The sequence below is a fragment of the Lathyrus oleraceus genome, chromosome 6 (assembly GCF_024323335.1).
Source record: "Lathyrus oleraceus cultivar Zhongwan6 chromosome 6, CAAS_Psat_ZW6_1.0, whole genome shotgun sequence".
NCBI lineage: Eukaryota > Viridiplantae > Streptophyta > Magnoliopsida > Fabales > Fabaceae > Lathyrus > Lathyrus oleraceus.
Genome location: NC_066584.1, coordinates 501,074,953 through 501,147,041, shown reverse-complemented (window position 1 = coordinate 501,147,041; position 72,089 = coordinate 501,074,953). Strand labels below are relative to the sequence as shown.

Sequence of the window (72,089 nt, the reverse complement as noted above, 5' to 3'; positions counted from 1 at the left end):
ATTGATATTTAATGATGAAATAAATACTTGGTTAGTATTGGTTCCAACATATGCAAAGCTTGCTGGTAATCTAAAATTGATATTTAACAACGAAATAAAAATTTAATTAGTATTAGTTCTAACATTGGCAAACCGCCTTCGGGTGTGACCAGGAAGATGATACAATTCACATTTTATCTCTAATTTATCAGTCGTGTTCATTTCGGTTCTAATATGCGTGTTTTTTGGGCGACATTTCTTGTTCCTACGCATTCTTGAATTATGGAAATTTTGATCCCCTTCAGAAATAGGCCAATATTCCTCATATGGTAGTACTGGAAAGTTTTTTCTGTATACACCAAATAGGTGTACAACCTTGTAAACATTGGACAAATGAACATAAGCATTTTGGCGTACACTGAAACATGCAGTGATAACATGTGAACAATGAAAATGGAAAGCTTGAAATTTTGCACGGTCACACCAATCATTTAACAAGTCGTCCTTGTAACGTCCCATTGGCTTCCCTTCACTGTGGTCCATCTCCTCCTCCACATTAAAAGTATTACATTGGATTTCAAAACTTGTTACCTGATGTGTGTTAGATTTTACAGTTTCCTCTTTCATCGCCTTCATACATTTTTTTGTAAATATATGGTCAAATTCCAACACTGCACTACATTTTGCACCTTTCAGCAAATAGTGATCTTAAACTATAGTAGGTTGCATTTATCAATATTGTGATGGGAGGATTATGAGTGCCTTTAAAGACTGAGTTCATTGACTCGACGAGGTCCGTTGTCATGTGACCCTAACACCGACCCTCGTCAAATTCCATCGTCCATTTGTGTACTAGAATATTGTCCATCCACCTTAAAGCATCGATATTAGCTAATGCAATTTATTTTCAATAGTGGTCAAATGTTGGTCGGTTTAAAGCATCACATGTATGTTCTAAATAGTTAATGTATGTCTACAAAAATAATTCTACAATGTTAACAACTTTTATTGACAAAGATATAATGTTAACAAATAGATACTTACCCATGTTAACAACTTTTTTATATAGGTTTTTTTCTTTGTTCTCTCTCTTGAAGTTCTGAGTAATGTGTAGACATGCACAGCTGGTGGACTTTCTAACCATTAACTGGATTGTTGTACACTTTCAATTGACGCATGTTTGTCTGAAATCAAACATAGCCTAGATTCAGAAATAGCATTTCAAGTTTTGTAGAAATAACCTCCAACCATTAGCCGTCTCACTTTCAACTAGGGTAAAATTTATCGGGAAAATATTATTGTTACCATCTTATGCTACTGTCATAAGTATAGTCCCTGTATACTTACCATACAACCAAGTTCCATCAATTTGAAGTACTGGCTTGCAATATGCAAAGTCTCTGATGCATGGTTGAAATGCCCAAAATAGGCGGTGGAAGGTTTGTTTCCCATCAAAAACAGTATCGCCATCTGTATATGTGGGTAGTGTCTCCATTTCTACCATTGTACAAGGAATGTATTTCTTAAGTGCTAACAAGTAATGTGGAAGTTCATTGTATGAATTCTTTTGGTTACCGTAAACCTGTTCATTGGATTTATTACTTGCAGTCCATGTTTTTTGTATGACGGGATGAATTTTTATTCATAAACAATTTGAGTGATACAAATTCTCACCTTAGTTGAAGGATCCTTGCCTACAAGAGGCATTAAACATTAGCACATCAAGTGATAGTTAAGTTTCCGACGATTCTTCATAAGAATAGTTGTTTTACAACTATGTGGGGGGTTCATAATACTTATCTCTCATAGGTCACTTCTTTTTCTATAGGATACCAATAGATGAAACTTGCATAGTTTATTAGTACAACATAGTATATATCTCTTTTATAGGAAGTTTCTACCTTATAATCAACATAGTTTTATATGTAATATATCTTTATAGCAAAAATACATACAACTTTTGTTTTAAATTGTTTACCCATCACTAAGTCACTCTCCAACGGAAGATGGGGATTACTTCCCCATTCAAAGGATGGTTAGCCTGCATCTAAACACAAGTTTGTCATGTGGGAAGGTGGGAAGAACACATTCTCAACTAGAAAGTGTTGTTCATCTTCGTCAATTATTTCATATACATCTACTTTGACATAGGTGCCTTCTCCGAACAAAGAAGTAAAATAATGACTGGCTTATGCCTCATTTTCTTCACGGTCTTCTTCTTCAACATCTTCAATGGGAATTACATTTGGTGATTCTTCTTTTGACTCATCGAATATATGTGACATCTGATATTGTTGACACGATTCAAATCCTATATATAAATCAATGTAATTAAACCCATAAAATTCATGATTCACAAGCATCGTTTCAACATCTTTGTCATCTCGGACCTTTAATGGTACAAATTTTACAAGGTTATTTTCAAAATGCATTGTGTTTCAGTAAATAGTTTGTGAAACAATTCCAGATTGAAGCTTCATTTGTATCATATCTTTTAAGTGTTGGAAGTTGGACTTTCTATTAATCGTGAAATGAAAAAATTAGGTATTTTGGAAGCTCGTGCCCACATCATTAGATGTATTAAACTATCCTTTATGATGGACATTAACTACATATTATTGAGTGTGAGACATAATATATGAATGTGTTATTAAACAAGTGATTTTGAGTGATTATGGAGCAAGTGTTGTGGAACTAATACATGCAAATTTTATGGAAGTGTTTTGAGTTGGTGTAATAATTATGGAGCAATGGCTACTTAAAAAGGAATATATTTTTTGTCTTTTTTCTCACTATTTTGCATGTTGGTTCTTTGGTCAAATGGTCAAACAATACATAACATGGCCACCCAATACAAATGCAGGTGCCAAGCCTTGATACACGACCACCCAATGCAAATGTGGTCGGCAATCTTTGCATGCATAAGCCTTATAAAATCACGTAGAATACAAGAAAGAATTGTCCGATAAAGTGGTTGGTGTTAGTCAAAATAAAAGAGAATTGCCCATTTTTTTTCGGGTGTCAGTAGCTTTAAACACAACTGTTCAATGCATGATCGGTTCTGTTACAGCATTTATATGCAGAGAATATCATGTACAACATGCATGGAGTTTATATTTTCATTAAATATCATTCATATCTCATTCAAACAAATATATTTCTACTTCTCAACTCTCGTATAAATACCATCCTCTGCCTCTCCAAAATTACACACAAAGTTATTAGCATATACTACTCATATCAAATTACTAGCACATATTTGCAAAGTTTTTAAGAAAATGTCTCTGCTAACATATGGAGAAGAGCATCGAGGGACACCGGCAAACATTGCTTCGTATGTAAGTGTTGGCTACATTTTTTATAATTGTTTCTTCCTAAACTATTCTTATAAATGTTGACTACATTTAAACTATTTTCATCTTTAGGGTGAAAGTCCTTTTATAACACGTACACATGTTATTAGTTTTACGTGTAGATGGTTTAGTTACATGTAGGATTTAGTTACCTTATATAAATAATATCATATGGCGTTCATATAAAATTTATCCTCGCCTTATTAGAAAGATGGATACCAAAAAACACATATGTTTCATCTTCCAATCGGTGATTACGCAATCACATTGGAGGATATACACATGCTATTAGGTTTACATGTAGATGGTTTAGCAGTAGTTGGAAAAACAAATGTGGCATATGTTAGGTTTGATATGTAATGATTGGCTGCATTTTGGAAAAACAAGTATTATTGACAGATGTTGAACAAGATGTCCTGACATGTTGGTTCAACGTTTGAGTGTGACCTATTTTTAGTATCTTGTGACATTTGTTTTCTTTAATGATATATCTGAAGATTCTCTGAAGATTTAGTTCATGAATTATGTAGAGCATTTTCTAAAAAGCAAAAGACTAATTTGTCTTGTCTTATTTACGAAGTAACGGTGTCAAAATATTTTAGGAAACATCTGATTTGATGGAGATCAAATATGCAGAAGATTGTGCAGAGATCTTGGATCTACTGTAAATCAAACCCGAAGCCCATATCTTTTCACTACTATTTATAGATCATTTCTATACCTAAGAAGGTAACGAAGCAGTACATAATATTGTCTAAATTAGGGTTTCGTGTTTGTTTATTATGTGAGTCATTCGAGTATATCCTCGATACTCGAATTGGACCTAGTTTATTGAGTTGTAACTAACAATCCCTCATAAGCTTGTAAGAAAGAGTGGATTGTGTTTTTCTATTATAAGTTGTTGTATGGTTAAAGGGGAGTGAGAGTGGTCTCATATCTAGGAGAGTCTTAGATAGAAACATCCACGGATAGAGATTAGGTGAGAAGTCTGTAAAACCTGAGGTTGTTCAGGACTTCAAACTAATTATGTGATAGTGGATTTCCCTCCTGGCTTGGTAGCCCCCAGATGTAGGTGATGTTGCACTGAATTGGGTTAACAACTGATTGTGTCATTTCCTCTCATACTATTATTTAAATCCTAATATTGTTTATGGTGTGATAATGTGTTGACCCTAGTATTGTGACATCGTGTACGACATCCGAGATCTGCTTACCAGAATTTCAGCCTATACTCGTGCTCAAGCTCTATTGAGAGTAGAACTGACTGATAGAGATATGAAAGGCCAAAGTACTAAAATCACTTGGCTTAAAACCCATTTCAACTCTATGTAGTTAGACGAGAATCCCACTGACAAAGAAAAAATTGGAAAAACTAGAATTTATATTTTATTACTTTTCACTTGCTTTTTATTTCCATCTACTAATGGTAACACTTAGATATTCAGCTTTTACCATCATTAGAATACTTTGATAAAATAAGTAGATATAGTTGGGACGCTTCAACTTTGTTGTGGCTTTACAGGAGCTTGTGTAGATGCGCTAAAAAGGATGTGCATACATTTTTTGGGTGTAGAGTCTTACTACAAGCTTGGGGATGGTCTATAATGCTTAAACGGGCACCAATTAATCACAACTCATTCCATTTTACATATGCGACCAAGTAAGTTTAAAACAAATTAATTTTTTAAATATGTTTTTTCTAATTATTTCCTAATAACTATTTATTTTAGGTGGTCCGTGAAGGAGAAGGGCGATCCAAAACGCAGCGGAATTTTAAAAAATCTCCTTTAGTGATCCTTACAAATGGGCATGATCAGTGATAGAATCGTTACCTCTTGTGACGATTGAAACCTTTGATGCATATCTACGGAGCGATCACGAACGTTGAACGATGACAACGCCTCTACTCAGTCCACACGAACGGATTCCTTCAATCTCAGTGCTAGCTGCTACGAATGAAGGCTTTGAGTGAGTGAGTGAGAGAGAGAGAGAGAGAGAGAGAGAGAGAAAACGAAATTACAACTGCTCTAAATGCTTCTGCACAAGGGTTCTATTTATATAACCACTTATGTGGGCTACAAGTTAAAAATCCCACTTAAGTGTATGTGGCCCATATTTTATAATATGCCAAAATCACTTAAGTGTGTGGTACCTTACCATATTTCGTATTCTACTTAAGTACACCGTACCTTACGATGTTCTACAATTCACTTAAGTGCACCGTACCTTACGGTGTTCCTTAGTTACTCTATCTCTCATCAATCCGTCCTTTGTGTGTGACCCTGTAGGTTTTCGCGGCATTGGCAATTACATTAAATCACGCATTTAACATAATAAACAGTGAGCGGTATCTAGCAACACATCACTACTACCCAAGACACGAAAATGTCATGTGATCTGACAAATCCTTCTGTGATAATACTTATGTGTATAATTACCCTTTTGCCCTTATGTCTATATTGAACACAAGGCATAGATCGTGTCATCCTTGTCCAGTTCAATATTGGGCCCATAGATATTTATCCTGTTACGCAGGATGGGCAAATTCCATCTAGGTCACTCATGTCCCTTAGCATGCTTCGTGTAGTACCCATCAACTGTCTTTATGGTCATCCAGTTACGGACAACGTTTGATCAGCAACAAGGCACTCGACTCTACATCTAGGGTCCATAGTGGTTTCAAGTCGAAGGGTGGCATACACCATTATCACCATAAGAATAACTTATGACACTTTGCATAACATTCTATATAGTATTCTCATAGCGGGTCAATCCAGTATAAATATTACTCTTAATATTCATACCTATGTTTAAGACTTGATAACTCCGTATCCATGATCCATGAGATGTGATCATCAGTCTATATTCATAATAGTCTTAATGCTTTAATGTTTTCCCACTTCACAATAAAGCTCGACTACGGATACTTTAAGAATAGTGTCCTTATGTTTAATGTGATCTCATGATTAAGTCACACTTGATACATTAAACGGACTAGCTATTCTAGGGACTTTATTAAACAAACATAATAAAGAAAAAGCCTTTTATTATTAATAAATAATTCGATACAAGTACCAAAAGTATTGGCCTCTAGGGCTTACACCAACAGTCCGCATATGGGATGAATTATAAAAACACGCCTCATCATTGTGTTGATGGATATCGGTTGTTCTTCGATTATTTCGAGGTAGATGATGTATTATCTTCAAAACTAAACTACTAATATATAAAGTTTAACGCTAAATTTTTTTAATAATTATTTGAACTTATGTAATAGTTTATATGGAGGTCGTATCTTGGTCTTGAAGATGAGGATCCACAAGATAGTAACATGTGGAGTTCAACAACACTTATAATTGTTTTCACTATATTGGAAATGCATCATTCATATAGGGTTAAACTCCAATTTGGCATTCGATAAGACATTTCGGATCCACCTAGGGGCATGGACGAGTATCACACAAGTTCAACGTCAGACCAATGGAACTTTAGAAATTGAAAAACCATTATAGACAAGAGTGTCTTCAATGGAAAAATCACCACACTATTGTCTTACAAGGCTATATCATGCCCATAGAATATAAATTGAGCTATGAGTACTTGGCTTGGTATAGATCTGTGTTAAATGTGTATATATCATAGAATAGATCACTATTTGACCTTGTAACCGACCATCGTCTTCAAACTTCCAACAAACCAAACCATCCACAAGCACTTACATCCCAACACAATCACCTCTCATCACAAACACCCAATAACCTATCTTCAACATCCAACAACCTTTCAACCCAACACAACCATCTTACACCCCAAGCTAATACTAGCAACAACAAAACTCACCATTTAGCCCAACAACAAAAGCCACAATTTACCCCCAATAACAAACACCACACACCATCCACTATAACGCATACTCATTACAACCTACTCCCTAAGAATACAACAACTGTCGAACACTTCAACCACGAATCCTTTTTTCCATCACAACCATTCACCCCTGAATTCATCCTAAGACCAACAAAACTACACACTACTTCAAATAACCCCATTTCACCTCGGATACGAAGGGGATATAACCTCGGTTACACAAGCGAGGTAACAAATTGCGACATAAAAATATACCACTTTACCCCTCGGTTTTTGAATAATCGAGGGGAAAATTGACACTGGTCATGGGTTCGCTCCCCAGCAACTGCATTTTTTAGATTTTCAAAACTACTCTACTTTTTACCTCTGTTTTAAACAATAACCGAGGGATAAAGTTCTGTTTACAAAATTTTAATTTTAACCGGATTTTTTTTATCTACAAAGCATCAAATTTATTGACAAATTCTAAATCTTCCTCCTCATCATCATTAACAACAACAACAATAACAACCATAAAAACAAAATCAATAGAATCCTTAAACATTAAATCTCAATAACAAAAACAACAACAACGACAATAACAACAACAATAAAATTCATATAATCTTTAAACATTAAATCTAAACAACAACAACAAATAAACAAAATCAAATCGTTAAATATTAAATTTTAACAACAACAACAATAACAACAATATTAAATATTTTAATTGATACAACTACAATTAACATTAATAAGTTACTTTCATGATTTCCTAACTAACATTAAACATTTTTAACACGGAATTACTAGAGAAAATATTACATTAAGAAACCAATCTTAAAATATATTTCTTCTTTTGCTTTCAATTATCATTATTTTCAATATGTTAAGTTTAAATTTCAGCACTGTGCATCCAAGATAGATAGTTACGGCATTCACGTTTTGATTGACTAGTGAGAATTTCACACGGATCACTAATGTTTCATGTGGATTGATTAGTAGACAATGTCTTAATCATTATTACTTTATAAATTTACGGCAAAGACTCGTTACTTAGTTTTTTCATCAAACTGGTCATAAATAAAAAATAAAATATGTTATTTTATCCCTTTGTTTCCAGCAAAATCGAGGTAATAGGTCATAAAAAAATTTAAAGAAAATTAAAAGGTGACTAAATGTAGTTGTTGGGATTCGAATGTGTGTCCTCTAAATACTTTACCCCTCAGTTTTCAGCTCAACGGAGGTAATAGGTTATAAGAAAATATAAAAAGTAAAAGGTGTTAAAATGTAGTTGTTGGAATTTGAATGTGTTCCTCTAAATACTTTAACCCCTCGGTTTCCAACCCAGACGAGGTATAAAAAAAATTTAAATAATTAAAAGATTCTAAAATGTAGTGGTTAGGATTCGAAGGCGTGTCATCTAAATACTCTACCCCTCGGTTGTAAGCTCAACCAATGGAATATATGGTTTTTTTAAAATGTGATGCGTCTATGGTACACCTCGGTTTTTTGTTAGGTGAGATGAAGTTTTTGTTATCAAATGTATTATTTGTAGTAGTGACATTTTCTTCATCCAAAACTCAACTCAAACTACTACCTAATTAAACTGGAATTATGAAGGAACCGTGTTAGTTTATGGCAGTGCAACGATGGAGTTAACTAATGACATGGTCGCTGACTTCATGGATCATAGAAATGATGCAGGGACTTCTACTCAACCACCAAATAACGATGAGAATCAAATATAACTTAGAAGGACTACACGACAAAGAGTGACTCATGCATTTGGAATTGGATGTCACATGCCACGGCCGAGTCAAAATCAATGTTAGATATTTTTTGATATAATTTTATTATCATTAAATAAATAAATATTACTTTAGTCAATATTTTATTTAATATATTATTGTTTTATTTATTAATTAAGTATTGATTTAATTATTAAATTATAAAAAACCACTTGATTAATCAAAAAATTAAATATAAGTAACTAAAAAGAATTGGTAATAAATTTATTATAATTAAAAAAAATTCAATTATAACTAAAAAGTACGTTTCAAATGACCCTCAAATGCATTGGGCGACCCTCTAACATTTTAACTCACCCAATATTGCAACGGACGACACCTTTTATATTTTGAATACAATCTCCAAACTATTGGACGATTGTCTTGTACCAAAAAATAAATTGTTTGAAAATATAATAGTTTAGTATATAGTGTGAAAATGATGTATTTTGGTGTATAAGTTGGAAAAAAGTGGTAAATTGGTAAAAGATTCAAAGAGGCTAGAAAAAATATTTGGGAATTACTTTTTCCATCCTTAGGGGTACTTCCTCATCCCTGTGAAAAGTCACGATTGTCCCTAGCGTCCAGAGATGCATCTTCGAACACCTTTTTTTACACACTTCTCAGCGTAAATTGATGAGATACTCTTATTCTGTTAAATATTTAATATGGAGATGTATCTCTGTATGCATAAAAGTTTAATTCGGATATGCATCTCTGTAAAAACCCTTAATTTAAAACTTAATTAAAAATCAAGGAGTTGTCAGGATATGCATCTTCAGACACTTTTTTTTATGTACTCGCACTAGACCCTTCTCTCTTCCTCCTTCATTTTCTAAAAAGTCTCTCAAAAAAATACCATTTGAGCTCTTTCTCACTGATTCAAGTTTCTATCATTTGAGCTCTTTCTCATCCATTCAAGCTTATCTTTCTCATCTATTTGATTTGGTATGTTTTTCAAAATTATTTCTTTTGTGTTTTGAATGATGTTTTAGGTCACATAATTTGTTTTAAGCTACATTAGATAGAAATCAAATCGAAATATGTTACCTAAATGAACATGCATTGCCATTTTGTTGGAGGCTAGGGCATCAATGGGGTATCTCAGGCCTCTAATTCACAGGGCCATGTGTCTCTAGATGATGAAGCCTCTGAAGCACAACAGGAACCTGTTACTAATACCCATGTAGAGATTTATCCAGGAGACCTATTTGACACCTTCTTACTTCATCTTTATGGAGACCATGCTACTAGGCATGTCTGTGAAGGAGATGTATATTTATTTACTTTTGCATTATATATGTTTTAAACTAATTAAATCGCAATCGATGGTGGTATATTTTTTACATGAGCGTTCTTGTTTAAAATCAGTAGACAACGGTAGGAAGATTGGATTTAGAATAGCCTGATGTTGATTGGTACATAAATGTTATTCGTTATTCTAGTCTCGTCAGTTTATGTGTTACTGCATACATGACCATTAACCATGGCATGCATGCGGAATTTGCAAAAAGATGGCATTCAAAGATGTCATCTTTCCACCTTCCTATTGGCAAGATGATCATCATCCTGGATGACATCTCATGCCTCCAACATCTTCTCGTCAGGGGAAATTATTGGACCACGAAAGGCTCGGTCGAGAGGAAGTCAATGAGTGGATGGTTACAGATTTGGGGGTTGACCCAATACATACCGCAAATGAGGTAGATGACGTCAGAGGTGTTCATGCTAGATTTAAATTCTTGGAAAAAAATTATAATGACCAGCTGCATTTGGATGAGGATGTCGATGGTGCCGATATGTAGGTTGAGTACCACTGACATTGTGCATTGAGGTATTACCTTTTGTTCCTGGTTGGCACATCCATTTTTGTGGACAAAACTGCAACCTATGTCGATGTGGTCTACCTTAAATACTTCATCAACTTGACAATGATTCATGAGTACGACTGGGAGTCGCCTATTTTGTCTACATGTACTCAAAGCTGGGTGAGGGTTATCTTTGAAAGACAAAGCAGATGAACTGTCATGTAGCATACGACATTGCCTTCTTCCTATATGGTGGTCACCGCTAGACGCATCAACTTGACCTTATTTCTTTATACTTCATATGACTGACATGTGGGTCAGGTATGATGTATTCGTAATTGCCCGAGTGAGTGATGCGCCTATTTGGGTATCTGGAGATTATTTCGAGACCCCCCTCAGAGTCTGCTTTTCATACTGTCCGTTGCAGAGATCCTGATGCGATAATTAAGGATTTAGAGAGTCATTTGGTACCAGAGGAGTATCGCAAGGTGTTATCTCCTGTATAATGGGCTTATGTTAACGGCTGCATGACATGGTTCTATAGGATGTCACACTCTATCATGACACCAGACGCTCCTGGAAGATCACCTAGGCCTTCTAATTATGAGGTACTAGAGGCGAACTTTTTTAGGAAGGTATCCCTTAATTGACCCTTGTAGAAGACATTATTACAGAGGCACATAATGCCTTGCAGTACAGACGGAGAAGCTGGGGTTAGACATACTCAGTAGGTTATGTTTGTTTTTTGTATTTTAGAAACAATTTATGTATTTTCCATACGTTTTGATTTTAATTTAATTAATGTGACTTTTTACTTTCATTTTACTTTAATATAAATTGATCTCAAAAAATTATAATGTTGGAACATTGTATCCTTGAAACAATTCAGGGATTTTTTGGAGATGTATCTCTGAAATATCCACTGCGTGCAATTAACATGTTTCCAATATCTTTTAAATGACTCCGGAGGATATTTCAGAGATGCATCTCCTGATACACCCTAGAAATTTTACTGAGATGCATCTCCAAACCACATTTTGATAAAAAAAAAAGGGATGTGTGATTGGATATGAAGGATTGGTATGATTTAAGGTGCAATCAGAAGTGCATCTTCAAACACATGGAGAGCATTTTCAAATTTCCAGAGGTAAAGGGGCACCCCATGGGATAGGAAGAGTATTCCCCAAAAATTTGAAGAAAATTTGGACCATATGATTTATTCCACACAAAAATGTATATATAATGAAAGGGGGTTTCTTAATGCACCATATATCTTTCTTATGCACCACGTAAAAATACTAAAATATCCCCAAATTTCCAGAGATGCATCTCCGAACGCATAACATAGACCATTCTGAGTGATGTCATATAAGTTGGATTTTTTTAATTCTGGAGATGCATCTCCGGTATATTTCCGTAAATACATTTCCATAACGTTTACACACCAGATGCAGAGGTAAACAACAAAAACATGTAATTGACACAATAAAATTAACATTCATAACATAAAATTGGCATTACATAGATGAATATAACATAAAATACAATATTACACTTAAATATTCAGGTGGACGCTTCAACATCTTCACAATATCTTCGACCGATCTTGAAATTGTCGCTTCTAACTCGAGCGGAACTTTGTTTCGAAACGGAAAAATGTATTCCACTTAGCCCGTACATCTGCATTCGTCTTGAGCTCAAAGTTGTTGAACTCAATCTTCCATCAGTTGTCAATCGACGGTGAACAGTATTCGATCTTCACAATAACTCGATTGTCTCTGTAAGGTAGGAGATGAAGGATTTCGTATTTGATATCGGCAAGAGATGTGTACTCATTGAGCTTAAACTTCCTTCCGGGAGTCGCGCTAGAGAAGCAGACATTTGCGACATACCAATTGATGTTTATTTGTGACATTTGAGACATTTTCATTTTGTGCAAAATAAAAAACAAGAGCACCATAATTTATAAAAGTTGTAGACAAATATGGACCATTCAAAACCTAGCATGTTGATTCCAGAGATATATCTTCATTTCTGTACCATATTATCTTATTCCGGATATGCACCTCTGGAACCTCTCCTAAACTGAACATACATAAAACATAACCTTTGAAAATAGAAGTTAAGTGAAAATATTTTTTAACAAATGAACAAGTGTTACTATCATGAAATATGTTCAAGAAATATGTTATTGAAGATTTATTCCATACCAGAAACGTGAAACTGGAATGTTTTTTCATGTGGATTTACTATCATATTAGTGGTTATGGAAAGGTTGACTAAATTTGGCCACTTTTTTCCTATGAAGAAGGATTGTGAAAGTAAGAAAGTGGCAGAAATCATTTTGCATCACATTGTCAAGTTGTATGGCCTTGCAATAGACTCATCTAAAAAATCAATTACACTCACACAATTCAAGAATTATTAGCACCTAGCAGGATTCAAACATGAGACATTGAGAAGAACACACTCTCAAAATGCAAGTCTGCACCACTAGATCAATTCTAAGTGGTTAGTTATTTGTATTTAATTATGTTGTGGTTCACGTGTGAGTTATAATTTTCATATTATTTGGAAAAATGGAGCTTAATAGAATATTTATGTATCTAATATTTTAAAATTTTCGATGAATATTTAATGACTACCTCACTTGTATGGTTGCTCCTGATTCAATACGGGTGTTTTTCTCATTGTCCATCAGAGATATTAAATTATGATTCGAATAAGGATTGATATTTTACAATGTCAGTGATATTAAATTATATATGTTTTAAACTAATTAAATCGCAATCGATGGTGGTATATTTTTTACATGAGCGTTCTTGTTTAAAATCAGTAGACAACGGTAGGAAGATTGGATTTAGAATAGCCTGATGTTGATTGGTACATAAATGTTATTCGTTATTCTAGTCTCGTCAGTTTATGTGTTACTGCATACATGACCATTAACCATGGCATGCATGCGGAATTTGCAAAAAGATGGCATTCAAAGATGTCATCTTTCCACCTTCCTATTGGCAAGATGATCATCATCCTGGATGACATCTCATGCCTCCAACATCTTCTCGTCAGGGGAAATTATTGGACCACGAAAGGCTCGGTCGAGAGGAAGTCAATGAGTGGATGGTTACAGATTTGGGGGTTGACCCAATACATACCGCAAATGAGGTAGATGACGTCAGAGGTGTTCATGCTAGATTTAAATTCTTGGAAAAAAATTATAATGACCAGCTGCATTTGGATGAGGATGTCGATGGTGCCGATATGTAGGTTGAGTACCACTGACATTGTGCATTGAGGTATTACCTTTTGTTCCTGGTTGGCACATCCATTTTTGTGGACAAAACTGCAACCTATGTCGATGTGGTCTACCTTAAATACTTCATCAACTTGACAATGATTCATGAGTACGACTGGGAGTCGCCTATTTTGTCTACATGTACTCAAAGCTGGGTGAGGGTTATCTTTGAAAGACAAAGCAGATGAACTGTCATGTAGCATACGACATTGCCTTCTTCCTATATGGTGGTCACCGCTAGACGCATCAACTTGACCTTATTTCTTTATACTTCATATGACTGACATGTGGGTCAGGTATGATGTATTCGTAATTGCCCGAGTGAGTGATGCGCCTATTTGGGTATCTGGAGATTATTTCGAGACCCCCCTCAGAGTCTGCTTTTCATACTGTCCGTTGCAGAGATCCTGATGCGATAATTAAGGATTTAGAGAGTCATTTGGTACCAGAGGAGTATCGCAAGGTGTTATCTCCTGTATAATGGGCTTATGTTAACGGCTGCATGACATGGTTCTATAGGATGTCACACTCTATCATGACACCAGACGCTCCTGGAAGATCACCTAGGCCTTCTAATTATGAGGTACTAGAGGCGAACTTTTTTAGGAAGGTAGCCCTTAATTGACCCTTGTAGAAGACATTATTACAGACGCACATAATGCCTTGCAGTACAGACGGAGAAGCTGGGGTTAGACATACTCAGTAGGTTATGTTTGTTTTTTGTATTTTAGAAACAATTTATGTATTTTCCATACGTTTTGATTTTAATTTAATTAATGTGACTTTTTACTTTCATTTTACTTTAATATAAATTGATCTCAAAAAATTATAATGTTGGAACATTGTATCCTTGAAACAATTCAGGGATTTTTTGGAGATGTATCTCTGAAATATCCACTGCGTGCAATTAACATGTTTCCAATATCTTTTAAATGACTCCGGAGGATATTTCAGAGATGCATCTCCTGATACACCCTAGAAATTTTACGGAGATGCATCTCCAAACCACATTTTGATAAAAAAAAAAAGGGATGTGTGATTGGATATGAAGGATTGGTATGATTTAAGGTGCAATCAGAAGTGCATCTTCAAACACATGGAGAGCATTTTCAAATTTCCAGAGGTAAAGGGGCACCCCATGGGATAGGAAGAGTATTCCCCAAAAAATTTGAAGAAAATTTGGACCATATGATTTATTCCACACAAAAATGTATATATAATGAAAGGGGGTTTCTTAATGCACCATATATCTTTCTTATGCACCACGTAAAAATACTAAAATATCCCCAAATTTCCAGAGATGCATCTCCGAACGCATAACATAGACCATTCTGAGTGATGTCATATAAGTTGGATTTTTTTAATTCTGGAGATGCATCTCCGGTATATTTCCGTAAATACATTTCCATAACGTTTACACACCAGATGCAGAGGTAAACAACAAAAACATGTAATTGACACAATAAAATTAACATTCATAACATAAAATTGGCATTACATAGATGAATATAACATAAAATACAATATTACACTTAAATATTCAGGTGGACGCTTCAACATCTTCACAATATCTTCGACCGATCTTGAAATTGTCGCTTCTAACTCGAGCGGAACTTTTGTTTCGAAACGGAAAAATGTATTCCACTTAGCCCGTACATCTGCATTCGTCTTGAGCTCAAAGTTGTTGAACTCAATCTTCCATCAGTTGTCAATCGACGGTGAACAGTATTCGATCTTCACAATAACTCGATTGTCTCCGTAAGGTAGGAGATGAAGGATTTCGTATTTGATATCGGCAAGAGATGTGTACTCATTGAGCTTAAACTTCCTTCCGGGAGTCGCGCTAGAGAAGCAGACATTTGCGACATACCAATTGATGTTTATTTGTGACATTTGAGACATTTTCATTTTGTGCAAAATAAAAAACAAGAGCACCATAATTTATAAAAGTTGTAGACAAATATGGACCATTCAAAACCTAGCATGTTGATTCCAGAGATATATCTTCATTTCTGTACCATATTATCTTATTCCGGATATGCACCTCTGGAACCTCTCCTAAACTGAACATACATAAAACATAACCTTTGAAAATAGAAGTTAAGTGAAAATATTTTTTAACAAATGAACAAGTGTTATGGAAAGATAAAAAAATATATTAAAATATTGAGACACAATTACATACACTTATTTGTCTGGCTAAACAGGAAATTAAAACGAATCAAAACATTTATCGTCGGCTAAATCTATGAGTTGTATCCTCTTTGACTTTTGTACATTTGATTCACTTTCAATGTTGCTCAATTTTGTGAACTTTGTGTTCCAAAATTGTGATGCTCCGGCCAAATCATGTTTGTATCTCATTATGCTCGTTCTGAATCATTTGGTTCACGGAGTCACAATCTCTACACAAATCTCTCTTACTATTTCTCAATCAATTCTTCAATGTAGTATGGGCAGACTCGACTCGGTTAGTTGTTGTATTTTCAAGGTGTCTAACCTGATCGGTCCAAGCACAAACAATTTTCTCCTTCACCTGGCCAAGAATTGTGCTTTCAACATATTTCAACAAATCAGGATACTTTTCGCACACTTTTCTGAAATTCATAACGGAATCGGCATATAATTCTTTTGTGGAAGAATTTACTATATGATTCCATGCATCCATTATTTTTGCCACAACCACACTCGTATTCACCATTTTTCCATCTTCGAACTCTATCTATTTCGTCCCAACCGCGGATTTAACCTGACTTCTCACATTCTTTGCAACCGAATTCATCAAGGAGATATCGCAGTCGGTAACAATCACTTTAGGCATCTCATTTTGATCCTTCAACATTACCGACATACCTCTAAGGCCCAAGTAACATTATCCTTTTTCTCTCTCTCTAGAAATGCAAACTCTATAGAATAGGTTTTCTCAATTGAGGTAACACCAATCATCTCCAATAATGGAAATTTATACTTGTTGATCTTGTACGTTGAATCAAGTATGAGCGTAGTCGGAAACGTGTTTAACAACTTTATGGAATCAGGATAAGTCCAAGATATATCTCTAACGGTAACTTCATCCTCGCACGTTCGATACCTAAACACATAATTGTTATCATCCAACAGTTTCAAGAGTTATTGCATTTTAGTTCTATCCCCCTAAGCGGGATGTTAGTTTAGTATCGAATATTGTACATTTGCTTAAAATTTGAGATATTTTTGGATTTTTTACGTTTCAAAGTTGCAAGTATATTTTTCGGTTGAACCAAATTCAAAGTCATGCCAGCTACGCATTCCTTTTCTTTCTACATGAGTCGACACATAATTGGATGGTCGGATAATTTTTCACAAAAAAACATGATTATACAAACCACATATGACATTAAATCTCCATTATTGTTTGTCATCATATAACAATGCACCTCAAAGGGACACTCACATTTTCTTGAACTGACGTCGTCTCATTTAAAGTTCTGGAGTGGAGTTCTATATTTTCTGCTTCTTTCACACGTCATTGTCACAAAAGCACATCTTCTATCTGAATCATTATCGGACCTTCCAATAACCACACTGAATCCCAGTTTGGAGGTCTCCATACGAATCCATTGAAGTATTTGATCACAACATTCAAACTCTTGCTCATTTTTAAATTAGTTACCAACATCTACCTCATTCACAACAACACTTTGGACATTATGAGACACAACTTGTTGAGGAAAACATCGGGATGCACCATATCCAATGAAAATAATTACCACAAAACAGTAAATAAGCTCTATTGTTGTAAACAGTTGTAAACAGTTGTAAAATGAACACAAACTGTTATCGAAAATGAATTTCCGGAGAAGTTCATAATCGTTCCGAAGATACATTTCCATAAAAAATGTTAGTTTTCTCAGACATAAACCAGATTAATGTATGCAATGAGGTTTGAAATAAATGATTTTTACATAAAAATCCAACTCCTTTTACTCCCTTTGATGTGATGAAACACAAGATTGGAGATTTGGAGTGAAAATAGGGATTAAGAATGGAAAGGTTTTTTATGAGAATTTGTTGTCAAAGATAAATATAGTTGTGTGTTCATGCAGCTCTCTTTATATCAACTTATTCTAAAGATGCATCTCTGAAAAATTCTAACATGCAAAGATTACATAAATTTTCAAAATCCCACCTCAAACTTCCAAAAATACATCTCCGAAATTTCTATTAGGTGCAATTATAAATATATTTTTAAAAATATCCAAAGATACATATCTAATATTAAAAAATCTCAACTTATAAACCATTAAGATGGTCGACATTAAATATGTTCAGATGTGTTCAAATATACATCTCCGAAAACTGTAAATATTTTAATATTTTTGTGTGATTTATAAGAAATATATAGGATAAAAATCCCCTAATGAAAATAGTCGATGCATTTTTATTTTTCACTAATATACATTGCTTTTTTCTATTAATTTTGATGCACTTATTAGTGTAAAACTTCGTGCCCAATCAAATAGTGATGATTTGTGTGACTTGATATATATATATATATATATTATATATATATATTATATATATATATATATATATATATATATATATGGATTTATATAGAGATTAATTGAAATATACTAAAAATATATTTACACCGTCAGTTAATTTTAGACGTTGGATATTAAAAAAAATTTGACTTTTATTTTAAAAATCTATAAAGTAATACAAACGGGTGATGATGATGAACCAACGGTATAAAACTTTTTATACTGACAGTATATAATAATTAATTTGATTTATATAATAATAATAAAATAAGAGATTAATTATTATGCACTATCAATGTAAAAAAATTTACACTATCAATTCATCATCATCCATTTGTATTATTTCATATATTTTTAAAATAAAAGTCAAATTTGTTTTAACATCCAACGACTATGATTAACTGACAGTATAAAAATTCAAATTCTTTTACACTGTCAATAATATATTTCAATTAAATCGATAAAACAAATATAGGATATAATTTATAGATTTGTTTGATCCTGAAAACATAAATTATAATGGAAGTAACATGTTGAATGATTCCATTATTTACCATCGTGTTCCCTCATTTTTTTAACATCTAAACACTAAAATTCCGCAACATTCCAATCCAATGAATTTCACTTCACACCATCAATCTAAACCTATCATAGGTTTGTTTATACGAAATCAACTAGTTAAATAAAAAAAGTTAATCATACAGTTAAAATATATGATAGCAGGGATCTTGCAAATGGCTCTCGTTAACGTATTGTATTTTCCCTAACATCGAAACATCATTTTTGTCCTCAATTTTAACTAGAGTGAATTGCAGCAAATATGACGGGAGAACCTAGTGTGACATACAAACTTGGGCATAAAGGCAGCAGCATTACATGCAACATAAAAGTTTCAGCGCACAGCTAATTAAATAGTCGTACAGGAGAAACAAAGGCACGAAACAAATCACCCGAATGGATGAAAATCATAGGCGACTTATCACAGCTTCCACCTCAGAAGGGGTATAAAGATGATATGCTGGAGCCACCCTGGCAATGTCAACATTGTTTGGAGTAACCTGATGTGAAAGTACAGAACAGAGGAAACAAGTTACATTTTATTCTCCATTTCATTTTTGTAGGAGGGAGACAAACAACTGCAAGAACATGGGTTTAGTTTTAACTTTACCTTCTCTTCCATAACTTGCTTCAGAATGGATAAAGCAATAGTCTCAGCTTCTTGAAGAGATAATTCCTGCACAACATAATAAATAAACATCAAACTCGCTTGTTTTCGTGTCATCTTGATGCCTCTATACTGAAAGATAATCTTTAAGCAAAATGTTGCCAGCCCATGAACAGATATGGTGTTGCATTAATTTGACAATTGAAATTTGAAATTATAGAAATGGATATATACTTGGCAAATATCAATTTGAGTTGAATGTAAAACTCCAAAAAAATGGGAAGAATGCACAATGGCATACTTGCTTGAAACTGCGGAGATGCAATAAAATAAGGTTTTCTAATACCTTTTTTTTACTGGTTAATCACATCTTCTTATCATTGACAATGTTCTATTTTCATGAACTAAATGAAAATCAAGTTAATCTTTATAGAAAAAATTATTGCAACTTCAGATAAATATACTTACTCCTAAAAGCATTAAGGTGATTAATATAAAAATGTTATCTCACTTCTCAATCTTTCCATCCATTCATGCTGGATAACAGCATTCCTCATTTCCAAGGTCCTTTCCATGTGTGGATGGACATCTCCATTTATTTGTGCATCTATTGAGTTATGATCCCTCTTCATTTCTCAAAAGAAATTAAAGGTTCCACGTGGAGAGAGGTTGACACATTAATTTTGATTTTTAAATTATATTCAATGATGGTGGGACCCACTTGGTGGTAGAATCCACTATCTACTTTTTGTTCTATCTCTCCTCAAATGGAACAATCTATTTCTTTTGAAAAATGGAAAGGATCCCAAATTGTATCTATTTCTCAAAAGAAATTGAAGGATATATTTGGAATGAGAAAGAGAGATGGTTTATCAAATCTTTTTCATCATTTAATTCTTTTAAATTTTTCTTAATCTTTGTGTTTCTCTCCCCAACAGTTGTTTAATGAATATTTGTAAATCTTTTAAAAATAAAATGTGGCTGAAATGCATTACTCCACAAACCCTTTCAACACATCATCTCCATTCCTTCTCTGCCACGATGACCATCCACACGGTCCAGCACAAAGCAGGTCTCTGGCAATCTCATTTTCCCCACCACATTGGTATCAATCACCTTTCATTTTAGTTCTGTTCTTTTTGTTGACTTTAATTTCCCAAACTTCTGTGCTTTTACAGTTTTATTAATGATTTCAGATTTGGGGGTAAGGATTTGCTGTTATTGTATTTGGTGAATCTCTTGTTAGTGTAGCATTCAATTGAATGTACTCCTCTTATTTACCTGTAGCTGCAGCAAGGTGTCGGGGAGAGGTTGGGGTGGCTGGACTACAGAGGAAAAGTGATGACCAATGGGGAGTTCTTCATCAAAAATGTTTTTTATTTAAAATAATAATAAACTCTTCCCTTTTGTTTTAGCTGTGTTAATTCCATTTGGTTCACTCCCTTTCACACTTTTCAATTCCAACTAACAATTTTAATGCTACAAGCAGAATAAAATATTAAGGAACAACCAACTTTAAGAACAACAATTACCTTGTTGTATTGTTCTTGAAGAGAACTGTCAGCACCTTCTGATCCTGAACCAATAGCTTTTGCATTACATTGCCAGAATGTGCCAGAAGGATCAGTATAATATCTGCAAATCAGAACATTTGCATTCAGTAAAAACAACAAGTCCAGAATGAAAAAGGTAACAAATGATCAGCACCAATTAACCAAACTGTATCATCTAGTGAGAGAAGTAATAGAGCCTCTGCCTACAAAAACAAAATACCCAGACTGTGCATTTATTTTCTGTTTAAACAATGATCTGCATTAGAGTATGTCTTGATGGGAGTGAATATGAAAATTGCTTACAGTTTAGGTTTAATCTCAAGTGCTTATAGGGAGGTAAAGATACGAACTACCCCAATTGTTTTCCCTTAAGGTTCAAAAGGTGCTAAATTGCTACCATGAAACTGGTTTCACGGAAGAAACTAAAAGATCAGGATATGTTTTGCTCCGAGAGTTGACCAAGCAGAGTAGACTACCGAACAACACAAAAATGTATTTACATACAAACTAGTGGTAAGAATAGAAGGTGTATTCCTGAAACTATAGCATCTTTCTCTTGAAACCATAAAGTAATTGATAAGAGAAAATGAAGGACTACATGACTACGAAATAATGCAATGATCTTCAGTCTTCACAAATCACAACTACTTTGAGAATGGAAAAAAGAAATATAAAAGAAAGGAAAGAGTGATGAGCAAAGGTGATATGTTACTTTCAAGGAACAGAGTGAAACAAAAAAGAGAACACTGCAGGAAAAGAATTTTTGGCAAATATGTCAGGTTTAGAAATGATTATACATCAAAGTCGTTAGAATCACATGAATCACGTCAAAATATCAAGTTGATAAGTGGTACTCATTGGCCACTCTTTGCATATGAATAACCAGAAAAATTGTAATTGTTCTTGAAAAAAATTCACCATAAGACCTTTCACTGTAATTTCGCTGATCCCCAGAAAAGTAAGTGGAACATATGAGCACCAACATCAACTCAAAAAATTACCAATACCATAGATTCAGACAAACACGAAAAATGAGTCAAAAGGACAAGTCCACCACATGTAACCATTGCTTAAATGGAAAAAGAATACTTACAGGCTAGGTCCATTCTCGTCATGGCCAGCAATGAGGAGAGACACTCCAAATGGTCGAGACTGTCAAAGAAAAAGAAATGGTGTGTTATAAAGGATACAAAATGGTGTCCAGTATCACCGCAAATAAGTGTCCTATACAAAAGAAAAAGCTTCTTAGCCCATGCAACAGAACCAATCTGTAGACTACAAAAAGCACCTTACACAAGGATGGATACCTACCCCTTTAATAGAAATGTCACATATTTCACAATAGATGTAAGTTTAGGATTTTGTGCATCTCAAAATATAGTAACAAAAAATTTGTTTATATCTCCATTAAACATTCAGAAAATGCAACACGCAAGGCATTGATATTTCTAGCAAATTTGTAAACAAAAAAGAATTAAGCAAATTCACAAGTTTTGGGCATTAAAGACCGTAAGCAAGCAACCCAAAAGAAACACAAAAAACAAAGGTAATAAGTTCTGTACCATTGATTCTTCATCGCCTTCACCGAAGCGCAAAGCTAGGTCACAAAGAGCTTGAGTTGTGGACTCTACAGTCATCGGTTCACCGTAAGAGAACCTATGATTCTGTGAACAACAAACCAAAACATATCAATCACTAACCAATCAACTACCTACAACATCCTACAAAGGTAACAAACAGTACCTGAGTTTCAACTCGTGCATGCTCAACAAGTGTACGAGCATCAGCAATCAATCCACTCATTGCACAACCAATATGGTCATCAATTTCCATAATTTTCTCAACGCTGCTAGGCTCCTGAAAGCAGAATTTACACTAAACTAATCTACCAAATATCCCCAGAATCATTGTATCTATAATAAACGTCAATAATCAAAACTCACAGAAAAACAACCAGATGTCCCCAGAATTCAATCTATTGTAAAGCACATCTGTGTCACTCAGTAATAAATATTTCTCACATTGAAAACACTAATTGCTAATAGTAATTTCACAATAAGATGGTAAAATTTCTACTAAATTAATCAAAAAAAAATTAAACAAACGGAACAAGAACAGACCAGTAGAGGGGAAGTAATACGCTTTTCAACTGCAAGGACCACACCCTCTTTCGTCTTCAAACCAATTGCGGTCGATCCAAGCTGCAATCAAGTAAAACACATTCAAAACACAAACACTAGAACGAAACATTTTCCTACAATTGTTATAAACCCTAAAAGAGAAACGCGAGATCGGGGAAAACAAACATCATACCTTGATGGCTTCAATTGCATATTCAACCTGAAACAAACGGCCTTCAGGAGAAAAGGTGTTGACTCCTCGGTCATACTCAGTCCTAATTCGTTCAGAAAATAGCAATTCATTAGACCTAGAAATAAAACCCTAATACATTTGGGGAAAACATGGATTATCTATGAAATTGAAATCTAGCACGATAGAGAAACCCTGAAATGAAAAATTGTGCGATAAAGGAGAGGGAGAGAGAGCGAAAGAGAAAGGGTTTTACCTTGTGAGAAACATTTTGGATTCGATTAGATTAGATCACTGCATAAAAATGGAGGAGGGTTGAGAAATTAGGAAAAGAGGAAAAAAAGAAGAGAAAGAGTGTGAGATGGGAGTTACCTAAAAGACGTTTGTGGGTTGTTTCTCTGTGCTCTTCAGTCTTCACACTTGAGGTTTGGGAATGAGGAGCAATGGGCTTTTGCTTTTCTTACTATTGTTTTCTTGCTCAAGGGGCTTGTAAAATTCACAAATATTCTAAATATTAATTAACTCAACAGAGGTTTTTTTTTCATGAACAATAATTGTTTTTGTGAATTTTCCTTTAAAATAACGAATATTTTTAATTAAAATATTAAAATAATCAAAATTTCAAAAAATTATCAAAATAATCACCTTTTTTAACTAATGCGTCAGTTGCATTCCATTAAGATAGAGAGGAGGCGCCCAGAGCTTTGGCGCATGCATGCAAATCCAATGCATGTAGGCGTCATGCTTCTTGGCGCATGCATGTGTGGTGTCACATGCATTGACGCATGCATATACTACATAGTGTATGCGCCAATGCATGTGACGTATGCACCTTTAATATTTTTTTTAATTTTAAATATTAAAATTTTAATTAATTAAAAAAATATTGAAAATAAAAATTTTATTTATATTATAACGAAAAGTTACATGGAATTGATAAGAAATTCAATGACTCGCCCGATTGAAACGTCCCCCTATTCCACATCCAGGTGCGTTAGTCTCTCTTCGAGGTCTCCCACGATTTTTCTAAGGTGTTTAGGGTCTTTGAGTGCTGACATGATCCAATGATGGTTGGTGTGAAGGCCCGGTGAAAGGTCCAGCGGTATTTGATAGATGTGTCATCATTTGTCCCCAATAGCTGGGGGGTTGTCGTCAACGGCGCTTCCGTAATTGAGTTTGGTGCCCATGTTGTCGTAGTTGGGTCGTTGTGGTTGAATGAATTGTGGATGGTATGGTTGCTCGAATCGGGATATTAAATCGGTTTGGAAACGAATCAATGGTTCCTATGATGTATTATAGTCAAACAATGGTTGGGTGTTGTGGCGATGGGATGTTTGGGTGGTCATTGGTGGTGGGGGCTACGATGAAGTGAATTGTATGAATCATATGGACTATAGACTGTTGTGGTGGCTGCGTATGGTTGTTGGTGGATAGGGTTCGACTCTTGGTTTTGAGGTTAGGTGTGTGGCATGAATGGGTTGCGAGGTTGGGGGTTTGGTTATTGAGTGTATATGGTAGGGTGATGGTGTGAGGTTGGTTGTTGGGTTTGGGTGGGTTGACATTGTTCTTGGACGGGAATTTGTTGTTAGGTGTATGATGGCGAAGCTAGTTGGTGTGGATCAATCAAATACCTTGGCTCAAACACAAACTATGGCGTTGTAACCGACCTAAACCATGTCATATACATTTGAGTTTGTTCTAGCACCATGTATGACTGGTTCGTTTAAGATGTGTTGTCGTTGATTCCTCCAATGACAGCACATCTCTTTTGCGAAGTCTCTCCAATCGGAATAATCCCATTGGGCATCGACTCTTTGTTGATACTAATCTCCCAAACACGTCGGAGGTTCTGGAATTTGTTGTTGCATGCCAAACTACAGTTTTACCTGGTCACTCTAGTGCATCTCCACAATAGTGAACCGGATAATTGGTGTTTTTGTTGTTCAAACTGCATCATCATCATGGTTAACCTGATGATCAAGACTCAAATATGGCCTCCATATAAATTGTACAAGAATATGACATGATTAGATGATATGTAATTTGATAATTATTTTTAAATCAAAAATAGAATTGTGTAGGAGTATTACATTGTCTGGTCCAATGTGGTCCAATAGATTGCGATAGACTACTACAACGTGTTTCAGACACCTGTTGTAGTTCATCCCTTTAACTGACCACCTAGATCAAAAACATTTGAAAAATATTATTTACAGTGTAATAGAATTCTAATAAATTAGATGGTAAAGTTTTAAACTTACTTTGTTACAAAGGGGAATATGAATGGCTTCTCGTTTACCGGGGCGAGTGACGACATTCTTGACCAACCCCATGCTTGTAGCAAATATGCGTATGAATAAAACGTACAAGTATTTTTTTGGCATTTTTACATAACACACTATATAGATGGGCCAAAACAGCTGAACCTCAACTATATGTACTTACCTTATTTATGTTTCGTAACAACGGTAAATACATAATATTTACCCTATTACCAGTACTTTCGGGAAATAAAAAATTATTGAATAGAATCATAATATAACACCGAGCTTTAATTATTTTTTCATACTCGGTAGATTCTTCGGTCAATGTTATACTTGCATAATATTGCTTGTGATATTTTAAGTTAATACCTTGACCCCTAGCTTGAGCAGAAGTTTCTCCCGTAGCTTGGTCGTCACACAAAAGGGCATCCAACAATTCATTGCAAATAGAGTTATCTTGGTTAACTCTACCATTTACGGCATTACCATCGATACGTAGACCCAACAACATGTAGACGTCCTCAAGTGTGACGATACACTCACCGAAAGGAAGGTGAAATGTGTGGGTCTCGGGTCTCCATCTCTCCAACAAAGCAAGAATAAATTTGTAGTCAACCGAGTATGAGACTATGTTGAGGAGATTACCAAAATCGCATCCTCGAATATATGGTTCTATCAAAGTATCATGGGGTACATATTCATGTACACGACATCGAAATCGTTTTGGATCCTAATAAAACATAAGTAAGAAATAAAGTAAGAATAAGTAATAAACAATAAAAACATAAGTACGAAATAAGTAAGAAGAAGTAATAACATACACATTTCGCAATATTGTCGATTATTCCTCGATATTCATCACTCATACTCAAGAGAGACATAATGCTACAGAGGTTGAGTGTTGCAGAGGTTGATTGTTAGCGTTACAGATGTTGAGTGTTGTGAGTTGCTGCCCTATTTATAGATGAGATAGTGTTTCCGCATGTGAAGTATGGGATATGGCATATGCATGTGAGATAGGTGTATGCGCATAAGGCTAGGGTGCATGCTTTGTTTAAGACATGCATGGTCACATGCTCCAAGGCTAGTCGCGTATGCATGCCTTTTTATGCATACAAGGAAGATACGCCTAAGGCTAGGGCGTATGCCTTGCTTTATGCGTCATTGAAAAGGGCGCCTGCCTTGGATTATTAGGGTAGAGGCATCTTCTTTGCAGTCGCATGCTTCTAGTATTGGATTATTATGGCAGAGATTCTTTACAGACGCATGTTTTGCAATGTCTTGTCTCTGCATGGATTCTTTGCATTGCATTGTCCTGTATTTGCAGATTAATTGCGTGATCAGTATATACATTGTCTCCCCTATTTAACTACATGCGAATAACAGATCAATGCATTCACCATCAGTGCCCATACAGATTAGTACAAATACTAAACTTACATTTGAAAAAATGTTTTCCTCACCACATTACATGATCAGTTCCCATACCGAAGGTGAAATATTTGAGCATCAATTATTCAGTTTTTGTTTTCGCAACACAGAAGTAACTCGGTTTACAATAAATCGACGATCAAATTTTTCACATTTGAAACAAAAAATAGAAAAGAAATTGCAGTGTAGTCCTGTGGGTCAAATCATCTATAAAAGTTCGGTGTGGTTTGCAAACAACCAAGTAAAGTTTTATCAGTTGAAGATTCGAGATGATGATGATGTTCATCATATGTTTGTCAGTCATGAACAATATGGGTACAACGATATAAAGTTATATATATTACCACAATAACAATAAGTGTCTCGGTTCATTGATCAGTCACAAGTGTTTTGTGAAACTGATGACGACGAACATGTTGATCGAACTAATGCAATAAGGTACAAGATTTATTATCGAAATGAGCGTTGCCTTTTCCGGTTATCAGCTTCTTACCGGAAGATGAGTGATTCTTGGGAGATTAGATCCATGGGTCCAGTTCACACATGCATGCTCACGAGTTCAATGCAAGACCATCACAAACTTAGCTCTCAGATAATATGCGATGAAATTTTGTCTGTCATTAACGACAATCTTTCATTAAAGGTGAGTACAATAATCTCGCATATTGTAACACTATACAACTATACTTCATCATACAGGAATGCTTGGATAGCTATGACAAAGGCGGTTGAAAAAGTGTATGGCAATTGGGAGAAGTCTTACAAACAACTTCCAAAATACTTAGTGGCTCTCAAACAGTATGCTTCATGGACTATTGTCAAGTTGGGAACATTACCGACGTATACCCCAAACGGGACTTGTGCTATTGGAAATGAAATATTCCACCATCTCTTCTGGGCGTATCAATCATGCATCAAAAGTTTTGCTTTCTGTAAACCTATTATACAAATTGATGGTACATGGTTGTACGGGAAATATAAAGGAACGTTATTGATGGCAGTGGCACAAGATGGCAACAACAACATTTTTCCAATCGTCTTTGCCCTAGTTGAAGGGGAGACTGTTGAGGGATAAGTTTTTTTCTAAAAAATCTCTGATTGCACGTTGCTCCTCAACCTAACTTATGTTTGATCTCTGACCGACACCCTTCAATAGTGAGTGCCTACAAAAACATTGATAATGGCTGGCAGAATCCTTCATCGATGCATGTCTACTACATTAGACATATCGCTCAAAACTTTATGCGAGAGATCAAAGATAAAACGTTGCGGAAGAAGGTTGTCAGTGCAGGTTATGCATTAACAGAATCTTCTTTCAAACACTACCGTGAAAACATCAGATTGTCTAACGCAAATGCAGTACGATGGATCAATAGTATTCCATTGGAGAAGTGGACTAGGGCATACGACAACGGTCAATGTTGGGGCCACATGACAACAAATCTTGTGGAATCAATGAACTCTGTCTTCAAATGCATCATAAACCTATCTATATCCGCTTTAGTACAAGCAACATATTTCAGGCTAGGGGCGTTATTTAAGACTATACGTTCAAAATGGAGTTCAGTGTTACAATCTGGGCAATTGTTTAATGATGCTTCAATGAAATTCATTATACACGAAATTGCCAAAGCTAACACACATGTGGTCACGGTGTTTGACCGTATTAAGGGTTGATACAACATTGTTGAGTCCATGGATCACAATGAAGGCATGTCGATGGGACAATATAGAGTGGAACTAGATAGAGGTTGGTGCGACTATGGAAAGTTCCAAGTCTTTCGTATGCCCTGCTCCCATGTCATTACGGCATGTTCAAAGGTTCGAAGGGATCCATTCTACTTACTATCTGACGTTTGCAAAGTCATAAGCATATCCAATATTTACAAAATTAGCTTTTCAGTTGTTGCAAACGAGGATTACTGGCCTGAATATCAAGGGGACATTATCTGGCACAATGAGGTCATGCGAAGAAAGAAAAAGGGTCGCCCAAATAGCACCTGTATTCGAACCAAAATGGCTACGGAGAATAAAATGGTTCGATTATGTAGTTCATGTCGTCAGCCCAGTCACAATCGTACTAATTGTCCCAGTGTTGGAACAAGCACAACAAGATAATTTTACATGTACCTCTTTTGCTTTATATTAAAAAAAAATTATTTCATATGATAACTTTGTGGGAAAATACAATCACAAACAAATATAACACATTTAACACACAAGCAACACATAAACAACAACACAACAGACAACAACGAATAAAATACCATTACTATAACTAAGCGATTACAACCATGAAAACAATTTCAAACATATTATACATCATCTTGTGAACGTCTCTGTCAGTTTTAATATCCATCCATACACGCACTTCTCCATTTTGGTTGAACGTGGACTCAAGCCATTGAATTCTTCTAATCCTTTCACCATCTGCAATTTCTCCATCTAATCAACGGTTCAACGTCTGATTAAGACGTTCAAACGATTCTATATTCCAAAGTCGAATCTTTATCGGAGGCTTCACTGCTGAAAAAATTAAATCGGCATTTCTCTTGTGAATGTATTCAAACATGGTTAAAAAACAAAAAATTGAAGGAGATTTAATTAGAATGAAAGAAAATGGGGTTGGAGGGTAAGAAGTAGTCTGCAAAAAAACATGGGAGATGCGCATGTTATTTATAGATGAACTATGAAATGCATGTGCCACACACACATGGCAATGCATGCGCCAGATGCATTGACGCACACACTAAATCACACATGCATGTACCAAGAAGCATGGCGCCTTAGTGCAATGTAAATGAAAGCATGCGCCATCTCCAATGGCGCCTCCTCTCTAGCTTAATTGGATGCGTTAGTTCAACTGACGCATCAGTTAAAAAAGGTGATTATTTTGGTATGTTTTTTGAAATTTTGGTTATTTAGGTATTTTAATTTAAAATGTTGGTTATTTAAAAAAAACTATTTTTGTTTCCATGAGCAAATATTTTTAATATTTATTAATCTCATTAGTATGATTTAGAATAGAATCATATTATATTACGACCCCAAAAGTATATTGGATATCTTATTTATTCCTTTGTAAGGAATAAAATTATAGATATTATATTACTAGACAATATGTTGGTTTTGTAGTATTAGTCATTGATTGCTTTTATGTGAAAAAAACATAGAGTTCGTTAAACACAAATTATTAAGTGTTTTAGACTAGACAATGATCCATGAATACCATCCAAAAAGGGGGTGCAGATACACTCTCACTCCTAGACATCGGATATGAGCATGACATATCTTTCATCTTAATTGTTGATGTTTATCTGCACTTATGTCAGACAAATTGGGAACATGTATAGTTGTCTTCTCTATATTAGTGTGACCATGAGTCGTACCTGGATATCTTCTCATTCACACTTTCAAAGTTTCACCTTATTCACGTAAGTGTTAATCTTTTGCAAATACCTTCTCTAATCACCAATGAACCATAATTATTGCACCATAAGTCTCACCATGGCAATCATCTTCAACGTAACATTAATTTATGTTCAAGTATGAGATACTAAGATAGGAAGAATATATATATATATATATATATATATATAATATATATATATATATATATATATATATATATATATATATATTATATATATATAGAGAGAGAGAGAGAGAGAGAGAGAGAGAGAGAGAGAGAGAGAGAGAGAGAGAGTAAATACATGAAATGATAGAGAAAGAATAAGGAAAATTACGTTAAATAATAGATTAAAAAAAGAGATACATGAGCATGAATATATATAAGAGGAAGATATGAGGGGTGGATAGAGAAGTAAGAATATATATAAGAGGAAGATATGAGGGATGGATAGAGAAGTAAGAGACTGGAGATCAACATCATCATATCTTTGAGGTGGTAAAATTTTCCTTCTCACTCTAACACGAACCAATTGATAATCTGGAGCGAATGTATGTCACACTTCTATAAAATTAGAAGTGATGGCCTCAACTGTTGGAACAGGTTTGATTATACATCTACTATCCTTGAGTTTTGATGATAATAAAGTATAAAAGAACAATTTTGTACTCTAACAGTTTGTTGAGTGTGCAGAATCTGACAAGCCAAAAGTTGAATCAACCAGACTTTGAACAGGCTGGAAGTTGAGTAAAGCATAATCTAATCAAGTCAAAAGTTGGGTAAAACAAACTTTAAACAATCCAGATCCTGAATAGAGCAAAGATTGAAGAAGTCAGACGCTGGATAAAGCTGACCAAATCAGATTTTGGACTCTGAACAAAGAGAGACTCTAGATATAGAGACTCTAAAATTTGATAAAAGAGTTTCTAGAGTTTGGACATCATTTGAATCTGAACCAAAGTCACTACATGAATAAGTACTTAACTTAAAGTCAACTCTGGATTCACCAATCAACACATATGAAGTTGACTATACATATGCACTTTGATCCATTCAAGACTGATATTCACTAGACTCTGAAGTCTATTCTCAAGGCTCTAAACTCTGAACATGCTTCAAATCTCGCATATTTGAAGCCGATGTTTTAGAGAAAAAGATTGAATGAATATTCTAAGTGTACATAACAAGTTAAGTTGCGAAATCAAAAGGATGTACTACAAACGACTAAAAGATTTTCTTTTCACTACCCACGATTTACGGCTAAACCTACCTAATGTTACAGTTGTGGTGGATTTGAACAAGTTTCCAATTATATCCTCCTACAGTCTTATTCTTTATCTTTATAAAGAGAACAATATAATTGTGAAAGGAGAGCTTTTGTGAAGATCTTGAACGAACTTCATGATGAAGAAATTTCAATGCAGAAAATCAACATCAAGAGAAAATAGAGAGAAACACTTAACAGTTCATTTCATATATTCTTAAGTGTAATTTCTTAATATCATTGTGTGTATCTACCTGTTAAAAGCATCCTTGTAAACACAAATCTTGTATTTAACAGTTGTTAAATTCCTTTATGGACTAGGATATAGTCAGAAGCCTCAAGAAGTCATTGACGGTTAGTCTTTGAGTTGTAATCACTACTACAAAATATATTTATGGTAACACTAAATTACATCGGTCTGACAATTAATTATGGTAATACCTCATTTTTGGACATGTTTTACTTTTTATATTTATGAAAAGACATTGCATTACGGTCAAAACAATTAAATGTGATTATACATTCATGGAGTGACAGAGTTCGAATCCCAGCTACAACAATTTTCTACTTTTTGGTTATAGTTAGTGTTGTTCTTATAATATGATATACATATTAAAATTAAAATACTTATCACCATTTTTGGTAATGTCAACCATTGTGAAAGGCATTACATTTCATCATGATTTTTGGAATACGACTATGGTGAAATTGTTTACCCATATATAAGCAAATTAACTCTCGCTTCTTGACATTATCGTCGTATCAGTCACAGCAAAAACCTAGCACACATTTTCTCATGTTTTCTTCATCATTAGCTTTCATATTCCACACTTCTGCCTCAATCTTGTTCTTCATACATAAAAGTATTCTTCTTCTTCCTTATCGCGTATGTTGTTGTTATGTTTCACATGATTTTCACATTATTTCCTTTTTGTTTTTGTTGTTGATAAATGTAGATAAATATTGTATGATGTTGTTGTATGTTGTTGTTTTTGTTTTTATTATATTATGTTATTTTTGTGTATGTTGTTGTATGTTGTCGTGTATGTTATTGATGTTGTTTTGTTTCAAATTTTGCTTATGTTTCAATAGCTTGTTTCATAAATGTTGTTGTATGTTGTTGATGGGTTATTGTTGATAAATGTTGTTCTATGTTGTTAATGTTGTTGATAAATATTGTTGTATATTGTTATATGTTATTGTTGTTGTATTATGTTATTTTCGTGTATGTTAATGTATGTCGTTGATGTTGTTTTGTTTCAGAATATGCTTATGTTTCAATAGTTTGTTTCATAAATGTTGTTGTATGTTGTCTATGTGTTATTGATGTGTTGTTGTTGATAAATATTGTTATATATTGTTGACGATGTTTTTGATAAATGTTCTTGTATGTTGTTATAGGAATGCATGTTTCAATAACGATGATGAACTTAAAGTGAATGTTGCAAACTTGTGTGTGTCATACCCTAAGTTTTTCACTTGCATCAGCATAGCATAATTGTTTCATCTTATCATGCATTTCATCAGTCAAAACCACTCATCGGAGTTCAGATAAAAAGTCAAGAGTTATGGCATTCCATCTGGTCTTGATGACATTCATTCAGTTTTTTGTTTGATTAAGAAGTCCAAAGCCTCAATTTCTCAATCTCGGTACATCATTCATTCGGTTGCATCTTGTTTAGGAGGTTCAAAGGGTGTCAGTCAAAAGTATCATCGTCATCTGAATCTTTGTAGAGTTGTAATTATGTTTGAGAATTATAAGCAAATGGTCCAAGAGTGATTCATTTACATCTGATTGTCTATTTACAATTGTTCTGTCAGTAAACCAATGCATTCACAAGACATTTGTATTATCTACTCATCACAGCATGCATTTCTTTCTGCATAATGCTTAAAATATCAAACAGAATAATTTTTCGGATTTACAGGCAGATCGATTGAATCAATTTTCAAATATGCGCAGAATTAGCGGGCAAAAAATTTTAAATTTGAGCTTGTAGACGTCAGTATTATTAATCTACAGTTCGCATAATTTAACTCGGTATGCTCGTTTTATTTTTTCGACTACTTTTTCAGTTGCATTCTAATCAGCCTGAGCCTTTAAATCGGTCATTTTTTATTTCAAAATTTTATCGAAACTTGTATGTTTCCGAGAATTTTATTTCGCGTTGATCATTTTATTGCATTAAATTTATTTTTTCGGATATTTTTGCACTCGGTTTTTATTCAGTTTTTGTCCGATTATTTTTGTTCTTTTGCCAAAATAATCGAAAGATTTATTAGAATTATTTGTATTTTAGATTCAATTTTAAGTTGTGTTTGTTTATTTTTTAATTTTATTAGTAAAAATAAAATGGTTAATTTGTTTATTTGAATTAAAATGTTAATGGTAAGACCAATCACCATGTGCCACTTATCTCCATTTTATTTGCAAAATTAATTAAAATTTGATCCATTGAAAATAGGACATGTGGCATTGGCTTTATATATTTTTCTTTCTTATTTTTTACCATCCACGTGACTTCATATATCTGACTTTGAAATAAGAAGAAAAAAACATCACATAGAGAAAACCAAGTTTTCATTTTCGGTCATCCTCCCCGCATCTCATAAACCTTTCTCACTTTCTATTTTTCTACAAAAACTAAAACTCATCTTCATCATTCATAATACCCTTCTTCCTTCTTCTTCTTCGTTAACCTCATTTTCCCCACACCACTCAAACAACATTGAGCCACCATTTGCTTCAGGGTGTATGCGGGTTGGGTTGGACCGGGTTTGGCCTAACCCGTTACCCAACCTGTTCAAACTTCAATGGGTTGATTTTGTCGTCTAACCCGTATTTTCATTGTCAAAACTGACCCGAACCGACCTGTTCATTAATGGGTTGGGTTGGGTTGGGTTCGCGAGTTGTGTTTCAAATAAAAAATATATTTTTTATGATTCTTTTTGTCGATTTTAAAAAAATGTAGCACAACTCAATACAATCATACTCATTTATAACACTCAAATTTAATGAAACACATCATATAGTATCTAATAAAATTCATCAACACGACATAATACTTTATAATATTATAAAATTCAGCAACACACGTTATTTCCATAAAATACATCAGTTGGAAATGGTACAAAATAAAATAAGAAACAAAATTTAATCTTAGAATTATGTAAATTCATTGGTCTAATAGTATTATTGGTGGAGAGAAAAAATTGGAAAAATTATGGTTATTAGTGAAATATTAACTTTATATTTTTATTTAAAATAATAATAAAAATAATAAGAAATGACTAAAGGGACATCAACAGGTTGGGTCAACAGGTCCGCGAGTTGTAAAACTCAAAATCGATACTCGAACGAAAACTATATGTGTTGTTATGGGTTGGGTTGGGTATACCCATAAATGGATGAGTTCGGGTAATTTATGGGTTGAGTTGGTTTGGGTCAGCGAGCCCGTGGGTCGACTCGCACCCATGAACACCCCTAATTTTCTTTATTCTTCTACCGCTTCACACACCTTCAATCTCAAGCTCATCCATCACTCCATCTTCTTCCCTCTCAAAACCCGACGCTTGTAACACTGTATCCAACCATCTAACGCTACAACCACCATATTCTGATCATCATCAACCTATTAGCACCTTCATCAACCTGTTACCACCTTCATCAACTGAAATCAACCCTCACGCACCACCTTCATCAACCAAAACCACGCACTTACAACCACCTTCGACCAACAAACACATCACTTCAAACCTCCCCTCACATCCTCTTTCACCATCATCTTCAACTCATCACTATCATCTTCAAACTCACACAAATAACAACACCAAACTTCACATCAACCACAAAACCTTCATTGTCTCAACTCCCTTCATCACTCTCCTCCGCACAACAACCCAAATACATCACTTTTTTCATTCAACTAACTTTGTTCACTTCCAGCAACGAACCAAACACAACACTAACTCATAACTATTTACGTACGCATACTACAACATCACCAACTCTGGTTTGCTCTACTTCATCTCCACCCCTTCATCACCACCCCTTCATCACCACCATTACACCATACATCAACATCATTGCACAACAATAACAATAACAATAACAATAACAACAAAATAGAAAGATAGTGAAGAAAAACACCATCAACAACACACCACCACCACATTTAACCGAACCACCACCGTGTTTAACCAGACGACCATCATATTCCTCATCTTCGCTGCTTCTAGAATCGAGAGAGAGATAGATCAAAGAGATCAAAGAGAGGGAGAATATAAGGATTTTAATTTTTTTTGTTCTGCTTGTTTGTGCTTTAAGAGGAAGAGGGAAATGTTTTCCTCTGTTTTTGATTTGCTGAAATGAGTTGGAAGAGATGACTTGATTTTCCCTTTTTTTAAGATCCTTCATCGCCACACGTAACTGCCCCATTGGTTCTTTTGAATTTGAAATAAAGGAGATCAAAATTTCACTTGAGGAGGCTACGGTTTACCGGGGGTGTGTTTTTCTTTCCTTTTTTATTTTTATTATTTTATTTATTTTTTATTTTGTTATTTATTTTATTTTTTATTTTTTATTATTATTTAGGAAAAGCATCTAGAGTTAAGAAGTTTATTTGGAATTTTGGCTAGTTCACTTTTGGCCCACATTTATTTGCACCCCATTTCAATTTCACAAAGGAGTTATTATTGTTTTTATTATTTATTATTTTGATTTAACTTAATTAAATGTTGGATTAATTGAGTAAATTTAATTAGTCGATTTAATCTTATTAAATTATCTGTGTTTTGGATCACTAAGTGATTGTTGATTTTCGCAGATGCATTGTAACTTCGGAGTTAAAAATTCAATTTAACTTTGGAAATTGCCTAAACACATAAAGTTTTGTAGATCGGCCTCAGAGAGGGTGATTCCTACATGAATCTCTTTACGATTGCTTAACATATCGCTAAATTCCTTAGTTTAACTGTCGTTTATTTTCATTAAAAAAATGTCGCTTAAATCGTCATTTTTTTCCACATATGCATTGCGGTTTCGCAGGTAAAAAATCAATTTAACTTCATAAATTGCTAACGCATAAATTTTTGTTGACCGACCTCAGATAGGGTGATTCCTACATGAATCGCTTTATGATTGCTTAGCATAACACTAAGTTCTTTAGTTTAAATGTCGTTTCCTTTTACCTTTTTCAAAATATTGCTTAAATCATCGGTTTTTTACATATGCATTGCAATTTCAGAGTTAAAAATTCAGTTTAACTTTAGAAACTACTTAACGCATAAAGTTTTATTGACCGACCTCAGATAGGGTGATTCCTACATGAATTACTTTACGATTGCTTAACATAGCGCTAAATTATGTAGTTCAAATTTCTGATTTTATTTCGGGTCCCTTGACTTTCTCTTGGGCTTTCTTACGACAAGATTTTTTATTTACAATTGTCTTTTGACCTCGTATTGTTAATTATTGTACTATATCCATATTCGACAAATTGTACCCCCATTCCCGTGATGTGTAATAAGTTTACCGCTTTTATTTATTTTATTGTGTTAATTGATTGTTAATCCAAAGATTAAAATTAACCACTTTCAGAAATGAGTAAAAATAATAATAACTCGATCCAACGTCAAGTATTTTTCCTAAATCGAATTCAAATTGAATGCAAAGTCGAGCATCTCCCCTAATTAATCCAAAATCTTTTCATAAATCAACTTTAGACACTTGATTCAATGTCAAGTTGTCCCCCTGTTTTTAAAAAGCTTTTCACAATAAAATGTAAGAATCTGATTAGGTTTAGACTTTCTCTTTTTTGAATGTTAGGATGTTGTTGTAGAGTTTCATGCTTGAACATTCGACTTTCATATTAAAATACAATAATTATCTGAATTAAGTCATTTCTCTTATAGAAGAAAATGATTGATTGGGTATCGACCTTCTCTTTCCCGATTTTTTGAACACTGTAGTAGAACTCCCAGTCTGAATAATCGTCTTTCGTTAATGAACTTTGACCTAATTTACCACACATTTTCATAAATAAACATTTAGATGAAAAGAGAGTGATTGGTCTTAGGCCTCTTCTTTTCGGGCATTTGAGTACTACATTAAAGCTTCATGTTTGGACGCCTATATCCACTTAAAATCAACTGAAGCAAATCAAACTTGGTTTTCCACCTTTGCGCCAAAAATATTTTCAGTAATGAGTACGCTTTATCCATATTGACGTGAAACAAACAAAGACTCCCGCCTCTAAGAGCGAGCCACAAGTAAAGGTTTAGTCACTCAATATGTCTAAAGGATCACTCCTTAAAAGCAATCAAGCCAGTAGTTCTTTCTAAGTAGAACTACATAGCCTTGAGTTCTCCATAGCACTTGGAGATATGTAGGAGCAGGATTGGGAAATCTTGTTAGGCACCCCTTTAATAAAAAATGTTATTCTTTTATTTTTTCTCACTCGATAGGTAGAAGTTCTCAAACTAATATCATGCTAACACTCTTACATGAAACTAACTAAATAGGTCCCATCGAATATAATGAATATGAGGGGTGCTAATACCTTGCCCTTGCATAACCGACTCACGAACCCGATTTGGTTGTGACAACCATTTATTTTTTATTTTTTATGGGTTTTATCGATATTTTACTTTTCCCCTTTGGGAATAAATAAATTTCGGTGGTGACTCTATTTTGTTTATATTTCGAGTGTTCCTTACACTCAGGTATTTTTCGCGTCAGGATAGTTGGCGACTCTGTTGGGGAATAACTAACCTAAACGAGTCCATCCTAGTTTAGTTTGTTTTATGTTTGAGTGTTTGCTTTTATCTGATTGTTTACTTCTTATCCACTTTATCTTTATATGCCATTATTGTCTGTTTATCCAATTTCTATATAGTATTGTTATATGGTATCATTGGAACTCTCTGATTATTGGCATTTGTGAAAGGAAAAGCTTTATACCCGAGCTATGAGAAAAATTAAGTTAAGATGGTGGTCGTGTAATGTTGACCTGTGAGACATCAGACTCGTTAGGTTTATGTGATAACCCCACTCAAATGAGATCCCTTGAAAGTATTATTATCTTAAGATTATTCATTCTGGTAGTGATATTTTCAACCTCGACCCATGATTCTGAGGACCCTTTGTAAAACCCTGAACCAATGGCTTTTAGGATCGATGGTTGTGTAGTGTTGACCTACCTGACTTAAGACTTGTTTTTCTGGCAGTGATAATAGCATCACCGAGAATGGATGGGTGGTTATGAATCCCCCATGAATTCAGTTGGAAGGTTTTGGGTTTATTTTGTTATGTGAAGTTTTTTAGAGAAATGTGAGGAGGTTAGAGGCTTGTTAAAGGAGTTAGTTTTTGTGAAAAAATCTCATATGTAATTCTGTTATGGATTGATTATTGAAGTTTGTTATGACAGTTAGATTTCAGTTATAGTTATTCTCAAAACTTGAAAATAGTTATGGATTGATTCCCCCCAAATTGGTTCTCAGTGTTCCTTTTGTTAGCAGGTGTTGGCAAGGTTATGTGGATTGAAGAGTTGATGGAATTGGTTGAAGAATTGTCAAGGTTATAAGTAGGAAGTTAGTTGGAGTCAAGAAAATGGTTGGTTAGGAAGTTAGTTTTGGAATAATGAAGTTAGTTGGTATCATTGTGTTGAATTGGATGTGAGGTAGTTAGTTGGTTTATGAAGGGTTTGTTAGAAGTTAAGAAAAAATGAAGTGAAAATAGTTTGTGTATTTGGTTTTCATTCGTTTTCTTTTATGCCATGCAGGTTAATGTTTTTTATTGGAATTTTGATGCAAGGATCACTTGGAATCGCTATGGATAATGCTATGGAATTGAGCTTAGAGTCATGCTTGGGCAAGGATTCTTATGGAATTATGGTTTTGGAATTGTAGTTGTAGGTTTGATGTAATGTTATAATGTATTTGGGATTTCGTATGTAATGATGAAAATTTGAAATTGGATGTAATATGAATTGTATATGATTTTGGAATGAATGAAATTAGGGGTAATCTTGTAAGATGGAATTGAATGTAAAAAATTTGGAAATTGAAAATGAAATGAAAAAGAGCTTAATGAACATGGTTTTGAATGAAATATTGGATTGTTATAATTGAAATGTGAATACTAATGGTATTTGAAATGTGTATGAAAAGATGGTTGAACATGTGATTGAAATGTGAATACTAATGGTATTTGAAATGTGTATGAAAAGATGGTTGAACATGTGATTGAAATGTGTATGGAATTATGGACTTGAAAATGGCCTAAAATGGAGAAAGGTTGAAAAAACGTGTAAAGTTCATGTAAGTCCAAGTGGTCTGATCAGATTTTGGACCAGGTCATAGACCAAGTTCCTTGGTCCAAAAGTTGGCTAGACCAAGGAATGAACCAACCTCAAAACCAAGCAAAGACCAAATAAACCAATGATCTTATGATGAAACTTGATGTAATGCATAGAAACAAGTATTAGGGGATTAAAAAGTGATGAGTTGACTTTAGTCAACTGGTTAGCAAAAAGTCAACAGTTGACCAAAAGTAAATTGTAACCAAATTGGCCAATCAATGTAACATTTGCAATGGACATGAGCATTTGTGATGAAAAGAACATGATATGGTTGCAGTGAAGTATTTAATGGATTGAAATGGTCATGAATGCAATTGAACTAAAGACTTGACTAACTATCCAATAAACCACACCCTAAAGCACCAAGATGAATGATATGTATCCCATGATTGAATGAACTTGAATGAACCAAAGATAAATGGGTGGACATCAAGAATGGCAAAGATCATATGAAATGATCAGGTGGAATGGTGGGACTTGAAATGGATCCAATCTTACTAATGAGATCTCTTGATTAACCAAAGACAAAAGGCCTTGAATAGAACTTGAACAAACTAATGCATTGTGTACAAACGAATGATAGTGACCAGATGAAATTAGGGTTTTTGGGGTTTGAATGATCTGGATGATGCTTGCAATCCAACATTAATGAATTAGGATTTCTCTTATGCTCCATAATGAAAACAACCAAGATGAAGATTTCACCAATACAAACATGCCATGTAAGAACCCTAGCTTAGGACTTAACCTCCTTCAATGCTTTGTGTGATCAAGGCCATTGAGTCTATGATTTTGTGGTTTTCAATGCATGTGAATGTACTATGGTGTCATGGATATGTAGATGAAATCTCAAACCAAATGTTATGTAGAAATGCAAAGGGGATGTCAAATTTTGGGGTATGACAATAATATACACAACAATAAAAAATATTTGAATCGTTACCCACAAGCTAAGTTGCAGCGTTGTTGTTGCGATTTTAGTGTTGTTGTGCGATAGTGATAAATCAGAAGCGGTTTGTCGTTGTAAATGGTTGCAACAAAGATGTAGTATGTTGAACGGTGGAGGTGGTGATGTTTTGATTGTTGTTGTGTTGGCGACAAATCAAAAATTTCGTGGTGGTTATATGGTGGCTTGCTGACAGAACAGAGAGAATGAGTTATACATGGGTTTATGTTGGTGTTCGAAAGAGAATGGTACGAGAATTGTATTCACGGTGGAACTGAGTTTGTGGTTGTTGTGAGACGGTGGCCGTTTCGTGTGGAAGGAAGGAAAAAAATGGTGGATTGAATAATGCGGTAACCACCAATGGCTTTGGTTGAGGTATGAAGTGGAGGTTTGTGAAGAGAGATGAGATGTTCGTTTTGGTAATGGGAAGGGTGAAGAAGATGTAGAGTGTTCTGTAGTTTTCACTCTTTCCTTCTTTTTCTTCTTCTTTCATTACTTTCTATATTTGGATTTCTGAGAGAGGATGAGAGTATGGGCTGTAAAATAAAGTGTGTTGTGATTATGTTTTAACAAAGATTTTTTTATGTGGGTGCAGACACACTAGAGAGAAAAAGAACATTCCATCCTTCTTACCTTTCTCTTTTTATTTTTTATTTTTTTATTTTCGTTTTGGTAAGAGTGAAATAAGAGACGTATGTCGCTGCTTTTTTTCCAAGTCTCAACATTAGTTAGTATATATAGTATGAATTAATGTTGCAAATTTAATTCAAATACCCACACTGCTCTTAGATGTTTTTAGGTGATCAAATTGAGTTTTAAAAAAGTGATGAAACAAAATCACCATATTTTTAATACAAATAAATAAAATAATCTAATTATTTTATTTATATCTATTTATTTTCCTTGATTATTTGATTAAAAATGAAATAAAAAGGAAATAAAATGAATAAAAATCAAACGCGCAAATGTGCGAAAAAATAAAATGAATGCACTAAAATAATCTACGTGAAATATAATCCAGGCAAACAGACAATCGCAAATCAAATCTGGAAGTTAAAAATACCCGGATGAAAAGGCTCACACTGATCAAATGCAAATGCACACGAATGAGAAAAAATAAAATGAGCACACCAAATTAAACTATGCGTAATGTAGATCAATAAAACAGACAGTTGCATGCATAAACCTGAAAATATTATTCGCTGATTTTACGCACGGTTAAGAAATCGATTGAATCGTACTGTCTTTAAAACTAAAATTTTATTTTGGACAAAACAAAATAAAATAGGTTGATTGAAAAAAATGAAATATCCTGACAAAATTGGGGTACAACAACTAGCTCTGATTGAGAAGAGTTATTACGCTTTCTTCATGGCGCTAGGAATTGTCCCCGACCAAAGGCTAGAATCATATCCATGCCCCCAAGGTTGACCTGGTTCGAAGTGGACCCCTTCGGGATCCACCGCCTACACTCTTTGGCATCTGATCGGATTCCGCTCGTGCTAAGAGCGTAGCTGCCTAGAGGTGAGATTTCTTAGGGGAACTTTTCCAAAGTCTCCCCTCGGTCCTTACAGACCGAGCCTAGTTTCTTTCTTTCACTTGATCGCCTCCTTACGGGTCAACAAGGTTGGGCAGGAAGTTAAATGAGAATGTCGACCCGAGATATCTTCGATGGTACTTTACTTAAACGTTATGGGGCCTATGATGTCTTTTTCCCCTTGTATTTCTCCCTGCGGGACGTGACCTTCACCATTCTGCTGGAGTGAGTTACCGAGCTACTGAAGACCAAATGAGTCTCTGTTATCTTATACATCCGGTTTTGATCGGCGGAGACCTAATATCTCTATGGCCTCAAATCAGAAAATTTTGTTCGGAATCTATTGCCTACAAGGTATCGCGTGAGGACTTCCGCCAATGATGGAAAATGTGGTGGCTACCTACAGGTTCATATCTACGATATTTGGAACTTCCTCGTCCTTCGAACATCTTCGTGCATTTGGATTTTCAATTTTGGTGCAGTATCACCATTCTACGAGGAATATGTGTTTTAGTCGATGGATCACCATCGAGTACACGAGCATTGTGGATCTCAGTGGTGATAATGAGGTATGATAGAATAAAACTGAAATATATGATACTCCAGACCGTAACAATGTACATTACGATTCACGATGGTAGTTGCTTTAATCGCTGATAATCTTGTGTTTGGAGTTTTAGTAATTCTGGTGTGGTATGATCTTCGTTCATTGCTCAGAGGTTCTTCACCTTTTGGAGAAGGTGTGTTACTCATGGACCTACGCCATAAGTCGTTATGGCAAAGATCGTGTTGACTATGGAAAATTGAAGTGATGCACGATTATGAGGTTGATCAAGAATCTTTGGTATGATATTGGAGGTAATTTTGATACAAATCTGAATTTGACCTAGAATCATCTATTCGTGGAATATTCGCAGGAATCATACGTTTGTTGATTCAAGGAATCAAAGTTAAAACGACGCTTAATTAAATCGAACATGATGGATCCCTGTGTTCGATTCTAAATGTTATTGATTCAGTGACATGGGAAGGTTACAGACTGGCGAATTGAAGAGCGGACGTGAAATCATAAAAAAAAACGCAAAAATCAGAAGCGATTCCCACAAACAACGTCACTGTTGGAACCGAAATTGGATGCAATCGGATGATGCAGAAATATAATACTAAAAAAAACAATATTATAAAAAATGTTTTTAATATTTAATAATTGAAATATATTTTTTAAATCTAAAAAAAAGGAAGTGTGTTTTTTCTTATTGTTTGCCAAAAAAAAATCATTTAAAAAAATTGAAGAGAAGCTATTTTATGAATTTTCAAAACAAAATAAAATATACCAATAACTTTTGTGTAAACATGTTATGTATACCTTATTTCCTTTGTGAACGCTTCCTCATGGATATAATTTCGTCCTTATTCCATTTGTCCTTTATATTAATTTGTATCATATTAAAAAAATATAAAAGAAAAATGCACCATCTATTATCTCATTCCATTCATTCATAATTCATTATCCACACCAGGGCTTGGCTTCATGAATGATGTAAACTCCATTCCATTATACAGTGTGTAGTTGTTACATTTACATTAATCCCTCAACAATTGGAGTTAAAATGATTGCTGATATTGTTTGCAGGTTAAATTCTCTATGCACATTGAACCACACATTTATAGAACCAAGATGTTGCATCAATGAATCCGAACGAAAATCAAATGACTCCAATGGCATGGCTTTGAAGAAGTTCAAGAAAGACAGTGTTTACATTGACAAAACCGGCAAATTAAGGAACTTCAATCACAAGAAACTTTCAAGGAGAAGCTGTAACTAATGCTATCCTAGCTGAAACATAACAAGATTGTTCATTAAACATGTCTTTGCGTGCGGGCGCGTGTGTCTGTGTTTGAAAATTATGTTTTATTTTCTTTTTGTAGGTGGTTCTTTGAGAGGAAAAGGATGGAAATTTGGTTCTGGATTTGTTGATGGAATTTTCCCAGTTTTGAGTCCAACCGCACTGCAGATTTTGGATTATCTTCAAAAGGAAGGCGATACGGAGAGAATTTGGAGTTCATTAGACAAGCTTCCACCTTCTCTTGATGCATGGGATGATGTTTTAACTGTGTCTGTTCAACTTCGGATCAGAAAACAATGGGACTCAATCATTTCGGTGAGACTTATATATATAAACTAAGAGTATAACTAACTCTCATCTAATTGTAACCGATTTGTAACTAACTTGTAACTAATAACTAACTCTAACCTGGTGTAACAAATTTGTAACTAACTACAACTAATAACTAACTTTTACATGGTGTAACCAATCTGCAACTAACTTACAACTAATAACTAACTTTGATCCGATGTAACTAACTTATAACTAATTTGTAACTGATATTAATATCTCCGGACACTTTCAGATATGTAAATGGATATTGCTGAGAAGCTCATTCAAGCCAGATGTGATATGCTATAATTTACTGATAGATGCTTTTGGCGAAAGATTTCTATACAAAGATGCAGAATCCATATATTTGCAGCTTCAGGAGGCTAGATGCATTCCCAATGAAGACACCTATGCCTTACTCATAAAGGCTTATTGTATGTCTGGGAAGCTTCAAAATGCTGAAGCAGTTTTCGCCGAAATGCGAAGTTACGGTGTTCCTTCAAGTGCTGTTGTGTACAATGCTTACATAAATGGATTGATGAAAGGAAGAAACTTCGAGAAAGCGGAAGAGATTTTTCTGAGAATGAAGAGAGATGGTTGCGTGCTATCGACCGAAAGTTATACGATGTTGATAAATTTATATGGCAAAGTAAGCTCTTAACAGTTATTTTTCTAGATCATGATTATGCTAATTGTATTGAAATTTGAGTTTTTTTATGCAGGCTGGGAAATCCTATATGGCCTTGAAGGTGTTTGATGAAATGTTGAACCGAAAGTGTAAACCTAATATTTGCACATATACTGCTCTAGTGAATGCGTTTGCGAGAGAGGGACTGTGTGAGAAAGCAGAAGAAATGTTTGAGCATATGCAAGAAGCTGGACTTGAACCTGATGTATATGCTTATAATGCACTTATGGAAGCTTACAGGTTGTTATTGGAAGATGGTATAAATGCAATCTTGTATATTTATCGGAGAAAAATTCATGATTTTTCTTTCCGGAATAGTCGTGCAGGTTTTCCTTATGGAGCAGCAGAAATATTTTCACTGATGCAGCACATGGGATGTGAACCAGATAGAGCCTCATATAATATCTTGGTGGATGCATATGGGAAAGCAGGCTTTCAAGATGGTAATAATCTAACCTGAAAAGTTATCATTTTGTTTGGTTTTTTACTGACACGTGGATTCGGTACTAATTTGAAAAAATGAAATGATTAAATATAACCATATGTGTCTGTATCATGTTTGTGTCAGACACTGACACGCGTCAGACACCAGACATACCTTTAATCTGAAGTGTCGGTGTTACATAATCTATTTGACTAACGGATTGTTCTCAAAGTTTGTGATGCTTGGTTCAACAAATTTACATTGAGTTTACACTTTTAAAATTGGTTTGACACATGTTTTTATTTCTCTTTCTTTTGGATGAAATATATAGATGCTGAATCTGTTTTTGAAGATATGAAAAGAGTTGGAATAACACCAACAATGAAATCCCACATGGTACTCTTATCTGCCTATTCCAAAATGGGAAATGTGAGTAAATGCGAAGACATTCTCAACCAAATGTGTAAATCAGGTCTAAAACTCGACACTTTTGTTCTCAACAGCATGCTGAACTTGTATGGAAGGTTAGGCCAATTTGGAAAAATGGAAGAGGTTTTAACAGTGATGGATAAAGGATCCTATGTAGTTGATATTAGCACATTTAACATCTTGATGCATAGGTATGGACAAGCAGGATTTATCGAGAAAATGGAAGAACTCTTTCGGTTACTTCTTGCCAAAGGTTTAAAACCTGATGTGGTTACTTGGACCAGTCGTATTGGAGCTTACTCGAAAAAAAAGCTTTATCTAAAGTGCTTAGAAATATTTGAAGAAATGATTGATGCTGGTTGTTATCCAGATGGAGGAACAGCAAAAGTGCTTCTTGCAGCATGCTCTAATGAAGATCAGATTGAGCAGGTTACTAATGTGATTAGAACAATGCACAAGGATATGAAGACTGTTCTTCCAGTAGCTTAGGTTTAGTATAAGATATTAACAAATTAAAATGTAATGTGAATCAAAGAAATAGTTAAAATGTTGAAGAGTAAATGAACTTGAAGAGAAAGACTGAAGTTAAGATAAGGTTTGAAACAATTTGAAATCCTATTTGAATGTAAACTACATTTTCAAACACTTATCACATGGAGTGCACATGTACTTCTGAATAAATTGGCCTATCACTAAGTTCGGTGTGCCAGCATATGGCTCGCTCTAAAAATGCCTACCTCAGCATAAGGGTTAGGAAGCAGAGCAGTCGCTTTTTAACCGGCCTATAATCCGGCCCCAAACTTATAAATTCATGACCTAAGTCCAAACACTTGGATGCTTATAAATCTAATATGTGTGAAGACAAGCTTCCTACAAGATTTTGATGAAGAGAACATATTAAGCTTTCCATAATAAAAGAACGAAAAAAGAAGATCATTTCAACATTGTTCAAAATTTTCATGGATCTAATAAAGTTATATGGAATTCTTGACAATATTCTCCTAGTGATCAAAAGTTTTATCATACATTAAAATAATCATTCTAAATCTTTTCTATCATATTTATTTATTTTAAAATAATGTTTAAAAAATGCATGTTCAAAAGTTTTTTAACTTAGATTTTTTTTCAATATTTTGGTCATGTCAATCGATTGATGCCGTGCTACAATCGATTGATCAAACTTTATGTTTTAGATTTTTTCGTTTTTAAAGCAGGACCAATCGATTGATGTTGTATGTTAATTGATTGATCTTAGTATTTTTTCAATTTTTTAGGTATGTCAATCGATTGGTTATGTGTGTCAATCGATTGATGCTGGAAATATTTTGAAAATTTTGAAATATTATTTCACCATTCTTTGCACCATTTCATCATAACTTTTCATGGTAAAAGCTTGCCTCTTTTCATGATCAATTATCTGATTTCCATTCTAACCATTGTCATGTTATGATTGAAGGGATGCATTCATACTATAAATAACCCTTATATTTTCATTACTAAATTCACCTCTTTCAAATCAATTTGCAAAATCTCTATACATTCATTTTCATCTATTTCTCATATTAAGATACATTTGAAAAATAATTTTCATATCATTTTCTTCAAAAAGTACTCTTGAGCACTTAGAGATTATTTTGTTTTGAAATTTCATATTGAAAGAGAAGAAGATTCTAATCAATTGATTAAAGTCTTATCCAATACAATTATTCATATATTCATTCAATTACTTTGTAAAATCCTAAGTACCAAGGATCGATTGGTTTTAGGTGTATTGCTTATGATCCAGGATTGTTGGATATAAGTGTCAAGAAAAGGAAGGATTGTTTTCTTTTCTTGTGAGTTAAGTTTTCAAGAGGATTGTTCTTGATTACTTAGTTAGAGGCTTGCTTTAGGAGATCTAACAATAATAAAATATCTTACACATTGTAAGGGGACTGGAGTACTCTCAAGTTGTGAGGGGAACCAATATAATTCCTGGTGTTCTTTACTTTCTTCTCTTTATCGCTTTCAACATCATACCAATCCATAAAAGAAAAGAACCTTATCCACCAAATCCGATTAAATTTCTAAAAGTCCTAATTCACCCCCCCTCTTAGGCTCATTCCTAACTTACATTTGGCATCAGAGCAGGTTCTGGTAACTTGCTCCACAGATCCAGACAATGGCTTCCGCAAGCGCAAACCCAGTGTTTAAGAATGGAGGTAGTAGCAACAAACCACCTCTATTTTCTGGCGAATATTTCGATTTCTGGAAAATCCGCATGAAAGCACATTTAGAAGCACAAGGAGATGGTATCTAGGAAACCGTTTAAAATGGTGTTGGCACCCCAAAGATCAAAAATTCGTATGATGAATACGGTAAGAAGAAAATACTTAATGAGAAGAAGGCCATCAATATTCTTCAAAGTGCATTAAGTATGGACGAGTTCTTCCGCATATCTCAATGCAAATCTGCGAAAGAAATATGGGATACCTTGGTGGAGACTCACGAAGGAACCACTGAAGTCAAAAGATCCAGATTAAATACATTGAGTCAAGAATACAAAATGTTCAGAATGCAGCCCGGAGAATCCATCGTCGCTTTAGAGAAAAGATTTGTTCACTTAACGAATCACTTAATCGCTCTTGGAAAGACCTTCACAAATGATGATCTCAACCTTAAAGTGCTACGATCCTTGACGAGAGAACGACAACCTAAAGTTACTGCCATATCGAAGAAGAAAAGTCTTTTTACAATGACGTCCGCATTGTTATTCGGAAAACTCCAAGAACATGAACTTGAACTTGGACGACTTGAAAAACATGAAAATCAGGAAAAGAAATCCAAAGGAATTGCTTTAAAAGTTGAATCAAAGGAAGAAAAAGATGAGGCCGCATTGGAGGAAGATGAAAACTTCATACTCCTTGTTAAAAGGCTTGGTAAGTTCTTTGGTAAAAATGACAAACCTTTTCATGCTAAAAGAAATAAACATTTCAGGAAAATGGAGGCTTCCACTTCCACACAAGAAGTCACATGTTATGAATGTGGAAAGCAAGGTCAAATAAAACCAGATTGTCCGAGACTCTCAAAGAAAGGAGGCTTTAAAGGCAAGAAGGATTTCAAGAACAAAAAGACGTATGTTGCATGGGAAGATAATGAGATAAGTTCTTCATCCGAATCGGAGAGCGATGAATGTGCAAACTTAGCATTAATGGCTTCACACCACTCCGAAGATGAAGAAGATGAGGTTAGTAGCAACTTTTCTCTTTTCGATAGTGATGCACAAGGTGCTATAGATGAACTTCTTGAAGAATGCAAAATTCTGTATAAAACTATATCATCTCAAAAGAAAACAATTTTATCTTTAGAAGAAAAAATTGTGACAATTGAAAAAGATATCAATGATGAAAAACAAAAGATGATTAGTGAAAAACAGAATTTTGTATGTAAAAACTGTGAGTCACTTTCTTTCCAAATTGTCCAATTAAAAAGAGTTCTTGAAAGATATGAAAAAGGACAAATTGGATTGGAAGGAGTCCTTAGCCAACAAAGATATTCAAGTGATAAAAGTGGTCTTGGTTACTCAAAATGTTCCAAACCAAGTACAAGTAAAATCATTTTTGTTAAGGCTAAGGATCAACCATCCAAAGAGAAAGTAAACAGTCCCAAAGTTGTTCATCACTATCCTAAAAAGAAAAGATTTCCTAAAAAGAAATCTTATGTTCCTAGATATAGAAGCAACTTTGAACCCACTTGTTTTTATTGCAGAATAATTGGTCATACCCCAAATGCGTGCTATGTTAGAAATTTCAGCGTAGCAAGTGGACATTATGTATGAGTAAAGAAAGACACTAATTAAGAAGGATCCAAAGCAATTTGGGTAACTAACAAAACTTAATTTTATTTTGTAGGTATGCTTGAAAACCACTTCAAACCTCTAGTATCTTGACAGTGGTTGTTCCAAGCATATGACAGGAGATCTTAACAACTTTTCAAATCTAGCTTTGAAGGCCAAGGGTTATGTCACATATGGTGATAACAACAAAGGGAGAATTCTTGGCATAAGCAAAGTTGGAGCACCACCTTTCACATCCATTGAAGATGTTCTTTATGTCGAAGGACTAAAGCATAATCTTCTAAGTATTAGCCAACTTTGTGACAAGGGCTTCAAAATCAAGTTCACCGAAGATGAATGCTTGATTGAAGATGAAGTCTCTCATGAGGTAAAACTCAAAGGTAAAAGAATTAATAACATATTTATGATTTCTCTTGATGATGCTTCTTTGAAGGTAAAATGTCTTATGGCAAACAATAATGAGTCATGGTTGTGGCATAAAAGATTTACACATATTCATATGGAACATTTGAATAAGCTTATAAAGCATGACCTTGTTATTGGTTTGCCCAAGATAAAATTCGTCAAAGATAGGCTTTGTGATGCATGTCAGAAGGGGAAACAAACCAAATCAACTTTCACATCAAAGAATATGGTGTCCACTACAAGGCCACTACAATTGTTGCATATGGACTTATTTGGTCCATTAAGAACAAGAAGCTTCAGAGGTAATGTATATGCTTTAGTTATTGTTGATGATTTCTCTAGATACACTTGGACCTTCTTCTTAGTGCAGAAAAATGATGCATTCAAGGCGTTCAAGAAATATGTGAAGCAAATCCAAAATGAGAAATCGCTAACTATTGCCTCCATAAGAAGCGACCATGGTGGAGAATTCCAAAATGCCTCCTTCGAAGAGTTTTGCGAAGAAAATGGAATCTTTCATAATTTCTTGGCACCAAGGACTCCTCAACAAAATGGAGTGGTGGAGAGAAAGAATAGGTCACTTGTGGAAGTTGCACGAACGATGCTAAGCGACTCAAATCTTTCAAAGTACTTTTGGGCAGATGCGGTAAGCACGACATGCTATGTAAGTAATAGAATTATTATTAGACCTATCTTGAAAAAGACTCCTTATGAACTCTTCAAAGGAAGGAAACCCAACATATCTTACTTTCATATTTTTGGATGCAAATGCTTTGTCCTCAACAATGACAAAGACAATCTAGTAAATATCATTTACCAATATATATTCCCTCTCTTTATGTCACTTTATTTTTATTTCATTACTTTTAATTTTCTTGGTCCAACTACTTGTTTCTCATTATTACAATCCACCACCACCATAAAGCCACTTCTCTCCTCAAACAACATTCAACATTCACATGCCTATACACTTCTCTTCAAAGGGTTTTTGCTTCATCTTTTGTTTCTCTCTCCAAGGATTTTTCATGGCATCTCAATTGTCATCCAAAGGCAAAGGCAAATGCAAAGCTTCTTCCTCTAGAGGCTCTCTTGATTTATCAAGGTTTTTCACTACAAAAAGTCAACAGGAAAGGTATGAAACTTTCTTCTTCCAAAAGAAAATCATGAAGCCTAAGTATAGCACTTTTGATACTTTTCCTGAGGATGTGTTTACCTTTCCTAATGTCTTTGAGGAATTGGGTTTGAGTGACCTAATTGGTTGCCATTTAATTTTTTTACCCTGAATTGGTTAAAGTGTTCTACTCCAATATGGTAAAGAAGAAAAGGAAATTAACATTTGTGGTGAAGGGAGTCCCAATCTCCTTAACTGCATCTGATATTTGTGCTATTTTTGAAATCCCTCTTGGTGGTCATAAATTTGTTGGGACAATTGCTCCATGGGAAAACTATAGCAAACATGCTTTTTACTATAGTTTAAGTCGGTTGTCCAAACATCAATTTATAACAAGAGGAAGAAGAGTTTTGGAGGAGATAACCCAGAGCGTGTCTACTGGTCCCCAACAAAGTTTTCTATTGATGATAGGATGTTACACTATTTTCTGGTATATGTTGTTGTGCCGAGATTTTCCAATCACTGCACTATAACAGATCCAGAAATGATGCTCCTCTATTCCATCAAAACTCACGTCCATGTTGATTGGGGACATTCAATCCTATCTCATATGATGTCTCATGACGAGCATGTCGAGGGTCTACCATATGCTCACCTTTTGACCAAGATTTTCCGACATTTCAACATTAATATGGAAAATGAGTTGTGTTTTTCAATGGAAAACCCTTCTTTTATGATTAGTATCAAACAGATAAATAGTAAGATGGGAGTCATTTACAATCCTCGGGCTCATGAGATAAAATACCTGGATAATGAAGATGAAGAACCTCAACAAGAAGCCAACAGTGATGATGAGTTTAACCCTCCTACAAAAGCTCAACCAGATCAACCTTCCAATCAAATGATAATGGAATATCTACAAGGATTTCGCACGGATGTTATGACCGAGATTGGTCATTTGTCGTCGAGAATGAATCGTTGGGAGTTGTCTCAAGCTAGATTTCAAGGTAGTAGTTGTAGCGGTGTATTCGTTACCATTGGAGATATTGACTAAATCCAAGGTAAATCATACAAAGTCGAGTCGCCACCGCACTTCTATTTATCCAAAGGAAAGGTTAGAAAGCGAACAAAAACCGAGAAGTTTATCAAATCAAAAACTAATAAAAATGTCAGAGATCTGGGTAAGGGGTTGGTTATGCAATGGGAAGGTGTTAGGCACCCAAAACATCCTAGGTACTCCTAGGGAGCCCTTTTCACACTTGTTGCAAAGGTTATTGTTTTGTGAAAAATTATTATTTGTGCAAACATGATTGAAGAGATGAGAAAAGAATATACAAGTTTATTTACATTTTGTGTTTGGATGGATAAACCCATTGCCTACGTACCATCTTATAAAAGGTAGGATCAAAACCTCATAGTTCGGGTAAAAAAATTCAAAACAAATGAGTGGATTGATTGGTCCAAAAGCCTTAAGGTCTTTTGTTATCAAAGGGAGAAAACTCAACCTAAAAAACCACAAGTCCGCCATGTGAGGATAGCTTCAACATGCTAGTGAGGGGTTAACCCTATAATAAGCATGGAAGGCTCATTGTCCATCACTAAGGACATAGGTGAGTATTATATCTACCACAAAGATAACTCAAACCTAATAGCTAAAGGTTATGAAAAATTTGATTAAGAAGTGATCATTGAAACCACAAAAGCACATTTGAATGGGTTATATTTACCAATTAGAAGTATATACAAAAATGGTCAAAGTTGACATAAAGATTCAATTCAAAATGAGTATTATGAAAAGAAAGTTTGAAAATCAAAAGCATAAGGCTTAGGTTTCTAATGTTGAAAGCAAAGTCAAATGTTTGCACAAAAAGGTTTTGTGGTTTGGGTTAGAGATGAAGAGGAAAGGTTAAGTCCTAACATGCAAGAGGTGAGGGATAAGCAACACTAGGAGTTCCTCTCTTGAGATCATATAGATGATCCAAGTAAGTCCCATCCTTTGGAATAAGCAAGCACTAGGCATAAGCAATCAGAACAAGTCTCATAAGAGATCCTCAATGTATCTTGTAACTTCCACATGGATGAACATGGCAATGATTCTACAATTAAGCTCAAAAGGAAACTCAAAGTTCAAGAGCACACACATCAAAAGTTAGTAAGCAAACAAGCATCACACACTATATACATACAAGAGGCTCAAACAATGGGTGGGCTTTAGTCAAGAGGGGTCATATCAACCTCGACAAACAAGCCAAAATTGTACAAGGGTAAACTGGAGCTCTTAACCACTAACATTGAAAGTTAGGGTGAAGCTGATCAAAGATGGAAATGAGGATGAGACCTCATGCTCTTAACCCTAGCCTGGGTGAGCTCAAAACAAAGAAAGCGTGGGATCCAGAAAGAGGGACCCTATTCCACTTGACAGACACTGTACAAAGATCTTGGGTACATGTTCTAAAGCATCAGCACGTAGTGCGAGCATAAAGAATGACTCACTGAATAACGGGGGATTGGCTACTAATCCCTTTTATCTGTCAATTGCCTCAACTTGGAGGTATTATCAAGTATCACATGCCTCATCTTGGAGGTCTTTGGCACAATTGTAAACAAACACAAACAAAGCCTCTGAAGGAGGACTTGCCAGCAAAATGCCTGCCAAAAAGGTGACAGGACTTCAGACTACATGAAGTAAGAAGGTAACTACCTAAGTGATGTATCAACCACAATCCAAAGCTTAAGCAAAAGCAAAAGCAAGCAAGCAACTAAGGTACCTGTACAAAAGCTAAACAGTTAATACTTCAGTCACACAAACAGAAAACAAACAGTGAAACCATCCAACAATTACACAATTCAATGAACAATGCTCAAGCACTCAAATGAACTCACGAGCTCAAGCACATCACTTAGAATCCTACAAAACAAACAAAAGTTAGAACTCAAAGCATTTGTATCTCACAAGGTGAGAACAAACCAATCATCAATGCTAAATGTCCAAACCTGAAACACAAAGCACAGTTAGTTTATACACAAAACACTAGTACAAAGACTAAGTTCAAAACCAAACCAAATGATCAAAACAGAACCCAATCTTTTACATAATGCACATTCAAACAATCAATAAAATGTCCTCAAAAGGACCAGCATCAATTCAATAAGCAAGTATCTCAAATGATCAATGTAAAGCAAAGGCAACAAATATGCACCAAAATGAACTTCCAATTTAGAAAATTCAAATCAAAACAGAAATGCATGCAATGACTTTGATATTTTTTATGCAAGTTTCTCATGTCATGAACAATCGTTATGCCAAAGATCAAATCCAGAAAGGTTCAAATGATAGATGAACAAAAATGCAACAATCCAATGCCAAAAATGTGACACAAATTGTCACACTTATCTCTATGTGTCAAAAATAGTGATAGCACATGAGAAAAAATCCAAACCAATGCTCAAAAATTCATATCATATGTGAATATCATGCACACAAAAAATTGGATCAAAAAGCTCAACACATAGAATTTCACAAGGCAATGAATGCACCATATCAAATTAGCACAATGTTCAATCAAAAATTCACAAATCAAAAACCAGACATCAACAAATCATGAAAATAATACCATAAAAGAACTAGACATCAAGACAAAACCAGGAAAAAAATTGGAGTTAATTTGGATCATTTTTCTATTTTTTATGATTTTTCAAAAATGAACAAAATAATGGAATATGCATGGAAATATGGAGGGAAAACAAATATTCAAATCAATTCAGAAATATTCACAACCACATGATCTCAGCGCGCGCCAAATCAAACGGCTCACATTCAAACATATGAAATGATGCGTTTCATTTAATGACTCATCAGCCCAATCAGCAGGTCAAACGCACACGCATGGCAGTCAAAGCAATTGTAACCAAACAAACAGACACGCAAGGCACACTCAGCATCCACATGGACATACACGTCACACAAACTCTAAACATAACAGACGCCGGAGCTACAGTCTCCGATCGTCTTCTCAGGCGAACCAGGCGGCGGCGCCGCCGTGCAAATTTGCAGAATTCAACAAATCATATACCAATCGAATCCTCTTTCCATGTACATTCCAAATATCATATCCAATCATCCTAATTCATCCTATATTTTCAAGATCGAAGCAAAACATTTATGAAATCAAAACTTTCAATTCGTCATACATGCTCGATACTCAACCATTTTCAAATCTAATCATATCTACATGCTCCACTAATCAAGATCTACACATTTATATCAAGAAAACAGCAAAATAAGATGATGAATTTTGAATCACCTTGAAGTGCAGTTCTCTGTTCAGTCGTGCTCAAGCTCTCAAAAGCTCCAGATCTACTCCACTGAACTTGCCTTGAAGCTTTATGCAAAGAGAATCAGCTGAAACCACTTGAATTTTCTTCAATTTTCGAATTCCATCAACATGTTCAAGCTCTTGATCTACATGAAAACTGACTAAATTGCTCTAACCAATGGATGGATCTTGCTCAATGATACACCATGAACAAGAATATGCAAGAATTTTTGGTGTTTGTGTGAAGAAATTGAAGAATCGAAGAGAGAGAAAGATGGAGGGAGTTTCAAATTTCAGATCTGAAAATGGTTGTTATTGCCATTGAGATTAGGGTTTTGGTATTTATATGCCTTGCTAATGATGCTGCTAATCACTTAAGCCAAATGCTAATCATGATTAAGGAGATGTGGATCAATTTGCAAAAATGCAAAATTGGCTAGCATGGCCATATTCCACGTGTACAGTCCCATGCAAGGCTTGGAATTCACTTAAAATCATCCAATGGTCATGATGGAATTGGTATTTTGCTTGTATCATAAGCCAAATTTGAATTGTGGAAATTCCCTCCAAAATGATCACATGAGAAATGATGAGCATACACACTTTTCCCATGCATGGCAAAGGCTATTTTGAGATCTCTTGATCAAGAGAAACATTTTGCCAAAAGAATGGACCAAATTGGAGCTTTGTATCAAAAGTTAGGTCATTTTGAATTTCCATGTACACCTTGTGATCAAATGACCATAACTTCTCGACCATTCATCATATGGACATGAACTAGGACTTTTTGAAAAGGGGAGACAAATATCTACAACTTTAATGTTCACCAAAAATCCATTTGAAGCTTCTTTGATGTTGACAAGTCAAGTTGAATGTGAACCAAAAACTTGCCAAATTTGGAAACTTTGAATTACAGGTCATTTTCCATTTATAGTAACTTTTGCTATGACCTTTGAATCTTTAAGATGGATGTTTAAAATGATGAATATGCCTCTTTTGAACATGATTGAGGTGCTTCAACTCATTTCCCCACCTCATAGTCCTCAGTTGTTGCACATTTGACTTTTTGGTCCTTAGATGACCTTGAGATGTCTGGATTAGCTTGGGCCTTTGCCACTTGGTAAAATTGCTTCAAAATGAAACCCTAGCTCATGTAAGCTCATGTGATAACCATGTGATCTTCAATCCCAAGAAAATACCTCCTCTTTTGCACAAAGGATCCTCTTGAAGCTCTTTGACCTGGTGATTGCTTAAGCTACACACAACAAATGTTAGTGACATATTTTTTTTGTGCTTTTGGTTAGTAAACAAAAATGAAAAAAGCAATGATATACAATTCAAGCATGCCTGGTGATCTCAAACCACTCACAAGGAGGTCCTACCCAAAGGGAAAGGGAGCCAATATGCTTAATGATCCTTGAGGCTATGCAATGCAATGCTATAATGCCATGAGGGATCTTAGGGACAAAATTGGGGTCTTACAAATGCCCCTATTTAAGGTCATTCTAGCCGGAGAAGTGAAGGTTAAAATCTTCGTCTCGACGAGGTAGAATGGGCTTAAATAATAACAAAGAGACAAATTTTGGTCCTTAAGAGACCTCATGATGCAAATGTATGTATGCAAAACAAACAAACTCTGTGGGGATAAGTGTCCACAAAGAAGAAAAGACATCCGGAGAAATGGACAATCCATTGGAGTAATACACTCACGGATAGAGACTCTACCGGGGACTCTATGGGGATAGAAAAGGGATAAATTGCGTGAGCAGGTCACGACTCAAGCTGGGCAAAAGAGTTCCAAAGGGAATAAACCAATGGAAAGACTCGAGCTGACTCAAAGATGCATGTATTGGGGAATATGCCAACACAACAAAACTATCCACAATGGATACTTCGGATAAAAATCCGGACTCAGGCTGGGGAAAGATTTGAACAAAATATCCCTGCCAGGGAAAAATGCATGTATTAGAGAATATGCCAACACAACAAGAAGCGAATCACAACAGATACCCTGCTGGGGAAGTCTAAAAAGACTCTCTAGGGGAAGCAACAGGATGAGGTGTTACCGGTTACTGGGTAACAAGCTCAATGAGACATGTGATCTGATCATTGGTATAAGGGTGAGAGAACAACAAGCTCGGGAAGAATGAATATCTAAGACCGGTATAAGGGTGAGAGATATCAATCAACCAAATCATCTGAGGAAGACCTAAAAAGGTATATCTCAACTCAGGGAAATCTGACTCCACAGGGGACCAAAGTCATAATAGGGAGCAGAGGGAAGGAACACCAGGGATACCTATTACTGGGCATATAATAGGTGACCAACCAAAGCGTGAATTGGGGAATATTCCCAAAACACTCATCATCCAAAAAGAGGGCTAAAAGCAAACTCGATTATAGGATGGACATTCGATTCCGCAAAGGGAATAAGAATCTTACTCGACTGGGGAAGAACAAAAGCTTCGACCAAGGAGTGCATGAGATATATTATCTATTACCATCAGAACGTAGATAATATACTCGCATGGAAGATTATCCACAACGGTTACTGGGTTAATAAAGGATAAATCGACCGAAAAGAAAGGCATCGGGATACCAAAACTAGGTATATAATGATGACCAATCCAGGAGAAACAATCGTTACCAACAGCAACAGGGTAGACGAGAAATGACTCGCTGGGGATAAATTGCATAATTAGAGCAATTATCCAAGCAAATGGGGGGGATATCAACACCGAATATTGGATGAAGATAACCGTCAAGAAGGGGATTACATCTACCGGATACTGGGTAGAAAACCACAGAAAGGGACATTCGATTCCAAAATAGGGATACGAATCTTACTCAACTGGGGAAGAACAAAAGGCTTCGACCAAAGAGTGCTTGAGATATATTATCTATTACCGTCAGAACGTAGATAATATACTCGCATGGAAGATTATCCACAACCAGCTACTGGGTTAATAAAGGATAAATCGACCGAAAAGAAAGGGCATCGAGATACCAAAACTAGGTATATAATTATGACCAATCAAGGGGAACAACAAACATTACCGGCAAACGGTAAATGAAGAGGACCCACTGAGGATAAAATTGCTTAATCAAAGCAATTATCCACAAGAAGGAGGGAATATCAATACCGAATATTGGATAATGATAACCACAAAGAGGGGATTACATCTACCGAATACTGGGTAGAAAACCACAGAAGAGTAACCATCATCAACTAGGATGAACAACAAAGGTTAACTCTGCAAAAGAGGAAAAAGTAGGATTTACAACTACCGGTATAAGGGTAGAAAACCACAAACTCCGCTGAGGGGAAAGGTGAAAATAGGGTTTACAACTACCGGTATAAGGGTAGAAACCCACAAACTCCGCTGAGGATAAGGTGAATGATTGTCGATTACTGAGCAATTATTCATTTACCACAGGGAAGCACAAGAGACAGTCACAAGAGGCCGATTTAGGATCAAACCAAAAAGGCACACTGAATCAAGACTCATCCTAATGAGGATATAACTCAATAGGGGAACTCATCCCAATATATGTGTTGGGAGGAAACGGAAACAACCGTCATCCACGAGAATATAACTCAGTGGGGAATACAGAAGGAAAGATAAACACTTTCTGCTTAAGGGGCTGACTCTATATTGAGGGATCAGACACCGACATCTGCTTGGGGAAATATATACCACCAAATAGCAGGGAACAACAAACAACGATATATGGCAAAGAATGCAACATGAATATCTGAATGTTATAATTATGCATGTATATGCGTAATTTATGTATGATGAATGCTGACAAACAGACATATCTAACACACACAGGTCCAGGAATTAAACACCCGGTACTACATCTCAAGAGAGAAAGCCAGGATCACCGGAGAATATCCAATCTGCCAGGGATCAAAGACAACAAAAATCTCTGCAGGGATGAATCATCAGTCTCAGCTGGGAAAAAGGTTCATTGCACAGGCAGGAAATGCCATAAAAGCAACTCTTCTGGGGAATCCATCTGAGGGATATAATAGGAAACTGGTGATCCACCAAAAACCAAACTCACCAAGGAAATCACACCTGCTGAGGAGAAAAAATCGCACAAGTAGAATCTGCCACACAAGCAACTCTACCGGGGATTAGAGATATCAGGAAATCACCAAATCTCTGCGGAGGAATGAACAACAACCACTCCCACTGTGAACCGGATCACTGCACAAATAAACTCTACTGGGAAAACCACTCCGCCGGGGAAATTATCACAAAGGGGTGATGGATCTTTGTGGGGATACAACCACCAACCAGAAGCTCCCAAAGGTCAAACGAACCAAGAGCTCTCACCTGCTGAGGAGGAAGGAGGCTAAAATACCTTTACCATACACTCTGATCGGGAGGAAAAACACAAAAGGCTCCGGAGGAATCATCAGCCACAGCCGGAGAAAAGAGTTCATTGTGCAGGTAGAAACAGTCAAATACATAACTCTACAGGGGAGTCAGAGATACCCGAAAACAACAGTGTCTCAGCAAGGGATGAATTATCACAGATAAAGTCTACTGCACCAACAACTCCACTGGGGATCTACCCAAGGAAATGACGGAATACTGGGGATCAACCACCAAATACCAAACCCTCCAAAGAGAACACATCTGCTAAGGAGGGACAGACCACTGCTCTACTGAAGGGATGGGATGTTGAATAACCTCAACAAACACTCTGCTTGGGGATGAACCCACAATAAAATTTTGGAGGAAAAGGATACAGTCATGCCAGGGATATGAACAAATGTCTTACCCTGTTGGAAATCATGCCACCCTTGGGAGAGCACTGAGGATCTCCTAAGCATCTTTTATCATTGTGAATGTTCACTTTGTTTAAAAACAATTTGTGAAAAATTCATTTTTCAAAACAATGATATTTTCTCAATTAAAACATGCAAAACATTTGTTGAATAGAAACAAATAAGAGTGCAAATAATTGGATAAAAGCTCAAATTTATTTGATGGAATGGTAGCCTGCAAATGGCAAGACTCCATAGATCTTTACAAGTTTGAAATTGGTGATATATATTGGAAAAGGGCTACATTGAACATAATGACCATTTCTCCACCAATTCCGAATTCGATGTATTTGAAGCTTCAGTTGATGATGACTGAGCAAGAATCTCTGACGGATGACAGATGTAAAACACAGTCTTGTCAGGATGCAGTTACTTGCCAAATCCCTAATTTTTTGCCTAAATTGCCCCAGGATGAGGTACTTAATCTAGCGGGATGCAAATATTCAATTTTTATGTCTCTAACTTTTGCCTGGATCGCCCTTTCGGGTTTTCAATCCACCGAGACGCTCATTTTTGCCTAAGTCGCCCTTTCGGGTTTTCAACTTAGCGAGCTATTCTGTTTTTATTTTTAGGCGAAGTATTTCTTGACTGCATCTGAATTCACAGGACGAGTGAAATCCTCCCCATCCATAGTTGTAAGCATCAAAGCACCGCCTGAAAAAGTTCTCTTAACAACATATGGACCTTCATAGTTTGGAGTCCACTTGCCCCTGGAATCGGGCGCGAAAGACAAGACTTTCTTGAGCACGGGGTCACCTTCTCGGTGAAGGAGAATTGCCATCCAAGGCGCAGCGGAATTTAAAAATTTCTCCATTTAGTGATCCTTACGAATGGGCATGATCAGTGATAAAATCGTTACCTTTTGTGGCGATTCAAACCTTTGGTGCAAATCTCTGATAATGATCAAAACCTTTGATACAGATCCACGGGGCGATCACGAACGTTGAACGATGACAACGTCTCTACTCAGTCCACACGAACGGATTCCTTCAATCGCAGTGCTAGCTGTTATGAATGAAGGCTTTGAGTGAGAGAAAGAGGGAAACAAAATTCCAAGTCTCTACTTGAATTTCTGTCTGAGTGGAGTGGAGTGACAATGCTTCTACCCAAGGGGTTCTATTTATAGAACCACTTGTGTGGGCTTCAAGCCAAAAAGCCCACTTAAGTGTATTTTGCCCATATCTCATAATATGCCAAAATCACTTAAGTATTTGGTACCTTACCATATTTTGTTTCCACTTAAGTGCACCGTACCTTATGATGTTCCTTAATTATTCTATCTCTCATCAATCCGTCCTTTGTGTGTGACCCTATAGGTTTTCGTGACGTTGGCAATTATATTAAATCACACATTTAACATAATAAACAGTGAGCGGTATCTAGCAACACATCACTGCTACCCAAGTCACGAAAATGTCATGTGATCTGACAAAACCTCCTGTGATAATAATTATGTGTATAATTACCCCTTTGCCCTTATGTCTATATTGAACACAAGGTATAGACCGTGTCACCCTTGTCCAGTTCAATATTGGGCCCATAGACATTTATCCTGTTACGCAGGATTGGCAAATTCCATCTAGGACACTCATGTCCCTCAGCATGCTTCGTGGAGCACCCATTAACTGTCTTTATGGTTATCCCGTTACGGACAATGTTGGATCAGCAATAAGGCACTCGACTCTACATCTAGGATCCATAGTGGTTTCAGGTCGAAGAGTGGTATACACTATTATCACCATGAGAATAACTTATGACACTTTGCATAACTTTCTATATAGTATTCTCATAGCGGGTCAATCCGGTATAAATATTACTCCTAATATTCATACCTATGTTTAAGACTTGATAACTCTTTATCCATGATCCATGAGATGTGATCATCAGTCTACAAGCATAATAGTCTTAATGCTTTAATGTTATCCCACTTCACATTAAAGCTCGACTACGGATACTTTAAGAATAGTGTCCTTATGTTTAATGTGTTCTCATGATTAAGTCACACTTAATACATTAAACGGACTATCTATTCCAGGGACTTTATTAATCAACCATAATAAAGAAAATTCCTTTAAATAATTCGATACAAGTACCAAAAGTATTGGCCTCTAGGGCTTACACCAACACTCGGAACACACGAGGCTTGACCTTCTTATCAAAAGCTTTCTTCATTCTCTGCTGATATAACTGACCATGGCACATGGCGGTCAATCTCTTCTCTTCAATCAAATTCAGTTGGTCATAACGACTATGAACCTATTCAGCATCAGTCAACTTGGCTTCCATCAAGACTCTCATTGATGGGATCTCCACCTCTACTGGGAGTACGGCCTCCATGTCGTAAACAAGAGAGAAAGGGGTTGCCCCTGTTGAAGTGCGGACAGATGTACGATATCCATGCAAAGCAAATGGCAGCATCTCATGCCAATCTTTGTATGTAACAACCATCTTCTGGATAATTTTCTTGATATTCTTATTAGCAGCTTCAACAGCCCTATTCATCTTGGGTTTGTAAGGAGAAGAATTATGGTGCGCTATCTTGAACTCGCTACACAGCTCTTTCATCATCTTGTTATTCAGATTAGATCCATTATCAGTAATGATCTTATCTGGCACACCATAGAGGCATATGAGTTGATTCTTGATAAACTTCACGACCACCTGCCTGGTCACATTTGCATATGACGCAGCTTCAACCCACTTAGTGAAGTAATCAATTGCTACGAGAATGAACCTGTGCCCATTGAACGCTTTCGGCTCAATCATGCCAATCATGTCAATTCCCCACATAGAGAAAGGCCATGGTGATGAAATCACATTCAGAAGTGTCGGAGGAATATGAATCTTATCCGCATAAATCTGACACTTATGGCATTTCTTCACATATTTGCAGCAGTCAGACTCCATTGTCAGCCAATAGTAGCCTGCTCTTAACATCTTTCTAGCCATGGCATGCCCATTGGAATGAGTACCAAATGAACCCTCATGGACCTCAGTCATCAACAGGTTTGCTTCGTGTCTATCCACGCATCTGAGCAGAACCATGTCAAAATTTCTCTTATAAAGCACTTCACCATTGAGGTAGAAACTGCCTGACAATCTTCTCAAAGTTTTCCTATCTTTCATAGATGCCCCAGGCGGATAAACCTGGTTCTGGAGGAAACACTTAATATCATAATACTAAGGATTATCATCTTTCGCTTCTTCAACTGTAAATACATGAGCTGGTCTATCCAAGCACATCACAGTGATATTGGGAACTTCATTCCACAGCTTAACCACAATCATGGAAGCAAGCGTAGCAAGAGCATCTGCAATCCGATTCTCATCTCGAGGAATATGATGGAAGTCAACCTCAGTAAAGAACGTTGAAATCCTCCTCGCGTAATCCCTATATGGAATAAGACCAAGCTGATTCGTTTCCCATTCACCCTTGATCTGATTGACAACGAGGGCCGAATCACCATAAACATCAAGATGCTTGATCCTTAGATCAATGCATTCTTCCAATCCCATAATACAGGCTTCGTACTCAGCCATATTATTCGTGCATTTGAAAGTTAGCCTTACTGTAAAAGGAATATGTGTGCCCTGAGGAGTAATAATCACTGCCCCAATACCATTTCCATACTGATTTACAGCGCCATCAAATACCATACTCCATCTGGAACCAGGCTCTGGCCCTTCATCGAGTGTAGGCTCATCACAATCTTTCATCTTCAAATACAGAATCTCCTTATCTGGGAAGTCGTATTGAACTGACTGATAATCTTCAATGGGCTGATGTGCCAAGTGGTCAGCCAAGATACTACCTTTAATAGCCTTCTGAGCTCGATACTCAATATCATACTCAAATAACAACATCTGCCAACGGGCAATCCTCCCGGTTAAAGCAGACTTCTCAAATATATACTTGATTGGATCCATTCTAGATATCAACCAGGTTGTATGATTTATCATATACTGGCGTAAGCGCTTAGCAGCCCAAGCCAAAGCACAACATATCTTCTCAAGCATTGAGTATCGAGACTCACAATCAGTGAACTTCTTACTCAGGTAGTAAATAACATACTCTTTCTTTCCTGATTCATCTTGCTGACCAAGGACACAACCATTGAGTCTTCAAGAACTGTCAGATACATGATCAAAGGTCTTCCTTCCACAGGCGGAGACAGGATTGAAGGTTCAGACAGATACTCTTTGATACTATCGAAAGCTTTCTGGCAATCCTCGGTCCAATCATGAGACTGATCTCTCGAAAGCTCTCTGGAAATATAATTCAAGCGGCCAAGAAAACCTCGGACTTGTTTCTTAGTTTTGGGCGCAGGCATCTCTCGTATTGCTTTGACCTTTGCAGGATCAACCTCAATACCTCTTTCACTGACAATAAAGCCCAATAACTTGCCAGAACGGACTCCAAATGTACATTTGTTGGGATTCAGACGAAGCTTGAACTTCCTCAAACGCTGAAAAAGCTTCAACAAGTGCTTTACATGTTCCACTTCTGTTCTTGACTTTGCAATCATATCATCAACATATACCTCAATCTCCTTGTGCATCATATCAAGGAACAAGGTAGTCATAGCTCGTTGATACGTGGCTCCGGCGTTCTTCAAACCGAAGGGCATCACTCGATAACAGAATGTGCCCCAAGGTGTGATGAATGTTATCTTTTCCATATCCTCGGGTGCCATCTTAATCTGATTATATCCGAAAAATCCGTCCATAAATGAGAAGACATTGAATTTAGTTGTATTATCTACCAACATATCAATGTGTGATAGAGGAAAATCATCTTTCGGACTAGCTTTATTCAAATCTCTATAATCCACACACATCCGGACTTTTTTGTCCTTCTTAGGCACAGACACAATATTGGCCACCCATTGAGGATATGTAGAAGTCACCAGAAACCCCGCATCAATTTGCTTCTAAACTTCCTCTTTGATCTTCACTGCCATATCAGGATGAGTTCTTCTGAGCTTCTGCTTCACACGCACGCACTCAGGCTTCAAAGGCAGGAAATGTTGCACAATATCTGTATCTAGACCTGGCATATCTTCATACGACCAAGCAAAGACATCGGCATATTCTCGTAGCAATTCAATCAACCCCTTCTTAACAGATTCTTCCAGGAGTGCCCCAATCTTCACTTCTCGCACACAATCTTCAGACCCCAAGTTGACTGTTTCCAGATTCTCAAGATGCGGCTGAATGATCTTCTTTTCATGCTCAAGTAGACGGATAATCTCATCAGGAATCTCTTCAACATCATCTTCCTCTGCCTCAAATACAGGGAATTCAAAATTGGGAGATGGTGTTGGATCATTATGTTCAATGGGTTTAGAAATCAACCTGCATAATGATTTTGGATATGAAAATCTTTTAGAAATCAAACAAGGTAAATCATTATGCAAATGAAAAGATTGATTTTATTCTATTTTTAGGGTTTTATGTGATCACCAATTTCATGCAAAAAGCAAAAAGGGAAAATAATTGGAAAAACAAACATTTAACATGAATTTATTGAATGAAAATAGCATTGTATTTATGCTGCCAACAATGTCATCACTTCTCCTTTTGGCATGGGAGAAGGGTTTTTAAACAAAGTGATCATTATGCTGACTTGTGGACAACTGTAGGAACATCCACAGCGACCCAATTATTGCAGACCCCTCCAGGGATGATGAAATTGTCAGAATCCTCTGCATCTTCTTCTAAGACAGTAGCAGCTTCTTCCTCCTGACCGGTGTGGATAAAACATCCACTCTTGAACAAACCTTTATCATTGAAGACCCCAGAAGAAAATCCAATGCCAGCCCGAGACTTATTGTCTTCCAGCTCAATCATTTTTCCTAGACCAGCAATTGCACCACACTCAATGGCCAATTTCGCATCTCTATAGGAAGTAAATGAAGGAGTTCTCTTCTCAACAGGCTCAGCTATAGATAAAGCTTGGAAAAGAGTTCCAACCTCATCCTCAGCATCTATGTATGAGAAGGAAGACAAGTGGTTAATCAGGAGAGCCTTTTCTCCCCCTACCACTACCAGTTTCTTATTCTTCACGAATTTCAGCTTCTGGTGTAGGGTGGATGTCACGGCGCCAGCCTCGTGAATCCATGGTCTGCCTAAAAGACAAATGTATAATGGGTAGATATCCATAACCTGGAAAGTAATCTGGAAATCACTTGGTCCAATTTTGATTGGGAGATCAACTTCCCCAATCACAGTCTTACGCGACCCATCAAAAGCTTTCACAACAACCCCACTCTGCCTCATGGGAGGCCCTTGATATGACAGTCTTGAGAGAGTGGTTTTTGGCAATACATTCAGGGATGACCCAGTGTCCACTAGCACATTGGACATGGCGTCATTTCTACAATTCATGGATATATGTAAAGCCAAGTTGTGGTCTCTTCCCTCCTCAGGGAGATCAGAGTCACAGAAACTCAGATTGTTACAAGCAGTAATGTTTGCAACAATGCTATCGAACTATTCTATAGTGACATCATGATCTACATATGCCACATCCAAAACTTTCTGCAGAGCCTCTCTATGTGGTTCTGAATTCAGAAGTAAAGATAACACGGATATCTTGGATGGCGTTTGTAGAAGCTGGTCTACAACGTTGTACTCACTCTTCTTGATGAGTCTCAGCATCTCATCATAGTCTTCTTTCACATTGCCACTAGGGCCAACAGAAGTAGGAGTTTTCAGTACAGAGGAGGGTTTAACAACAGGTGCCGGATTCGGAGAATTCACCGCGTTCCCAACCGGGCGCTCAACAAAATCAGCCTTAGCCTGAGGCTTCGGAGGTGCTGAAAACACACGACCGCTGCGGGTCAAACCACTTACATCAGCAATATTCACAACAGAGGAGGATGGCAAAGGCATCTCTTTCCCATTTTCTACAGCAACAACATTGTAACGAAATGGGATTGCCTTTTCAGAAGAATACGGTACAGGACCGACAGGCTTCATAATCAGGGAAGGGGAAACCTTCTGCTTGCTACCATCATATTTGATAATAACAGGTTCAGGTATCCGGAACACTGGGGAAATTACGTTGACCTCTGGTTCATCTTCGTCAACATTCCTATTCTGAAGGATCTCAATGACTCCTTCGTCTAGCATCTCCTGAAGATCTTTACGCACCTGGCGACAACCCAATCGGTTAACAGGGCAGATTCGGCATCTATCATGATCGTGCTCATAATGACTGTAATCACACAGCAAACGATGCAACTCAACCAAAGACTGTCGAATATGACTGACATATTTGACCTTGTACTTGCCAGGGCAGCCCTGGACCATGTTGACAGATTTCCCATGCTCGGGCAATGGGTTCTTCTTAACATTAGGACCTACGTCCTCAAAGCACAAAATGCCACACCTCACAAGGTCTTGAATCTTGGTCTTCAAAGGATAGCAATTCTCCACGTTGTGGTCGGGAGCACCAGAGTGATAAACACAATGCAATTCAGGCTTATACCACCACTGAGGGTTAGCAGGTATGGCTGGTGGGTCTCTCGGAGTAACCAACTTCCTCTCTATCAAAGAGGGGTATAGTTCTGCGTACGTCATCGGAATCGGATCAAAAGTGATCTTCTTCCTCTCGTAACTCATGCTGGTTTGATTACTGTTGCGAGGCTGGTAGGCCTGCTGCTGAGGACGATGCTGTTGCTGATATTGCTGAGGTGATTGCTGATTGTTGCTATGCTGCTGATACTGCTGATTGTCTCTGAAAACAAGTGCTATATGAGCCACCTGGTGCTGGTTACTGGCGGGACACACAGTCTTCCTCTTCACAGAGGGTCTTCTAGGCTTCACATGGGAGGTCACAACATGTGCCTCTCCATCTTTCTTCTTCGCAAACGCCCCATATCGTTTGGCAGAAGAGCCTTCATCCTTGGTCAGACGTCCTTCTCTAACCCCTTCTTCTAGACGCATCCCCATATTCACCATCTCGGTGAAGTCAGAAGGAGCGCTAACAATCATTCGCTCATAATAGAATGTACTCAAGGTCTTCAGAAAGATCTTGGTCATTTCCTTCTCTTATAGCGGAGGTACGATCTGTGCTGCCAACTCTCGCCACCTCTGGGCGTACTCTTTGAATGTTTCTTTATCCTTCTGGGACATGGCCCTTAGCTGATCTCTATCGGGAGCCATATCCATATTGTATTTGTACTGCTTGACGAAGGCCTCGCCAAGATCATTGAAGGATCAGATGTTCGCACTGTCTAGCCCCATATACCAACGCAGAGCGGCACCGGACAGACTGTCCTGAAAGTAGTGAATGAGCAACTGATCATTATCAGTCTGAGTTGACATCTTCCTGGCGTACATGACCAGGTGGCTGAGAGGACAAGTGTTCCCTTTGTATTTTTCAAAGTCAGGGACCTTGAATTTCACAGGAATCTTTACATTGGGAACCAAGCACAGATCGGCAACAGACTTGCCAAACAGATCCTTTCCTCTAAGAGTCTTCAATTCCTTGCGCAGCTCAAGGAATTGATCGTTCATAGCGTCTATCTTCTCATGAACATTTGGGCCCTCAGACGGCTCAGAATGATAGATGGTGTCGTTTACCCTAGGCATGGTATGCACGACAGGAGGAGGAATGGCAAGGACCGGGCTAGATGCCGGCATAGAAGCAAAAGTTGGAGCAGGACCCTCAGGCATGAAATTGGGAGGCATCCCCCACGGAAACCCGGCTGGCATGGCTGTCGGAAAAAAGTGTGCGCTGGCTGCAGGCACAGTTGAGGAAACAATCTCAGAAATGACTGTCCTCTGAGGAGGAGTTACAGGTGTTGGAGAACACTGGCTCTGGGCAGCCAGGAATGATTCCATCAAAGCACTCAGTCTGGCGACTTCTTCTTTGAGTTCACGGTTCTCTTGCTCTAGATGATCCATCAGTCTTGCAGAGTTGGCTCTAGTGTAGTACCGGTGAGTCAGCTTGTCTTGAAAATAAATGAAGAGCACAGAGTTAGACCACAGGACCAGAAGCCGGGAACAAAACCTGCTTATGCATATGATGCATGCAATGTTTGTGCATATGATTTGTTTTTTACTTCAAAGGAACTCTAGGGTTTTATTTGCAAATTTTGGAAATATTAACTGTTTATCACATATGGAAATATCTCATCAAATAATATTAAGGCAAAGAAGTACATCATTGTCAATCATATACAAGAGAAAAAGAAAGTAATCATCCTATGGATCCCTAGGAACAATCATCCGATGCTCGGGACACAGGAAGATAGGTTGCACGAAGCTTCTTCACCTCTCTCTCATAAGCTGCCTCCATATCTGCCTTCTCTTTGGCGAGTCGATCATACCTCCTCTTCCAGAACTTAGAAGACTGAGGAAGTAGAGAAGTCCATGCATCATCAGGGTCATCAGTAACTTGATGCTCGAGGAACTCTATCAAAGCATCTTTCTCCTTAATCTGCTGAAGCAACTCTTCCCTTTCACGGATCCAGGCACGTGATAGGTCTTCGTCTCTTAACTCCTCTACTCCTTGGTTAGGGAGGGTTGAAGGCCCAGCCACAACCAAAGGTGTAGGTCTCGGATAATCATAAGGCATGAGATACTCAGATGCTCTCTTCCTTACCCAAGCACTGTACGTCTCCAAAGCAATGCAATTCTTAGGACCCAACTCCTTCCTTCCTTTCTTATGAACTTTGCGCCAAGCGCGAACCATTCTGCTCTTCAAGCCTTGGGGATCTTTACCCTCCTGAAAGAACACACCTTCTAACAAAATGTTATTAGGTTTATCCTTTAGGGGGAACCCAAGCTGACGACGTGCCAAAACAGGGTTGTAGTTAATCCCACCACATGTACCAAGAAGAGGTACATTGGAGAATTCACCACAAGAGTCAATAATCTGCACACCATCATACACGCGATTATACCAAGAGATATCATCATTAGTGAGAGACATAAGTCTCGTGGACCACCGTAGACATCCCTTGTTCTCCTTGAAGGCGAACGTCTGAGGTAAGTGAGAAATAAACCACTTATACAACAGAGGCAAACATCACACAATAGCGCCACCACCCTTTGCATTCCTCATATGCAAAGAGAAATAGGTATCACCCAACAGAGTCGGAACGGGATTAAGAGCAGAGAAGATCCTAATAGCATTCACATCCACAAATTTGTCGATGTTGGGGAACAATACCAATCCATAGATGAGAAGTACAAATATGGCTTCAAAGGTATCCTCACTCATGGCTTTCCCATAAACAGTAGCTTGAGCAATGAGGAATTCAGAAGAGAGACCTTGAATTCCACCTTTGGTAGTCATATGAGCACCAACCAAGGATTCATCTATGTGCAACATGGCAGCTATCTCTTGAGAAGTAGGAATACGCTCCAAGCCACTGAACGGTAACTGATCCAGGATAGGTATACCCACGAGATAGGCATACTCCTCAAGGGTAGGCAAAAGCTGAAAGTCCGGAAACGTGAAACATCGGTACAAGGGATCATAAAACTGCACCAATATGCTCATCAACCCTTCATCTACCTGAGTAGTCAGAAGAGGAAGAAGCTTCCCAAAACGAGCTTTGAAACCCAAGGGATCTAGTACATATGATGTCAGATTCCTTAACTCTTTCAGATCTGGCTGTCTGAAGCTGTACTTCTTTGTATGCCTTCTTTGTCTTTCCATGTCTGAAATTTTTTGCAAATAAACCCCTTAAGTTCCTTGAAAATTTCTTTTATTTTTGATGATATGGATGCAAATGGATGCATGAATGCATGAATGCAACAATCACACTCAAGGATCAAGCAAAGCACACCAAACAAAGGTCATGGGATGGAACATGTTATCCTTAATATCAATCATCCATTTTGGTGGATTATGGTTTACACCTTATAAACACCCAAGTTCCATTGATATTAAGGATATATGAACGGATCGACCATGAATCAAGGGTTTGTTGCAAGTCACGAGCATGGAGTCTCGGTTAAGAACCACCCAAAGGGAGCGTACTAGGGTTTAAACCTGCCAAACATGTTCTACAAGAGGTTCCC

General features: G+C 36.2%; 2 protein-coding genes across 2 annotated transcripts; one reads left to right on the top strand and one right to left on the bottom strand.

Annotated features, from left to right (window-relative positions):
* Window positions 1–19,326: 19,326 nt before the first annotated feature.
* On the bottom strand, window positions 19,327–24,138 carry LOC127097700 (proteasome subunit alpha type-5). The gene is made up of 10 exons (XM_051036191.1): window positions 24,001–24,138; window positions 23,885–23,922; window positions 23,632–23,713; window positions 23,439–23,519; window positions 23,062–23,175; window positions 22,881–22,982; window positions 22,412–22,470; window positions 21,298–21,400; window positions 19,769–19,834; window positions 19,327–19,658 (listed from the first exon to the last, which is right to left on the bottom strand). Exons 2-10 carry the CDS (start codon window positions 23,896–23,898, stop codon window positions 19,566–19,568), a joined length of 714 nt encoding a protein of 237 aa, XP_050892148.1. The 5' UTR covers window positions 23,899–23,922; window positions 24,001–24,138; the 3' UTR covers window positions 19,327–19,565.
* Window positions 24,139–44,257: 20,119 nt separating this feature from the next.
* LOC127097698 (pentatricopeptide repeat-containing protein At2g35130) lies at window positions 44,258–47,188 on the top strand. Its single transcript, XM_051036190.1, has 7 exons — window positions 44,258–44,379; window positions 44,473–44,657; window positions 44,769–45,001; window positions 45,252–45,647; window positions 45,721–45,926; window positions 46,005–46,129; window positions 46,442–47,188. The coding sequence occupies exons 1-7, from the start codon at window positions 44,375–44,377 to the stop codon at window positions 47,026–47,028; spliced, it is 1,737 nt and encodes a 578-aa protein (XP_050892147.1). The 5' UTR covers window positions 44,258–44,374; the 3' UTR covers window positions 47,029–47,188.
* The last annotated feature ends 24,901 nt before the right edge of the window (window positions 47,189–72,089 follow it).

What these genes read in the sequence shown, in the direction of transcription:
- LOC127097700 (XM_051036191.1), bottom strand. An exon ending in AAGGCGATGAAGAATCAATG is followed by an intron (nt 22,471 to 22,880) that starts GTACAGAACTTA and finishes TTTCTTTGACAG; the next exon opens with TCTCGACCATTTGGAGTGTC. An exon ending in AGCAAGTTATGGAAGAGAAG is followed by an intron (nt 19,659 to 19,768) that starts GTAAAGTTAAAA and finishes CTTTCACATCAG; the next exon opens with GTTACTCCAAACAATGTTGA.
- LOC127097698 (XM_051036190.1), top strand. An exon ending in GAAACTTTCAAGGAGAAGCT is followed by an intron (nt 44,658 to 44,768) that starts GTAACTAATGCT and finishes TTCTTTTTGTAG; the next exon opens with GTGGTTCTTTGAGAGGAAAA. An exon ending in AATGGGACTCAATCATTTCG is followed by an intron (nt 45,002 to 45,251) that starts GTGAGACTTATA and finishes GGACACTTTCAG; the next exon opens with ATATGTAAATGGATATTGCT.